We start from the raw sequence: 63,914 nt of genomic DNA, 5'->3' as shown, positions 1-63,914 counted from the left end.
GTGGTTTTTAGAGGGAAACAGTTATTTGTTCCAATGGAGAGAGTTCCTTGGTAGACCATGTGTCATATGGATTGAAGACAAGCAGGATAGAGCTAGCCGCGTGTATATCGGCCCCGTCTCTTTGATCATCAGGCTCTCAGATCATCAGGCTCTCATCGGCATAAAGGTTATACGTTTCAAGCATATATATGTAGCAAGCAGTTCCACAGGTGAGTACACAGGTGAGTCCACACACTGCTCAGCGTGTGATGTCACAGAAAGAGGGCGTACGCTGACGCGTTTCGTCACCACGTGACTTCGTCAGAGCGTAACAACACCATCAATGATCACATATTTAGATAGACTGGCAACGAATCAGAGATCAGGATCGCCGTCATTCAATTCAATTCAATCCTAGATGCACAGTATGATATTAGGTATGTATACAAATTCACTTTTTGTAATGACAGGGGGGTAGGGAAACAGACAGTGAGCCCTAATCTACCCACCACTCAGTCCCTGCCTACTTGCAACGACCCGCCCTAGGCGACGGGGTACAACTGGGCGACGGTCCCTACGCTCAGTAGGTGCACGACAGACAAACAGACAAGGGGACACAAGCAAAGGGAAATGGGGCAGTTGCCCACGGCAACACCGTGAGCAACAAGAGAGGTGAACAAGCCGAGTCAAACCAGGAGTGTACGAGGTACCAAACGCAGAGCAGGAGAGTAGTCAGTAAGCCAGGGTCAGTATGAAGCAAGGTCAAATAGCTAGAAGCTGCAGCAAGGCCAGGAAACCACACAAGAAGAATCACAAGCAAAGGAGGCAGGTATAAATAGACAGAGGGCGGGAGCTAGCTCCATCTGGCCAGGCTGCGATAGGCTCTCCCACTCCTAAGCCTGCCATCCTGAGTGGTGGAAGATGGAGTCAGTCTCAGAGAAATAGAACCAGGTGCAGACTGATTACCCATGGGCGTATACACAGAAGTTGTGCCTGGCAGATCCTTTACACTTTTGAGTTAAAACTAAATTCCAAATCATCGTTAGGTGGATATCTAGAAAATAAAACATAAAATAAAAAAGAAAAGGAAAAAAAAGGGGAGAAAATAGAAAAGAAACACACATAAGAAGGAGATGCAGGCTGGGTCCCGGGAGTCCGACCACACAACAATAAAGACGTGTGAACAGAGTCCCGGGACCCATACCGCATCAAAGAAACATATGTAATTTAAGTTCATTATTTAAACCCAGGGGATTAATGGTTTTAAGGGTATAGATCCACATGCTCTCCTTCTGTAGCAGCAACCGATCACGGTTGCCGCCCCTGTTTCCTCTAGGGAGTTGGTAAATAGCCATAAATGATAATCCTTCTGGCGATTGTTTATGCCGGCACGAGCGCTGCGGCCCCTTCAAAAAAGCTGATGGGGGGGTCCCGGGATTTGAACCCCGTCCCATCAGCTATTGATGGCCTATTCTGAGGATAGGCCATCAATTTTTAGTGGATAGAAAACCCCTTTAAGATCAGTACAGGTTCCGGTATTCACCCCCTCACAATCAGTAAGTGATGGCATATCCTAACGATATGCCATCACTTAGGCCCCATGCACATGACCCTAAAATCTCTCCGTAATGGCGGATCGTAATATGGTTCGCAATTACGGACCCATTCAGTTCTATTGGCCGCGGATACCTTTCCGTATCGTTACAGACGGTTGTCCATGCAGTAGTAATGTTCCGAAAATTATGGAACATGCCCGTTCTTTTGAATTTTACAGGCCGTGCTTACATACTTTGTATGGGAGTACAGCCCGAAAATGCGGGCGGACGTCGGCGGCCGGCCATTCCTGCAATTGCAGCCCGGGCACGGCCGTGTGCATGGGGCCTAAGTATGGTGAGAAAACTCTTTAAATATTATTGGTGATGATATACCTGACTGAGCATATGGAGGAACAGGGTATGTTCACACAACCTTTTTTCAGCCGTTTTTCAGACTGTAAACCCTACGAAAAATGGCCAAAAACATGAGGGCTGAACGCCTCCAAACACCTGCCCATTGATTTCAATGGGAAAAATGGAGTTCCATTCCCAAGGGCGTTTTTTACGCGGCCGTTTTTAAAAATCAGTGTGCTGTCCGTGTTTTTCACGTACCAGTTGCTAAAGAAATGATGAGGAAAGCATAAAACACCTCCTTCAGTTTTTTTTCTCACGCAAAATACACGGGACATACGAATGACATACGCGAGTAAAAAAAAAACGCAGACGCGCGCCGTACACGAATGCCAAATGGAACTGCAACGCAGGAAAAAACGCTGTATTTTTTATGCGCACAAAATGGACACGCTCATGTGACTTATAGCGATATCTCAGAAGTTCTGATCAGTAGGGTTCTGGGTCCTGAGACTCCCATGGATCGCTGAGGCAAAGGGGCAGAAGTGCTCAGTTAAAGAGGCTCTGTCACCAGATTTTGCAACCCCTATCTGCTATTGCAGCAGATAGGCGCTGCAATGTAGATTACAGTAACGTTTTTATTTTTAAAAAACTAGCATTTTTGGCCAAGTTATGGCCATTTTTGTATTTATGCAAATGAGGCTTGCAAAAGTACAACTGGGCGTGTTGAAAAGTAAAAGTACAACTGGGCGTGTATTATGTGCGTATATCGGGGCGTGTTTACTACTTTTACTAGCTGGGCGTTCTGACGAGAAGTATCATCCACTTCTCTTCACAACGCCCAGCTTCTGGCAGTGACAGACACACAGCCGTGTTCTCGAGAGATCACGCTGTGACGTCACTTCCCCAGGTCCTGCATCGTGTCAGACGAGCCGGCACCAGAGGCTACAGATGATTCGGCAGCAGCATCGGCGTTTGCAGGTAAATCGATGTAGCTACTTACCTGAAAACGCTGATGCTGCAGAATCAACTGTAGCCTCTGGTGCCGATGTGGCCGTCACGATGCAGGACCTGTGAGTGACGTCACAGATCTGAACTGCCAGAAGCTGGGCGTTCTGAAGAGAAGTGGATGATACTTCTCAACAGAACGCCCAGCTAGTAAAAGTAGTAAACACGCCCCGATGTACGCACATAATACACGCCCAGTTGGACTTTTACTGTAAACACGCCCACTTGGACTTTTGCAAGCCTCATTTGCATAAATACAAAAATGGACATAACTTGGCCAAAAATGCTTGTTTTTTAAAAATAAAAACGTTACTGTAATCTACATTGCAGCGCCGATCTGCTGCAATAGCAGATAGGGGTTGCAAAATCTGGTGACAGAGCCTCTTTAAGTGATGTGCCATTCGGGTGTGATCAGCTTTGCATGGCTCTCCTTCGGGACGCAAACACAATGGTGCACAGACTCATAGAAAGTAGAAGAATAGAATGTGCTTCATCGAATATATGCTTAACCCCTTAACGCCGAAGGACGGATATATCCGTCCTCAGCAGCTGCTAGTTCGCGCAGGAGGACGGATATATCCGTCCTGTGATGGCGCGGGTACTGCCAGTGTACCCACGCGATCAGCGGCAGGAGCACGGCTGTTCTACACAGCCTGGCTCCTGCTGCAACTGCCGGAATCGAAGCGCGCGCCGATTCCGGCAGTTTAACCCATTAAATGCCGCTGTCGATAGTGACAGCGGCATTTAATGTGTTTGACAGAAGGGGGGACTCCCTCTGTCTCCCGATCGGCGCCCCCGCAAACAAATCGCGGGTCGCCGTCGGGTTTCCATGACAGCCGGGGGTCTAACAAAGACCCCCAGGTCTGTCTTCAGCATCTGCCTGTTAGGCGATGCCAGAGGCATGACCTAACAGGTTGCCTGTCAGTTTTACACTGACAGGCAATAATGCTTTGGTATACGAAGTATACCAAAGCATTATATATGCGATCGGCATATCGCATAGTGAAGTCCCCTGGTGGGACTAAAAAAAAAAATGTAAAACAGTTAAATAAAGTTTGTGAAAAAATAAATAAATAATTACAGTCAAAGTCAAATAAAACTACTTTTTTGCCCCAAAAAGTGGTTTTATTTAATAAAACGGTCAAAACAAATCACACATACACATAGATGGTATCCCCGCGATCGTAACAACTTGACCAATAAAATGAACACATTAATTAAACCGCCGGATGAACGGCGTCCAAAGAAAACGCAAAAAACAACGGCAAAATTCTCTCTTTTCTCCCATTCCCCCCATAAAAAATAAAATAAAAGTTAATCTATAAGTCCTATGTACCCCAAAATAGTACTAATGAAAACTACACATTGGCCCGCAAAAATCAAGCCTACGTACGGCCACATCGACGGAAAAATAAAAGAATGACGGCTCTTGGAACGTGGCGATGCAAAAACAAGTAATTTTTTTCTAAAAGGGTTTTTATTGTGCAAACGTAGAAAAAACATATAAAACCTTTACATATTTGGTATCCCCGTAATCGTGCCGACCCATAGAATAAAGTGAACATGTTATTTACGCTGCATAGTAAACGGCGTAAATTTATAACGTGAAAATTAATGCTGGAATAGCTGCTTATTTTCAATTCTCTCCTAAAATAAAGTTAATAAAAGTTAATCAATATATTGTAAGCATCTAAAAATGGTGACATTACAAAATACAACTCGTCCCGCAAAAAACAAGCCCTTATATGGCTATGTCGACGGAATAAAAAAAGAGTTACGACTCTTGGAATGCGACCGTGAAAAAACAAGAAATAATCCTTGGTCATTAACGTGCAAAATGGCCCGGTCATTATGGGGTTAAAGAATGTGAAACATTATCTTGTATCAGTGGTCAGATTTTTGTCCACAGAGAATGTATCAGATAGACCAGAGCCTTCACATACACTTATAGCCCATGAGGTAAAGTTAATAACACACAGAATGTTGGACCTAAAATCCATCTCCTGTATCATCAGAGTCTCCACCCCCCCCCCCATGCTTTACAATGCAGCTTTGCTTCTTCAGATATCTGCTTTGTATAACCACAAGCCCACCAGGATATTAGCACATGGACTAGTAATTCAAAACTACAAGCAACTAAACCACCAGTGAAAAAAAGGAGACTATCAGGCGACTACCACACATTTAGGGAGGATTTACACGAGCGTGTGCGTTTTTGAGTGCGCAAAAGGTACTTGACAGCTCCGTGTGTCATGATCATATGGTGCGCGGCTGCGTGCTTTTCGCGCAGCCGCCATCATTATGACACTGTTTGTATGTTTGTAAACAGAAAAGCACGTGGTGCTTTTCTGTTTGCAATCATAGTTTGCCTGCTGTTGCGCGAATCAGGCGCGTCCCACGGAGAGTGGCATGCGTGATATTCAGACAGTCTGCACTGCACCATAGACTAGCATAGGTCCGTGCGACGCGCGTGAAAAGCACACGCGTTGCACGGACGTATTACACGTTCGTGTAAATCCGCCCTTAATGAGGCATGTGATCCTGGAGTTCCTCATTTAATCAGACTTGAAACTATAAAATAGTTGTTGTTGTCTTACCATATATAAGTTCACATAGGTAAATATTAATGATATTTCTATGCACATCTATGAAAGATATAGATTAAATTGTCCCTTCCCTTTAAATGGCCGATCACTTGTGTATGTGCTATAGGAAAAAGGGTATATCTATGTATGTATATACTAATGGATAATAAGTGTTTGTATGTTTTTTATCATACAGATCCAGATGTGCATACATTAAAGCCTGTGGACACATGTACCAGCAATTTTAATACCCTGAACATTTACAAACTACAATAGCCTGATGCAGCCACTAGATGGCAATGTCGAATCACCAAACCCCAATGCTTCATGTCAAAATACAGTCATTTAAAAGAAATAAGAAATGCGGTTATAATTATTATGATTATTATTATTATTATTATTGTTGTTTTATTCTCATTGCATTATTCTGACAACTTACCTGTGTTGCTATGCACAATAGACATATGTAAAGGTCCATTTACATATCACTAAGTTTTTAAACCATCGACGAACAAAATCATTACGACTAAGATTGACGTTTATATCATCCCACATATAATACATACAAGAACATTTGCAAGCAGTATGGAAGAAGAAGAAGAAGAAGAAGAAGAAGAAGAAGAAGAAGAAGAAGAAGAAGAAGAAGAAGAAGAAGAAGAAGAAGAAGAAGAAGAAGAGGACATCCACCTACCACAGAGCCATATGATTCCTTATGGTACTCTGTGCTCCACCGTATTAACAAATACTTCTAGTAGAGAATAGTTCTGTAATACGACATCTGATGCAGCATGCCACGATTCACTATTCTAGTTGTATGGGTGCCACATTACGGCTACATGCAAATCAGAGGTTGTAAGGCACCGCAGTACAGCCATGGGCATGAGACCTTTTTAGGGCTTGTCCACACGTAACGGAATTGATGCAGAAAATTTCCGCTGTGGACAAAATGCACAATTTCCTGTTTTATTTACTGCAGAAAATGGTGCGTACTTTGCTGCGTTTTTCTCAATGCTGGGACGTGGTGACATCTTGGAAAAACGCAGCAATTCTGTCCACTTTCCGCAGCAGGAATTGACATGCTGCAGTACGAGAAATACGCACCGCAGGTCAATTTCTGGTCTGAATTTTTTTACGCAGTGTGTGGATGAGATTTGTTAAATCTCACCCACTTTGCTGCTACAGTTTTCAGCTGCGTATTTTCCGGTCGCAATTCTGGATGGAAAATACGCAGCAATTCCACTACGTGTGGACAAGCCCTTATAGCGTAACTTTTACATTTTTTACTATGGAGTGACAGCTGCAGTTTACAGGAATACACTGAGTGGCATGCAACTTAAAGGAAATGCGTTGCAAATTAAAAAAAATTTTTTTAAGTAAGTTACTTATTTTTATTATATTTTTTAAGTTTTTTGCTGTATTTTTTTTTTTCTTCCACATGGTGGGAAGTATTACAAATTAAATAATAATTTGGCATGTTTTCCTATGCTGGCCACAAGAGGGAGCACTTCCCAGAATTACAGCAAGGTGAATAAGGGAAAGCAACCTGACTCACAGCTGCTGTAAATGTGGGAGGGAACCTCACACACCCCCTCCCCCCCCCCTCCTACAAGCCAGGAAAAGGTGTCATCAAATTGCTAAGCATTGTCCGGCTCTAGGACACACCAAAAGGCTAAGGGAATGTGCACATACAAAATCAAAAACGTCTGAAAATGCAGAGCTGTTTTCAAGGGAAAACTGCTCCTGATTTTCAGACGTTTTTTATTCAAAGTCGCGTTTTTCACTGCGTTTCTAACAGCCGTTATTGGAGCTGTTTTTCTATAGAGTCTATGAAAAACGGCTCCAAAAACGTATGAAGAAGTGACATGCACTTCTTTTGTCGCGGCCGTTTTCTTACGTGGCCGTTTTGAAAAACGGCTGCGAAAAAAAAACCCCCGTCGGAACAGAACACTGTTTTTCTCATTGAAATCAATGGGCAGATGTTTGGAGGCGTTCTGCTTCCGATCTTTCAGCCATTTTTTCGGGCCATTTACGGCCCGAAAAACGGCCAGAAATAACCCATGTGAACATACCCTTAGAATGATAAAAGTGAAGTGAATGACTTTTCAATTGACAGGTTCACACGCCGTGTATTTGACGTGGTTTTTTGGCGCATTTTACTTGCCAAAAACCGCATTAAAAAAAACGCTTGATTATGCTTTTCATTTACATAATTGGTAAAGTGCGCTGTTAGTACATACAACGCGCTCTTTTACATACGCATTTTTAAAAACGCGCTGTGTAAATAAAGAAGAGTCAATTCCTTTGCACGTAAAACGTTCCAAATGTTCCGACAATCAATGGGAGTCCTAATTATGCGCCAAAAAGTGTACACAAAATGCGTAAAAAAACATTTGAATAAAACGTCAAACGCTTGATTAAGCTTCCCATTTACATTAATGGGAAAGCGAGCCATTAGTTTACACAAGAGTTTTTAAAAAACGTGTTGCATAAAAAAGCGTTGGATCAATTCTTTGGTGCATAAAATGCGCCAAATGTTCCCAGAGTCAGTGGGAGTCCTAACTACGTGCCCAAAAACTTGCAAAAAGCGCACACAAAAACCGCAAAAAAACTCTGCAAATAAAAAGGAATGGCCCCATAGAAATGAATTGGTCAGTGTGCTATCAGTTAAAAAAAAACAGATAGCACACTGAAGCATTTCACTGAAGTGTGCTTGAGGACTAACTTTATTTTTTTTTCAGGTTACGCTGGAGCTATTGGACTACGTCGTAGATTCGGTGGACTACTGCGATGATCTATGTTTTTTGTTTAAATAAAATGGTTAGAGAGGATTGTGTGGGGGAGTTTTTATTTCAATAAAAATTTTCTTATGTCTCTGTTTTTTTAATACTTTATTAGCCCCTGGATAATGGCAGTTGTCTGTTTGACGACGTCCATTACTAAGGTGGGGCTTAATGTTAGCCAGTAAAAAGGCTAATACTAACCCCCCTATTATTACCCCGGTACCCACCGCCACTAGTGGTATCGGGAAGAGCCGGGTACTATCCAGTACACGACCATCTGTTGTGAAGGCCGAGCACTGGGGCGTCTGCAGGCTGGTATTATGAGGCCAGGAAGAGCCAAAAAGCGTGACTTTTCCCACCCTGGTAATGCTATGCTGCTGCTGTGTTGTATCTGGCTGGTTATAAAAAAAAAAATTTAAAATAACGACGTGGGGTCCCCCTTATTTTCATGACCAGCCAGATACAACACAGCAGCCGAGCATTACCAGGGTGGGAAAAGTCACGGTTTCTGGCCCTTTCTCAGCCTAATAATACCAGCCTGCGGCCGCCCCAGTGCCCAGCCATCGCAACTGATGGTCGGGTACTGGATCGTACCTGGCTCTCCCTGATATCCCTGGTGGCGGTGGGTTCCGGGGTAATAATGAGGGGTTAGTGCTAGCTTTTTACTGCCACGCCTTAGCAATAGACGTCGTCAAACAGACAACTGTCATTATTCAGGCGCTAATAAATGATTAAAAAAAACACAGAGACATAAGAAAATATTTTTATTGAAATAAAACGTGTCTGTTTTGCACGCGCAAAAAACGCTGCATTTTGCGCGCGCAAAAGTTAAGTGTGGCATCAGCATATGGTGCGTGGCTGCGTGATTTTCGAGCAGCTGGCATCATTATGACACTCTGTTTTTATGTTTACATTCATTTATTTTACTACTGTAGCGCGAATCACGCGCGGCACCCGGAAGTGCCTCCGTGTGCCGTGCGCGATTTGAACGCAACCATTGACTTCAATGGGTGCGTGCTGCGCGAAACACGGGCAAGTATAGGACATGTCGTGAGTTTCACGCAGCGCACATACGCTACGTGAAATTCACTGAGTCTGAATGGCCCCATTCACTAACATAGGTCCCTGAGCGACGAGCGTGATTTCCACGCGCGTATCACGGACGTAAAACACGTTTGTGTGAATAAGGCCTAACCATTTTATTAAAAAAGTCAAATAGGTCCAGTGGAACCTGCAAACCAAATAAAATAACGTTATCAATATGAAATATAAATACTTATACTCACCTACAGCGACTTCCGTCTTCTCCCCACAATAAATACTAGAGGTCCCCACAAGCACCCTGCACGCACCCCCCACACATATACGCCCACGCAAATTATCACACAACCCCCCCACAAGCACCCCCCCAACAGCACCCTGCATACACCCCACACACATATGTGCCCACTCAAATCGTCATACAACCCCCCCCCCCACAGCACCCTGTATGCACTCCCCCACACACACACCATCACACAACCACCCCAAAACCACCCCAAAACCACCCTGCACACAGCCTCCCACCCGCCACAGTGGTGGAGGTTATGTGGGGGGAGGTTGTGTGCGGCGCAGTTGCATGTTTGGTGGGGATTTGTGTCTGTGTGTGCAGTGGGTGGATGCTCGCCACTGATTCTTCAAAACAGCTGATAAGCGTCTATAAAGGATCAGCGGCGCCCGTGCATACACCGCTGCACAAAAATAGGATATAGCCCTGCTGCGCACACCACACACACACACAGCTCTGTCGTGTGTGCGCCGACTCAGCTCTGCTGCTCGCACACTCAGCTCTGCCACACATGCACACAGCTCTGCTACATACACAGCTCTGCTACAAACACACACAGCACTGCTACACACACACACACACACACACACACAGCTCTGCTACACACACAGCTCTGGTAAACACCCACACACCCACAGTTACATCAGGTGTGCAAGGGGGCTGCGAGAGACAGACAGACAGACACACACACACACACACACACACATCATACCTGAAGTGCGGTCGGTCTTCAAAATGGCACCGGCTTTCCTCCTACAACCAGCATCTATACTGGGTCGCTCTGTACTGCGCTTGCGCAGTACAGAGTGAGACAGCAGAAGCAGAGGATATAAGGAACGGGTCCCGTTCGTTATGTCCTATGCTCCGTAGGTGTCGTATTCCATCTCTATATGTGTCGTGAATTGACACATACACAGATGAAAGAAAACATGGCAGCCCCCAGTAAAGTAAGAAAGTGATAATAAAAACAAACATCGTGTGTGAAAAAATAAATAAAGTCAATATAATATTTTATTAAATAAAAACACACAAATTTATACAAAATAAATAAAATTCATGACACCTTTCCTTTAAAGTGTTTTTCTGGACTGCAGCTGTAGCTCAATAGCTGAAAATAGAAAGCCATCCTTCAAAAAGGTTTCCATGTAGCCCCTACCTAAGGGCTCATGCACATTGCCAAGCTATGGCTCCATACAATTTCAGTCCCATAGTAGGGGGCAGCCATAGACTTCTATGGGGCCCTACTGTATCTTTGTATGCCTCCAAATTCATATGCAGGTATACTCCATTATATGCCATATTACAGAGCATTGCTTCTAGGTATAAAGAACGCCATAATATGGTGTCACATCGAGCATCATTCACTAGCAGACAGAGTGCCTTACGGCTTAGGGCTGGGTTCACACGACCACATTAACGTCCGTAATGGACGGACGTATTTCGGCCGGAAGTCCCGGACCGAACTCAGTGCAGGGAGCCGGGCTCCTAGCATCATAGTTATATACGATGATAGGAGTCCCTGCCTCTCTGCAGGACAACTGTCCCGTACTGTAATCATGTTTTCAGTACGGGACAGTAGTTCCACGGAGAGGCAGGGACTCCTAGCATCGTACATAACTATGATGCTAGGAGCCCGGCTCCCTGCACTGTGTTCGGTCCGGTACTTGCGGCCGAAATACGTCCGTCAATTACGGACGTAATTAGTGTGTGTGCACATACCCTAGTAGTAAAGAGCCGCAGGGACCCAGTGTTCCACCGTTCAGCTTCCTGGACAGAGCACTGCCACCCGTAGGCATGCTGCGGTCCGAAAAATACGCACAGGTCAATTTCTGGTCGGAAATTTTACGCACCGCGTCTATATTTGTTAAATCTCACCCACTTTGCTGCTACTGTATTCTGCTACATATTTTCCATCCGCAATTACTTGTGTGGACAAGCCCTAAGTATTTTTTTTAAACCCATTTATACCACTTTAACCCCTTCCCTCTTTGGTCACTTTTGACCTTCCTGACCGAGCCTAATTTTTCAAATCTGACATGTGTCACTTTATGTGGTAATAATTCCGGAATGCTTTCACCTATCCAAGCGATTCTGAGATTGTTTTCTCGTGACACATTGTACTTTAAGTTACTGGCAAAATTTGCCCGATACATTCAGTATTTAATTGTGAAAAATACCAAAATTTAGCGAAAAATTGCAAAAATTAGCATTTTTCTCAATTTAAATGTATCTGCTTGTAAGACAGGCAGTTATACCACACAAAAATGTTGCTAATTAACATCACCCATATGTCTACTTTAGATTGACATTGTTTTTTGAACATCCTTTTATTTTTCTAGGACATTACAAGGCTTAGAACTTTAGCAGCAATTTCTCACATTTTCAAGAAAATTTCAAAAGGCTATTTTTACAGGAGCCAGTTCACATGTGAAGTGGCTTTGAGGGCCTTATATATTGGAAACCGCCAAAAAGTCACGCCATTTTAAAAACTTCACCCCTCAAAGTATTCAAAACAGCATTTAGAAAATTTCTTAACCCTTTAGTCATTTCACAGGAATTAAAGAAAAGTAGAGGTGAAATTTACAAATTTCATATTTTTTTGCAGAAATACATTTTTAATACAATTTTTTTTATAACACAGAAGGTTTTACCAGAGAAATGCAACTCAATATTTATTGCCCAGGTCTGCAGTTTTTTAAAATATCCCACATGTGGCCGTAGCGTGCTACTGGAATGAAGCACCGGCCTCAGAAGCAAAGGAGCACCTGGTGGATTTTGGGGCCTTATTTTTATTAGAATATATTTTAGGCGCCATGTCAGGTTTGAAGTGCTCTTGCAGTGCCAAAACAGTGAAAATCCCCCAAAAGTGACCCCATTTGGGAAAATACACACCTCAAGGAAATTATCTAGGGGTATAGTGAGCATTTTGACCCCACACAGGTTTTTTACAGAAATTATTGGAATTAGGCGGTGAAAATTAAAATCTACATTTTTTCAAAGAAAATGTAGGTTTAGCAATTTTTTTTTCTCATTTCCACAAGGACTAAAGGAGAAACAGCACAGCAAAATCTGTAAAGCAATTTCTCCCGAGTAAAACAATACCCCACATGTGGTAATAAACGGCTGTTTGGACACACGGCAGGGCTTAGAATTGAAAGAGCGCTATTTGGCTTCGGAGATCACATTTAGCAGGAATGGTTTGCGGAGGCCATGTCACATTTACAAAGCCCCTGAGAGGACAAAACAGTGGAAACCCCCCACAAGTGACCCCATTTTGGAGACTACACCCATTGAGGAATTAATCTAGGGGTGTAGTAAGCATTTTGACCCCACAGATGTTTCATAGAATTTATTACAGTTGGGCAGTGAAAATAAAAACAATCCTTTTTCTTCAATAAGACGTAGCTTTAGCGCAAAATTTTTCATTTTCTCAAGAAATAAAGGAAAAAAAGAACCCAACATTTGTAAAGCAATTTCTCCCGAGTACGGCAATACCCCATATGTGGTCATAAACTGCTGTTTGGGCACACGGCAGGGCTCAGAAGGGAAGGAGCGCCATTTGGAGTGCAGATGTTGCTGGATTGGTTTCTGGGCGCCTGTGGGCCCAAAACAGTGGAAACCCCCCAGAAGTGACCCAATTTTGGAAACTACACCCCTCAATGCATTTACCTAGGGGTGTAGTAAGCATTTTAACCCTGCAGATGTTTTGTAGAAATTAGTGTGCACTCGATGTTGCAGAGTGAAAATGGCATTTTTTCCATAGATATGCAAATATGTGGTGCCCAGCTTGTGCCACCATAACAAGACAGCTCTCTAATTATTATGCGGTGTTTCCCGGTTTTAGAAACACCCTACATGGGGCACTAATCTTTTGCCTGGACATTCGACCAGGCTAAGGAGTGAAAGCGTACCATGTAAAATTGAGGCCTAATTTGGCGATTTACAAAGTATTGGTCCACAACTGCAGAGACTCAGATGTGAAATAATAAAAAGAAACCCCTGAGAAGTGACCCCATTTGGAAACTACACCCCTCAAGGCATTTATTAAGGGTGTAGTGTGCATTTTCACCCCACAGGTCTTTTCCATAAATGATTGAACTGCGGATGATGCAAATTAAAAATGTATATTTTTCCCTAGATATGCCATTTCAGTGACAAATATGTCATGCTAGGCTAGGTTAATTTTACCAGTGAGAGATAGATTATATAAAAACAAAAACAGAAAATCACATTGTCAAAATTATATATATTTATTTGCATTGTGCACAGAGAAATAAGTATTTGATCCCTTTGGCAAACAAGACTTAATACTTGGTGGCAAAACCCTTGTTGGCAAGCACGGCAGTCAGACATTTTTTGTAGTTGATGATGAGGTTTGCACACATGTTAGATGGAATTTTGGCCCACTCCTCTTTGCAGATCATCTGTAAATCATTACGATTTCGAGGCTGTCGCTTGGCAACTCGGATCTTCAGCTCCCTCCATAAGTTTTCGATGGGATTAAGGTCTGGAGACTGGCTAGGCCACTCCATGACCTTAATGTGCTTCTTTTTGAGCCACTCCTTTGTTGCCTTGATAAATCGCCTCTTGAAACAGAAGAAATGTTCCCCTCGGGCCGGCACAACTGCATATTTTTTATTTCCTGACTTATTGGAGCCTTAACTAATTTTATTTTTTTATAGACGTAGTTGTATGGGGGCTGTTTTTTTGCGGGACGAGCTTTAGTTATTATTGGTACCATTTTGGGGTACATGGGATTTTTTGATCACCTTTTATCCTATTTTTTTGGGAGGCCAGGTAAACAAAAAAACGCAATTCTGCCATAGGTTTTTTAGTTTTTTTTATACAGCCTTCACCATGCGTTATAAACTACATGTTCACGTTATTCTGCAGGTCAGTACGATTCCGGCGATACCTAATTTATAGGACTTTTTTATGTTTTACAACTTTTTGCACAATAAAATTACTTTTGTAAAAAAAATGTATTTTTTCTGTCGCCAAGTTGTGAGAACCATAACTTTTTAACTTTTTTGTCGATGGAGCTGTATGAGGGCTTGTTTTTTGCAAGGCGAGCTATAGTTTTTATAGGTATCATTTTTGGATACGTGCGACTTTTTTATCACTTTTTATTCCAATATTTGTAGGGCAAAGTGACCAAAAAACAAACTCTGGTATAGTTTTTTTACGTTTTTTTTTTACGCTGTTCACCACGTGCAATAAATAATATAATATTTTGATACCTCAGTTTGTTAGGGCCACGGCGATACCAAATACGTATGGTTTATTATTTTTTTCAATAATAAAGGACTTGATAAGGGAACAGGGCGATTGTGTTTTATTTTATTACTTGAAACTTTTATTGTTTTCACAATTTTTTATACTTTTTTTTTCAAGTCCCACTAGGGGACTTGAAGTTCCAACTGTCTGATGTTTTTCTTCTAATACATTGCACTACCTACGTAGTGCAATGTATTAGATCTGTCAGTTGTTCACTGACAGCAAGCCGATTAGGCTTCCGTAATGGCAGAGCAGGAGACCATTGTGTCTCCTGTTGCCATAGTAGCAGTCGCGAGTCCTGATTGCCTGTCAGGGCTGGCGATCTGCTAGTAACCGCTACGATGCAGCAATCGCTTTCGATTGCTGCATCGAAGGGGTTAATGGCAGGGATCGGAGCTAGCTCCGGTTCCTGCCATTACAGGTGGATGTCAGCTGTAATATGCAGCTAACTTCCACCGCTGATGATGCCGGATCAGCTCCTGAGCCGGTGCCATCTTGTCGGCAGCTACGGAAGCCGATCATGCTCCGCCGCCGGGCGGATCTTGACCGGCTTCCGTGCTAGTCAGACCGGGAGGCCAGTATTAGGCCTCCGGTTGCCATTGCAGCCACCGGAACCCGGGCAATTTCATTGCTGGGGTTCCGATGAGCTGCAAACAGCTTAAATGTAGCGATCACGTTTGAACGCTGCATTGAAGGGGTTAATGGCGGGGATCGAAGCTAATTTCGGTCCCCGCCATTACAGCCGGATGTCAGCTGTAAGATAGCTGAGCCGGTGCCAAACATTTGGCGTAAGTATACGACATTTTGCGGGAAGCACTGGCTTTCCATGACGTATACTTACGACAAATGTCGGGAAGGGGTTAAAGAGAACCTTTCACGTGCCCATACATGTGCAGCTGAGTACAGCATGTAATAGACAGGGCTGCACAAACCCTGGGGCACTTTACATTTTTTTACTATCTTCCTCCGTTATTTACATATCGGTGCTGTTATATTTGGTACCCGATATGTAAATAAGCCCCTGAACTGTCAATGGGGAGTTTGTTTCTAACTAAATGGCAAGGGGACGTGATGTCTTCGCTCTGACACTGTCCAATCAGCTGCGGACAGTATCAGGGCAGCTTGTGCTGTGTTCCCTCCCGTGAGAACACACAGACTGGCGGTTCTTCAGAGAGCCACCCTGACACTGTCCGTAGCTGATTGGATGCTGTAAGAGCGAAGAGATCACGCCCCCTTGCTATTTAGTTAGATAGGAACGCCCCATTGACATTTCAGGGGCTTATTTACATATCGGGCGCCAAATATAACAGCACCGATATGTAAATAACGGAGGAAGATAGGAAAAAAATGTTAAGTGAGACAGTGTTTGTGAAGCCCTGCCTATTACATGCTGCTCTCACATGTATGGGCAGGTGAAAGGTTCTCTTTAAATGGAATGTGTCGCTAGAAATTTTTTTTTTTAGTTAAACAATTAGTATTTGAGCGATTACACATTGTTTTAATTTTTTTAATTTTTTCACAAGTCAGGAAATTAGATTCTAATTTATAACATTTCCATGTGCTGATCACTAGAGGGAGCAGTTCCCAAAATTGTAGCATGGTCAAAGTGGTAAAGCAACCTCATTGCTTTATGCTGCAAATTTCGGGTAGACACACTCGCTCTAGTGTCCACACACAATCCCCCCTCCCTTATCCTGGCTAGTGCCGGGAGAAGGAGGGGTCTGAATCTTCAAAACTCCTACACTGTGCCGCCATTTTTTGAGCGACTCCACAGTGTAGGAGGATTAGATACAGTGCTCAGCAGACAGTATCACACGAACATAATACACACATCACATACATGAACATAAATTACCTTCTCCCTCCTCCGCTCCTATTCCTTGTGCCTTCGCTTCGTTGAACATATGGCCGGAAGTCGTCATCTTACTGTCCGGCAGCGGCTTCCGGTCCACATGAAAATGGCGCCGGATTTCGCTCTACGAACGAGCTTCGTTTTGGTCTGTGTGGGAGTGGCGCATGCGCCGTTCCCACACAGACGGGTACACTTCAGAGAATGGAATGGCTCCCGTTCGCATTCTCTATGGGGATGTATGTGCCGTATTCCTTCTCTGTATGTGTTGTTAATAGACACATACAGAGATGAAAAAAAAAATGGCAGCCCCCATAGAGAAGTAAAAGTTAGAATACAGTAAAAAGTAGAAAGTCACAACACTAATAAATAAAATTTTTGTTTAGATTTTATTAAAAGCAATATAATAAAAAATCATGACACCTTCCCTTTAAGAGATTTTATAGCAAAGTGCTATGTGCTATGCATCTCCAGACGTTGCAGCAAACTTCCAATACTCCTGTCTCAGCTAAGTAATGGGTAATAACAAACTACTGCACCTTCTATACTCAAATACAACAGCTTAGACATTGTCATTTCACGAAGCTTCCACTGGGTGGATAAAGAGCACGTAGAACGACAAGACGTCCACCAGGAATCAGCCATTGCGGCTCCTTACCTCACAGGGAGGAGTGAACGGAAATATGTGCATATTGAAACTAGTTCCTGTTCCTGGTTCTTACCTCACGTCTGAGTCGGATCTACGCAACGTCTGCAGATTGGAAGGTTTTAAAGATAAAAAGATTCTTTTTATAAAGGTAAGGACATGGGTTATACATGTCAATGTTGTATCGTGCGTTTACATAATATATGTCCCGTTCACACCACTCATCTTTATAAAATGAAAACAACATATTCGTCCTGTATTTAGGAACAGTGTAGCAGAGGCTACACCGCGACAATGAGCAATGCCAAGGGACAGAAGGATTTGTCGTTATTTAGGAATTTCTTGGCATTTGGGATGATGTATCAATTATGGTAAATAAAATTGGTTACAGGGTTAAACCGTTCTACTGCTAAGGCAATAACAGAGCTGTGCGTCCTCCAGCTTTACCTCAGATAACAGAGCTGTGTGTCCTCCAGCTTTACCTCAGATAACCGGCTGTGCGTCCTCCAGCTTTACCTCAGATAACCGGCTGCATGTCCTCCAGCCATGACACTGGTCGGGGAAGAACTGCTCTCCTGACTATTGTCTCCACAGTGGTTCAGTGCTACCAGGCCGCCGGGAGCAGTGCTTGTCCACACTGCCTGCAATCCATATGTAGCTGTGTTGTACACGCGCATCGTTTCAGAGGTACTTCCATCTATTATGGCCAAAAGTATTAGGACACCCCACCTAATTATTGAGTTCTGATTTGAGGCTCTGTCACCGGTTTCATACTTCCCTATCTCCAGGGTCGTAGCTAAAGGCTCATGGGCCCTGGTGCAAGAATTCAAGCTTGGGCCCCCCCTACTCCCCACCACCAGACCCCCGCGCACTCCTATGCTCAGCCGCCTTGCCTGATAGACCCCCATGAATGCCTCCACAGTATAATGCTGCCCCATACAGTATAATGCCCCCCATAACTGCCACATACAGTGTAATGCACCCCCATAGCTGCTCCATACACTATAATGTCCCATACAGTATAATGCCCCCATAGCTGCCCCATACAGTACAATGCCCCGCATAGCTGCCCCCACAGTATAATGCCCTCATAGCTGCCCCCACATACAATATAATGCCCCCATACAGTATAATACCCCCCCCCCCCATAGCTGTCCCATACAGTATAAAGCTCTCCATAGCTGCCACATACAGTATGATGGCCCCATACAGTATAATACCCCCCCCCCATAGCTGCTCCATACAGTATAATGCCCCATACAGTATAATACCCCCCCCCCCATAGCTGCTCCATACAGTATAATGCCCCCATACAGTATAAAGCTCTCCATAGCTGCCACATACAGTATAATGCCCCCATACAGTATAATACCCCCCATAGCTGCTCCATACAGTATAATGCCCCCATACAGTATAAAGCTCTCCATAGCTGCCACATACAGTATAATGCCCCCATACAGTATAAAGCCCCCCATAGCTGTTCCATACAGTATGATGCCCACCTTCGCTGCCCCATGCAGTATAATGCCCCCCAAAGCTGTCCCATACAGTATAATTCCCTCCATAGCTGCCACATACAGTATAATGCCCCCGTACAGTATAATGCCCCAGTACAGTATAAAGGCCCCCCCAAGCTGTCCCATACAGTATAATGCCCTCCATAGCTGCCACATACAGTATAATGCCCCTTGTAGCTGCCACATACAGTATAAAGGCCAACAAAGCATAATGCCACCCTTCGCTGTCCTATATAGTATAATGCTCCCTCAGCAGCTACCATATGAGCCCCCTCCCATACCCAGTATAATGCCCCCCATATGTACGTACCTAATAGAAAAATAACATAATTACTTACCTATCCCCGTTCCCATGACGGGGTGAGGAGATCCTTCTCCTCCTCTGTGCTGTGAGTGACTCGGCGCAAACAGGTGTGATGACGTCACTACTTCGCGCCTGACTGCGCTGAGCCGCTCACGGCACAGTGTATGATGGAGCGAGGCTCCAGCATTGCACTGAACTGTATTTGCGTCCTAAGGACGCAAATACAGTTAGAAGCGCGCTCAGTGCTGTGTGGTAACGGAGGCCCAGCAGGCCCGCCAGGCTTGGGGGCCCGGTCGCAACTGCCGCCGTTGCGACCCCTATAGCTACGCGACTGCCTCTTCATTCATGTCCAGCTTCAGTCACAGCACAGCGTGATCTCGCCTCCAGCCATAAATTAGCATAAATGGTAAAATGCTCATAATTTTGTCCCTAATAAGCCTTTTTTTTTAAAAATAACAAAAGACAACACAGTAGTGATCTACAACACAGCGCCTATTAGATTAGGAAGGAGATAGGGAAGTATGAAACTGGGGACAGAGCCTCTTTAAATGTGGCACTGTCATAGGATACCACCTTTGCCACAAGTCAGTTTGTGAAATTTCTGATCTTCTAGATTTGCCCAGGTCAACTTTAAGGCCTCATGCACACAAGTGGTTTAGACGGACCGTGTGGGGGGCCGCAATTGTGGACGGCAAAAACTCAGGACAAGTCATTTTACAGTCTGCAATTGCGGTCCAGCACCATTGAAATGAATGCACATCTTTTGTGTCGTGGTCATTGATTGCGGACCGCCCATGGATGACACTCTGTGGCCGTCCGTCCCGTAATTACAGGCCGTGCAAACTGCTACGGCCATGTGTATGAGGCCTAAGTGGTATTATTGTAATATGGAAGCAGAAGTGTGTGGCACAGAGAAATCGCCTAGCTTCAGGTCAGCAACCTGCGGCACTTTAGCTGTTGTGGAACTAAAACTCTCAGCATGCTTTGACAGCCGAAGGCTTTATTATTAGTCAAGGTATGCTCGGAACTTTAGTTTCAGAACATAAGGACCTGTTCACACGGCGTGTATTTTGGCGCTTTTTACACCCTGAAATACGCGTGAAAAAAATGCTTCATTAAACTTCCCATTCAAATCAATGGGAATGCCCACCGTTGGTACATACAATGCTTATTTTTTTACGCATGCGTATTTTAAAAAACGCTTTGTGTAAAGAAGCGTCAGGGCAATTCTTTGACGCGTAAAACCCACCTAAAACGCGCCAAATGTTCCCAAAGTCATTGGGAGTCCTAAATGCACACCAAAAAACATGCACTGAGCGTGTCAAAAAAACTTGCGGATAACGGGTCAAAAACACCTGTATTTTATAAAGCGCTTCACAAGAAACGCTAGCGGATTTGACACAATTAGGGACTGTTCACATCAGCGTTGGCTTTCCATTTCCGGGGTACCGTCTGAGTTTTCACCCGACGGAAACCTCCGACGGAACCCCGGAACGGAAAACAAACGCTGATAGGCCCTTACACATTGTTTTTTTTTTTTGTTTTTTTTTGCGCCGTGTGAACATGCCCTAACTGTTTTGAAACTAAAAATCCCAGCATACCCTGACTTTGGCTGGAATAATAAGGCCTTTGGCTGTCAGCGCATGCTGAAAGTTGTAGTTCCACACAGCTGGAGTGCCGCAGGTTGCTGACTCCTGCACTACAAAGCTGCAATCTGCCTCTTGAAGTGACATCAGCACAAGAACTGGGTGTTGACAGCTTCATGACATGGGTTTCCATGGCCAGGTAACTGTACACAAGCCTAAAATCGCCATGCGCAATGCCTAGCAACGGTTGGAGTGATGTAAAGCATGCCACCACTTGACTTTTTCTCTCTGGAGTAATGAATCATGTTAAACTATCTGACAGTCTGATGGACGGACCTGGGTTTGGCAGATGTCCGGAGAAGGCTTCGTACCTGAATGCATAGGGACTAATATAAAATGTGGAGGAAGAGGGATAGTGGTCTGGGGCTGACCTCAACCAGGAGGCTGCTATAACCGCAAAAGGGGCCACAACTACATATTAAAAAAAACACAGGAAGAGGCCTTATTTACTGATACAAGGGCAGGTTCAAACACCAGTTCCCAGCAGGATGCAGACAAGCCACAATGCTACATAGAGGAAGAGTGCTCAGGTGCAATATACTGATGACATCCACTCTCATGCCTGCTATTCATAAGGGGGGGGGGGGGCTGCTTAGTATTTCACACAGACTCCGTATTAATGCCCATGGTTTTGAAATGGAATACCCAACAAGCTCATGTAGGTGTTAGGCTGGGTTCACACGAGCACATTAATGTCCGTAATGGACGGACGTATTTCGGCCGGAAGTCCCGGACCGAACTCAGTGCAGGGAGCCGGGCTCCTAGCATCATAGTTATGTACGATGCTAGGAGTCCCTGCCTCTCTGCAGGACAACTGTCCCGTACTGTAATCATGTTTTCAGTACGGGACAGTAGTTCCACAGAGAGGCAGGGACTCCTAGCATCGTACATAACTATGATGCTAGGAGCCCGGCTCCCTGCACTGAGTTCGGTCCGGGACTTCGGGCCGAAATACGTCCGTCCATTACGGACGTTAATGTGCTCGTGTGAACCCAGCCTTATGGTCATGTGTCCAAGTACTTTTGGCCATATATTATACATAAGCTCGAATTGCAATCTGCAGACAACCTGACAGCAATAACCGAGTTTTCACACACATTTATTTGCCATTGGATCCTATTCCGAAGGTGTCAACATACTGTGTGGCGCATAGCTACAGGATTATTAAGTAGCAGACCATGCAATATGTCATTACATTAACTGGGCGTTGCTTAGTCCAAGCGGGTGTGGCAAAATATTGTAAGTGTAACTCAAAGGGCTATTCCCAACTTAAAGAAGCACTCACATGAAATTTTTTATTGCTTTGCCTGTTTGTAATGGGTTTCTTGTACATGTATATGATTATTTGCTCACCGAGCGTCTAGTTTTCAAAACGCAGGCAAATAATTATCATATACATGTACAAGATGCCCATTACGGGCAAAGCGATAAAATTTTCATGGGTGCTTTTTTTTTTTAAAACATTTGTCGTATCAACATAAAAACCATAAATAACTGATATGTCCCACTTCTGAGACCCGCACCTATCTCCAGAACGGTGGTCACCCGACCCCCCCCCCCCTGTTCCATCACATTTAGGTAGAGAATGAGGGGAGAGTGTGGTCTGTGTGTGGTCTCTTGCGTGTCTGTTTTTGTAACTCCCATAGGAATGAATAGAGATGCCTCGCCAACTTCTCAATTTATTCTCTGCCTGAATGTGGCCACCGGCGGCCTCCATACTGGGAGAGATAGGGGTCGGATGATTCCATGTTCTAGAGATAGATGCGGGAACCAGAACTGGGATCCGCATCTATCAGACATTTATGCCATATTCTGTGGATATGCCATAAATGTTTAAGTTGGGAATAGGCCTTTAAAAGTAGGTTTGGCTTGAACGTGTAGCATATTTAATAAAACTTTTTAACTAGGATGTATAAATATATGCATATACATAAAATATGCATGTAATGGTAAAGTACTGTTCTCACATTAAAGGGTTATTCCCATCTTATAAAGTGATGGCATATGGCTAGGAATATATCATCACTTCATGATTGGTGGAGGTCCAACCTGTGGGGCCCCCACTGATACGAAGAATGAATTTTTAGCGCTGCATCCCCTTCACTGTTTTTTTTGTACTGGCTACCAAACCTCTCCCACGTGGTGCTACTCTGCTTCACCGTCCCTTGAGACGTGCCACTACGTTGTTCCTTTTTTTTTTATCATCTCTGAGGCGTCCAACTACTGTATGCTCCTCTGCTTTACCATCTTTGAACATAATGCCATTTCCAAGTACTGTGTGCGTGCGTGCGTGCGTGCGTGCGTGCGTGCACGACGATTATTCCCAGTTAATCACCGGGCTGGTTCCCGTTGTACCTTCCAAATTACAAGCTTGTAGAAGAAGGAAGGGTTAATGTTTAAAATTGAACCTTTAATAATGTCCATATAAAAATGGAATATCAATATAGTATAGTTATACTGTTGAGTTTCTCAGACATACATACTCTATTCACAGTGATGTGTAGAGGGTTCCAGTTTCTTGTGTGTGTATATATAGCAGAGTAAGCTTGGATCATGCACGTTTGCACAATGGCATTATGTCTGTTCCTTAAAGAGGCTCTGTCACCACGTTATAAGTGCCCTATCTCCTATATAAGGAGATCGGTGCTATAATGTAGGTGACAGCAGTGCTTTTTATTTAAAACCCGATTTGTTTTTACCACTTTATTAGAGATTTTAGATTTATGCTAATGAGTTGCTTAATGCCCAAGTGGGCGTATTTTTACTTTAGACCAAGTGGGCGTTGTACAGAGGAGTGTATGACGCTGACCAATCAGCCTCATGTACTCCTCTCCATTCATTTAGGCAGCGCATAGGGATCCTGCTAGATCCTTATGTGGTGTCTTATACTTACACATTAACAATACTGAAGTGTTTAGACAGTGAATAGACATTCCACGGGATGTCTATTCACAATCTCTGCACTTCGTTACTCTGTCTGTGGTAGTTACAGCAGAGGAAGCGTGATCTCGTTGTAACCTGTCATTTACTGCGTAAGTTCGCCAGATCACGCTTCCTCTGTCTGTGGTAGTTACAGCAGAGTAACGAACTGCAGAGATTGTGAATAGACATCCCGTGGAATGTCTATTCACTGTCTAAACACTTCAGTATCGTTAATGTGTTAGTATAAGACACCACATAGTGATCTAAAAGGATCCCTATGCGCTGAGTAAATGAATGGAGAGGAGTGCATGACGCTGATTGGTCAGCGTCATGCACTACTCTGTACAACGCCCACTTGGTCTAAAGTAAAAATACGCCCACTTGGGCATTAAGCAACTCATTAGCATAAATCTAAAATCGCTAATAAAGTGGTGAAAACAGATCGGTTTTTTTAAATAAAAAGCACTGCTGTCACCTACATTATAGCGCCAATCTCCTTATGTAGGAGATAGGTCACTTATGATGTGGTGACAGAGCCTCTTTAAGCCTCACAGTCAGCCCTCACTGTTGACAACGCAACACGCACCCGTTCTAAAAAGAACGACCCTGTTGTCTCCGGAACCTATCCCTAAAATTGCATAGTAATTCCCTAGTTAAAGCTCGCGCTCCAACGCGTTTCCCCAGTTACACGCTGGTTTGTCAGGGAGATATTGAGCATAGTAGCATAGCAGAACAGTTGGCACTGAGTGCTTCTGACCGCACTCTTTTTGTATGTCAGATCGCCCCTTCTGGGGGCTCGGATATCCAATCGGTCGCGAGCACTGATGAATCATCAGTCTCGCATTGACATCACGTCCTCGTTCCCTCCCAGTGGGCCGGATTCATGGTATGTAAACAGGGATTCCTTCAGCTACAAGTATGGGCCTGAGAGGCTGCAGGGATTCAAACAGCACCAAAGAGAGAACCAATCGAGCACAACACAGGCATAATACAGTGCCAATCTTGCCTATATAGCTTCAAGTTAAAATAGAACTCCTACAGCCATGCAGTGCCCCCATAACAGTGCCAGACACACTACCCCCCCCCCCCCCCCAGTAGAGCCAGAAAAATAGTGTAGCCTATTAGTGCCAGACAGGCACTGCCCCCCCCCCCCCCATTACTGCCATCCACACAGTGTATTATTAGAAATGATCTGTCTATGCTTCTGAGCCGCTTATACCTCTTCTCTCTGACATGGAAGATACATGTGAGTAGCCACGAAAGGGCACTCGCATGTATCTTCCAAGTCCTGCACTAATATCTATGATCAGTACAGAGACGAGATTACGGAGCTGCTGTCAAACACTGGCACTTGTTCTTTGAAAGCCTTTTCTTTTTGTACTATCGAGACACATACAAGCATGTCTGTCTCCCAATGGTTGGGGCCGCACAGAGCCACATTGTCAGCCGCAGGTTTACATCACCGTTTTCTACACTTTTTGCACCTTCCTCAATAGTATTGGAAAGTGTCTATAAAAAGGGCTGTGGCTAAATGTGTTTCCCAACCAGGATTTCCTCGGAAGAAAGCATCATAAAAAGCTGTTCCTTTCACAATAGGGATGGACTACTTTCATCCTGCTAAAAGATCCTTGGCAAAGCGGTCAACAAATCTGGGCCAGAATATAACGATGAGCAACAATTGTACAATTTGATACCCCCAATACAATTCTATACACCAAGCTCTTTTCAGATATGAATGGAAGAATGATTTCTCTGAGTGCTAAAAAAAAATCTCAAGTTCCCCCATGGTTATAGGGTTGGGAATTACTGGTGTAAAGTATGCCAGCCATTAGGCAGCGTAAGGAAGAGAAAACTGTCTAACGTGACGATGCATTCTATGACAATATTGATAAATCTCCAATAGGGATGTCACGATACCAGAATTTGGTCTTCGATACAGATACTTCGTGTAGTATTGCGATACTCTATACCAAAATGATACTTTTGCCAATAATAATATAATTTAAAAAAAAGTTCTCCCGTTTTCTCATGTGAGGCGCGTGGTGTGATGAATTTTGAACCTCCACGTGCCTCACATAATGGACAATAGTGGGTTTATGTGTGAGGTACATGATGGGGTTAATTACTATTAATGTGAGGTACATGGAGGTTCAAAATTTATAATACCTCGTGCCTGACGTTAAGTGAAAGAAAGCAGTTTTGTATTTTATAACCGCGTAAACACGAATATATCATACCGAATGTGTGTATATTTTATGTATCGAGACTTATTTAAATTTTTATTGTAGGTGTGTTTTGTTTTTTTTTTTGTCTTTTTATTTAAAGAGGCTCTGTCACCACATTATAAGTGGCCTATATTGTACATGATATGATCAGCGCTGTAATGTAGATTAGAGCAGTGTTTTATTATTTAGAAAAACGATCATTTTTGACGGAGTTATGACCTATATTAGCTTTATGCTAATTCGTTTCTTAATGGACAACTGGGCGTGTTTTACTTTTTGGCCAAGTGGGCGTTGTACAGAAGAGTGTATGACGCTGACCAATCGGCATCATACACTTCTCTCCATTAATTTATACAGCACATAGCGATACAGCTATATCGCTATGTGCAGCCACATAAAACACACTATAACATTACTGCAGTGTCCTGACAATGAATATACATTCCCTCCAGTCAGGACATGATGTCTATTCAGTATCCTGTCACTTCTGTAGCGTCTTTGTGATATTTACAGCAAGGCAAGCGTAATCTCGCGAGATTACGATGTAACCTGTCATTTCAAACGAGATTACTCTTGCCTTGCTGTAAATATCACAGAGAAGCTACAGAAGTGACAGGATTCTGAATAGACATCATATCCTGGCTGGAGGTAATGTATATTCATTGTCAGGACACTGCAGTAATGTTATAGTCTGTTTATGTGGCTGCACATAGCGATATAGCTATGTGCTGTGTAAATGAATGGAGAGAAGTGTATGAAGCTGATTGGTCAGCGTCATACACTCCTCTGTACAACGCCCACTTGGCCAAAAAGTAAAACACGCCCAGTTGTCTATTAAGAAAGCCATTAGCATAAAGCTAATATAGGTCATAACTCCGTCAAAAATGATCGTTTTTCTAAATAAAAGACACTGTTGTAATCTACATTACAGCACCGATCACATCATGTACAATATAGGCCACTTATAATGTGGTGACAGAGCCTCTTGTAGCGGTGAGATGTGTAGGTTGAAGATCAATTTGGGCCTCTTCAAATCTGTCCACCCAAATCTGTCATCATATGCGGCTACCAGTTTGAGTCTGAACAACTAGATTAGCCCCAGTAGATATATTTCCAACTAATAGCCATTTTTTTAGGTGGGGAAATTAAGCCCTTCTTTAGGCAGAAATAGATGTATCCTCTGGTGCGTGCGGGTCAAGAACTGCAAGTTCCATTGCCTGATGTCTGGAAAAGTGTGTAAACCGCATCATGCACCACTTCTTTACAGCACAGGGGGGTAAGTGCAAGGGACCAAGGGGTCGTGATTTACTAGTAAAGAAAAAAATAAGAGAAAAGAACAGCAAATAGAATAATTAGAGGCAAAGGCATTTGGGTCGCAATTGGAGATGCTCTTAACCCCTTAATGACACAGCCAATTATTTTTTTTTTTTTCGTTTTATTCCTCCCTGCCTTTCAAAATCCATAACTTTTTTTTTAAATTTCTTCGTCGACATAGCCGTACGAGGGCCTGATTTTTTTTTGCAGGACAAGTTGTAGTTTTTATGGCACAATTTATTATACCGCATAATGTAATGAGAAGCTGAAAAAAAATATTTGTGGAGTGAAATGGGCAAAAAACAGCGATTACACCATTTTTTTGTGGGGTTTTGTTTTTATGGTGTCCATCAGGCAGTAAAAACTACATATTCACCTTATTCTACAGGTTGATCCGATTGCGGCAATACCAAATTTATGTTTTTTGTTTTTTTTAAAAAAAATGTTGTGTGTCGCCATATTCTGAGAGCCATAACTTTTTTATTTTTCCATCAATTTAGCGGTGTGAGCTGTAGTTTTCACCTATACCATTTTGGGGTACATGCAACTTTTTTGATCACTTTTTATTTAATTTTTTTGGAGAGCCAAGGGGACCAAAAAACAGCAATTTTACATTGCTTTAGGGAAAAAATGGGAAAAGATTTTTTTTCTTAACTTTTTTTAATATTTATTCTTTTTTGGAACGTTAAAAATTTTTTTGTTATTTTTTAACTTTTTTTCATTAGTCCCCCTAGGGGACTTGAATGATATACTGCAATATTAATGTATTGCAGTATGTCGTCATACTGACAGTCTCCTTTTGAAGTCATGCCAGAGGCAGGGCTTCAAAGGAGTACAAAGATGGCAGACCATTAGGCCCCCAGGCTGCCATGTCAACCATCGACACCCCCGGTCGCCCCTGATTCTAACCATTTAAATGCTGCGGTCGCGATTGACCACAGAATTTAAGGTGTTAAACGAGCGGAATCAAAGTGGTCTTTGATTTCATCCATTGCAGTGAGGAGTCGGCTATATAACACAGCCGTCACCCACTGAGTATGGAGTGCGCTCAGCCCGCTCCATACTTCCCCCTTAACGTCTGTCACTTACTAGTAAGTGACATGTCGTTAAAGGTGTGAATCGAGTTAGGCGTGTGTCAGTCATAACAAAAATTTTGTGGCAGTAAATAGAAACTATTGCCACAAGTTCTGTTCTAAAGAGGGTTTACCTTGACATCCTGATAAAATGTTTTAATACTTTTTACAAAAATGTATAAAAAATGCCAATAAAGCTCTTCTATTTGAAATTTAGGGTGAAGATGATCAGAAGTATACCACAGGAGGATGATGAATCCTTGTATTCACAAAAAGAACAACTCTATTCTGGAGCAATTTCACAGGCCAGCTGGGAAAGTATGGCTAAGGGGCATAGTCCATCTCCCAGTAGTTTCACTCCAGGACAGCAGGCACACCTGATGAACACCAGTGTATCAGTATTACTAGGGACAGATGATCTGGAAAGACCTGAGACCCTAGCATCCTATGGTAATCCAGGAGATCACAGGTATCAAATGTTCAGAGAAATGAATCAAGGTGAGTACGACTATCATGTTTAGTAGTGTAGACCGTAGTCCTGTCCATAAAAAGGACTAGTTGAATAAGCTGTATGCAAAATGACATATTATAAAGGGGATGTGACCACACCAAAAAATGCCATACCCAAGTATGCTGTCTTGGCTACTCAAACTGTAGAATATTGTAAATATGTTGTAGAGTAGATTTAAAGAAAGTTATTTTTCATATTATCAAGTCTGTAGCACCAGAGAACCAATTATGCTTAAGATATGGCTTTCACAGAATAGTTTTCAAGCTCACATTATACTCTAAGTGTTTCATGCTAGTGAAATTAATAGAAAGTAGAAAATATAGCTCTTAAGCCTCATGCACACATTTTTTGAATGTATGTTTTAACAATAAACCTTATGCAGTTTAACCCCTTCCCGACATTTGATGTAAATGTACGCCATAGAAAGCATTGACTTCCCGCAAAATGCCGTACATTTACGTCAAATGTTTGGCACCGGCTCAGAAGCTGAGTCGGTGCCATCATCGTCGGATCTCAGCTGTATCTCACAGCTGACATCCGACTAACGGCGGGGACCGAAATTAGCTTCGATCCCCGCCATTAACCCCTTAAGTGCAGCGCTCAAACGCGATCGCTGCACTTAAGGTGTTTGCAGCTCATCGGAGCCCCAGCAATGAAATTGCCGGGGTTCCGGTGGCTGCAATGGCAACCGGAGGCCTAATACTGGCCTCCCGGTCTGTCTAGCACCGAAGCCGGTCAAGATCCGCCCGGCGGCGGAGCCTGATCGGCTTCCGTAGCTGCCGGCAAGATGGCGCCGGGTCAGGAGCTGATCCGGCGTCATCAGCGGTGGAAGTCAGCTGTACTGTACAGCTGACATCCACCTGTAACGGCAGGAACCGGAGCTAGCTCCGATCCCTGCCATTAACCCCTTCGATGCAGCAATCGAAAGCGATTGCTGCATCGTAGCGGTTACTAGCAGATTGCCAGCCCTGAGAGGCAATCGGGACTGGCGACTGCTGTTATGGCAACAGGAGACACAATGGTCTCCTGCTCTGCCATTACGGAAGCCGATTTAGGCCCCGCCGGGAGGCGAAGCCTAATCTGCTTGCTGTCAGTGAATGACTGACAGATCTAATACATTGCACTACATAGGTAATGCAATGTATTAGAAAAAAAAAAATCTGACCGTTGGACCTTCAAGTCCCCTAGTGGGACTTGAAGAAAAGTGTAAAAAAAAGTGCAAAAAATAAAAGTTTGAAAACAATAAAAGTTTCAAGTAATCAAATAAAACACAATCCCCCTTTTACTCTTATCAACTCCTTTTATTATTGAAAAATAATAATAAACCATATGTATTTGGTATCGCCACGACCGTAACGACCTGAGGTATCAAAATATTATATTATTTATTGCACGCGGTGAACAGCGTAAAAAAAAAACGTGTAAAACTTTACCAGAGTTTGTTTTTTGGTCACTTTGCCCTACAAATATTAGAATAAAAAGTGATCAAAAAGTCGCACGTATCCAAAAATGGTACCTATAAAAACTATATCTCGTCCCGCAATAAACAAGCCCTCATACACCTCCGTCGACCAAAAAATTAAAAAGTTAAGGTTCTCACAACTTGGCGACAGAAAAAATACATTCTTTTTACAAAAGTAATTTTATTTTGCAAAAAGTTGTAAAACATAAAAAAGTGCTATAAATTAGGTATCGCCGGAATCGTACTGACCCGCAGAGTAAAGTTAACATGTAATTTATAACACATGGTGAACGCTGTATAAAAAAAAACGAAAAAAGCTGTGCCAGAATTGCGTTTTTTTTGTTTACCTGGCATCCCAAAAAATAGGATAAAAGGTGATCAAAAAGTCACATGTACCCCAAAATGGTACCAATAATAACTACAGCTCGTCCCGCAACAAACCAGCCCTCATACCGCTACGTCTATGAAAAATAAAATTAGTTATGGCTCCAATAAGTCAGGAAATAAAAAAATATGCAGTTGTGCCCGAGGGGAACATTTCTTCTGTTTCAAGAGGCGATTTATCAAGGACCTAAAATTAGGGAACCAGGAAGGGGAGAGCCTAAACATATCCTACAAAAGGTGCGGAGTGTGGACCAAAAGGGGGATAAGAAATGACACCATTTATCAGTGCGACACTGGCCTGTGCGGAAAGGATTGCTTCACAGCGTAACACACATCTATGGATTATTTTTATTTTTTTATACCACCTGACTATGCCCCTTATATACTCCGCCCCGCTTACATGTACCCCCACATTATAAAACACCAGCAATACTCAAACAAATATAGTACCAAGCAAAATCCGCTCTCTAAAAGCCAAATGGTGCTCCCTCGGCTCTGAACCCTACAGCGTCCCCAAACAGCAGTTTCCTTCAACATATATGGCATCGTCATACCTGGGAGAACCCTTTTAACAATTTTTGGGGTGTGTGTCTCCAGCATCATAAGCTGGGCATGACATATTTGCCACTGAATGGCATATCTAGGGAAAAATATAAATTTTTAATTTGCACCATCCGCAGCGCATTCATTTATGGAAAAGACCTGTGGGGTGAAAATGCTCACTACACCCCTTAATAAATGCCTTGAGGGGTGCAGTTTCCATAGTGGGGGTCACTTATCAGGGGTTTCTTTTTATTATTTCACATCTGAGCCTCTGCAGTTGTGAACCAATACTTTGTAAATCGCCAAATTAGGCCTCCACTCCGCATGGTACTCTTCACTCCTGAGCCCTGTCATATGTCCAGGCAAAAGATTAGGGCCACATGTAGGGTGTTTCTAAAACCGGGAAACCCAGCATAATAATTAGAGAGCTGTCTTGTTATGGTGGCACAAGCCGGGCACCACATATTGGCATATCTATGGAAAAAAATGCCATTTTCACTCTGCAACATCGAGTGAACACTAATTTCTACAAAACACCTGCAGGGTTAAAATGCTTACTACACCCCTAGGTAAATTCATTAAGGGGTGTAGTTTCCAAAATTGGGTCACTTCTGGGGGGTTTCCACTGTTTTGGGCCCACAGGCGCCCAGAAACCAATCCAGCGACATCTGCACTCCAAATGGCGGTCCTTCCCTTCTGAGCCCTGCCGTTTGCCCAAACAGCAGTTTATGACCACATATGGGGTATTGCCGTACTCGGGAGAAATTGCTTTACAAATGTTGGGTTCTTTTTTTCCTTTATTTGTTGAGAAAATGAAAAAATTTGCGCTAAAGCTACGTCTTATTGAAGAAAAAGGACTGTTTTTATTTTCACTGCCTAATTCTAATAAATTCTATGAAACATCTGTCGGGTCAAAATGCTCACTACGCCCCTAGATGAATTCCTCAAGAGGTGTAGTTTCCTAAATGGTGTCCCTTTTTGGGCGTTTTCATTGTTTTGTCCCCTCAGGGGCTTTGCAAATGTGACCTGGCCTCCGCAAATCATTCCTGCTAAATGTGATCTCAAAAAGCCAAATAGTGCTCTTTCGCTTCTAAACCCTGCCGTGTGTCCAAACAGCTGTTTATTACCACATGTGGGGTATTGTTTTACTCGGGAGAAATTGCTTTACAAATTTTGTGGTGCTTTTTCTCCTTCAGTCCTTCTGGAAATGAGAAAAAATTAGCTAAACCTAGATTTTTTTTGAAAAAATGTAGATTATTATTTTCAGGGCCTACTTCCAATAATTTCTGCAAAAAAACTGTGGTGTCAAAATGCTCACTATACCCCTAGATAATTTCCTCAAGGGGTATAGTTTCCAAAATGGGGTCACTTGTGTGGGGTTTCCACTGTTTTGTCACCTCAGGGACTTCGTAAATGTGACATGGCCTCCGCAAACCATTCCTGCTAAATGTGAACTCCAAAAGCCAAATAGCGCTCTTTCCCTTCTCAGCCACGCCGTGTCTCCAAACAACCGTTTATTACCACATGTGAGGTATTGTTTTACTCGGGAGAAATTGATTTACAAATTTTGCGGTGCTTTTTCTCCTTTTAGTCCTTGTGGAAATGAGAAAAAAAATCGCTAAACCTACATTTTCTTTGAAGAAATGTTGATTTTAATTTTCACGGCCTACTTCCAATAATTTCTGTAAAAAACCTGTGCGGTCAAAATGCTCACTATACCCCTAGATAATGTCCTTGAGGTGTCTAGTTTCCCAGATGGGGTCACTTTTGGGGGATTTTTACTGTTTTGTCACTGCAAGAGCCCTTTAAACCTGACATGGTGCCTAAAATATATTCTAACAAAAATAAGGCCCCAAAATCCACTAGGTGTTCCTTTGCTTCTGAGGCCGATGCTTCAGTCCAGTAGCACGCTACGGCCACATGTGGGATATTTCCTAAAACTGCAGAAACTGGGCAACAAATATTGAGTTGAATTTCTCTGGTAAAACCTTCTGTGTTATAAAAAAAATTGTATTAAAAATTTATTTCTGCAGAAAAATATGAAATTTGTAAATTTCACCTCTACTTTGCTTTAATTTCTGTGAAATGTGTCAAGGGTTAAGACATTTTCTAAATGCTGTTTTGAATACTTTGAGGGGTGAAGTTTTTAAAATAGGGTGACTTTTTGGGGGTTTCTAATATATAAGGCCCTCAAAACCACTTTACAACTGAACTGGCCCCTGTAAAAATAGCCTTTTGAAATTTTCTTGAAAATGTGAGAAATTGCTGCTAAAGTTCTAAGCCTTGTGAGGTCATAGAAAAATAAAAGGATGTTCAAAAAACGATGCCAATCTAAAGTATACATATGGGTGATGTTAATTAGCAACAATTTTGTGTGGTATAACTGCCTGTCTTACAAGCACATACATTTAAATTGAGAAAAATGCTAATGTTTGCAATTTTTCGCTAATTTTTGGTGTTTTTCACAATTAAATACTGAACATATCGAGCAAATTTTGCCAGTAACATAAAGTCCAATGTGTCACGAGAAAACAATCTCAGAATCGCTTGGATAGGTGAAAGCATTCCGGAGTTATTACCACATAAAGTGACACATGTCAGATTTGAAAAATGAGGCTCTGTCAGGAAGGTCAAAAGTGGCTAAAGAGGGAAGGGGTTAAGAACTCATGCACACAAGCCTATTTGCGATCTGTATAACATGGATCCCAAATACGGTGTTGCTGCATTTCAATGGGGCCATGCAAACCACTGTACGAAAATAAAGTAGCGAAGAAAGGCAGAGTCCGCAAAAAAAAAAGGTAAACATTGCATGATGCTCCATTGAATTCCATATATGAGACAGAGTATTCATCGCACTTGGAATACACAAAATACAGTGCACAAAACCGTTCCATTTTGACACACCCTAGTATAACAGTGTGTTTCAGTCACATATTCCCCAAAAACATTATCAAGCCACAGTTGTCATCCATAATAGTGTGCGTAAACCACAGATGTCCCCATAACGGTACATTAGCAGCCACAGATGTCCCCATAACGGTACATTAGCAGCCACAGATGTCTCCATAACCTTGTACCAGTCATGGATACCCCTGTAACAGTAAACTTTACCCTCCAACACTTGAAAATGGAAAAAAGGGCAAACGCACCAGCCAACCCAGCGCAAAATCAATGCTTCAAATTCAATGGGGAGTTGCTCGTGCTGAGCCAATCACAAGCATAAGAGGCTTTTTACATGTAAGACTACAATTTCCCATAACATGCAACGTCAGACTGATGGGTCATAGTGACCCCCACAGCTGCCATATCACCAGCTTATTCCCCATAACAACAATGGTAAATGAACTGTATTCCCAGACAGTATGGGACGGCAGAGTCTAAAGAACTGGTAAGTATTTATCTATATTCTCTAACAAGGAATCATAACATTGGCTAAGGAATAAAAACCTCATCGTTTAGACAATCCCAGCATAAATTTACTACTTTTAACTCCTTCCTGCCGCTGCCACGTTTGGACCAAATGACAGAGCCTCTTTTTTTAAAATCGGACATGTTACTATATGTGGTAATAACTTTGGAATCCTTTTACCTATCCAAGCGAATCTGAGATTTTCTCATTGCATATTGTACTTTGTAAGTGAAAAAATTTGGTTGATAAACTCTGTTATTGTGAAAAACACCAAAATGAAGAGAAAATTTTCAAAAATTAGCATTTTTCTAAATTCAAATGTATCTGCTTGTAACACAGATAGTTATACCACACAAAATAGTGACTAGCTAACATTCCCCATTTGTCTACTTTAGATTGGCATCGGTTTTTGAACATCCTTTTATTTTTCTAGGATGTTACAAGGCTTATAAGTTTAGCAGCAATTTCTCACATTTTCAAGAAAATTTCAAAAGCCTATTTTTTTTAGGGAACAGTTCAGATCTGAAATGGCTTTGAGGGCCTTATATATTAGAAACCCCCACAAATCACCCCATTTTAAAAACTACCCCTTTTAAAGTATTCAAAACAGCATTTAGAAAGTCTCTTAACGCTTTATGCGTTTCACAGGAATTAAAGCAAAGTGTAAGGGAAATTTAGCAAATGTCTTTTGTTTTTGTTTTTTTTCAGGAATTCCATTTTTCCTGTAATACAGAAGGTTTTTACAAGAGAAACACAACTGAATATGTATTTCCCTGATTCTCCAGTTTTTAGAAACATCCCACATGTGACCATAGTGTGCTAATGGACTGAAACAAAAGCCCCAGAAGCAAAGGATCACCTAGTGGATTTTAGGGCCTTCCTTTTCTTAAATTATATTTCAGGCACCATGTCCGGTTGGAAGAGGTCTTGTGGTGCCAAAACAAAGGAAACACCCCCAAAAAATACCCCATTTTGGAAACTACACCCCTAGAGGAATTAATCTAGTGGTGTAGTGAGCATTTTGACCACACAGGTGTTTCATAGATTTCATTAGAATTGGGCAGTGAAAATGAAAAATTACATTATTTTCCAATAAGATGTAGCTTTACTTCATAATTCCCCAAAAATTTTTTCAACAAATAAAGGAGAAAAAGCAACCCAAAATTTGTAAAGCAACTTCTCCGGAGTACGGAAATACCCAACGTGTGGTCATAAGCTACTGTATGAATGCACATCAGGGCTCAGACGGGAAGGAGCGCCAGTTGGCTTTTGGAGAGCAGATTTTGCTGGATTGGTTTTTCTGCACCATGTCTCTTTTGCAAAGCCCCTTGGGTACCAGTGGAAACTCCCCAAAAGTGACTCCATTTGGCAAACTACACCCATTGAGGAATTCATCTAGGGGGTGTAGTGAGCATTTTAACCCCACAGGTGTCTCATAGATTTTAATAGCAGTAGTTCAAAAGTTTTCATTTTTCTCAACAAATAAAGGAGAAAAAGCACCCTAACATTTGTAAAGCAACTTCTTCAGAGTAGGGAAATACCCCATATGTGGTCATAAACTGCTGTTGGGATACACGGCAGGATACAAAGGAAGGAGCACTATTTAGCATTTGGAGCACAGATTTTGCAGGATTGATTCCAGGTCGCCATGTTGCATTTACAAAGCCCCTGAGGTACCAGTACAGTAAGAACCCCTGAAATGTGACTCCATTTGGTAAACTACACCCTTGAGGAATTAATTTAGGGGTGTAGTGAGCAATTTGACCACACAGGTGTTTGCTGAAGTTATTAGAATTTGGATGTGAAAATAAAAAACATTTAATTTTTTTTTTGTGAAAAGAGTTCCAGCCCAAAATTTTGCATTATAGGAGAAAAGCACATCAGCATTTGTAAAGCATTCCCTCCAGAGTAAGGCAATACCCCACATGTGGTCATAAACTGCTATTTGGACACACAGCAAGGCTCTAAAGGGAAGGAGCGCCATTTAGTATTTTGAGTGGAGATTTTACAAGATTCGTTTTTTTACACCATGTTGCAATGAGCTATAGTACCAGTACAGTGGAACCATCGAAAAATTACCCCATTTTGGAAACTAGATCCCTCAAGGAATTTATCATGAGGTGTAGTGAGCATTTTGACCCCACAAGTGTTTTGCAAAAATTAGTAAACAATAGATGTTGCAGATTGAAAATTGCCATTTTCCACAGATATGCCATTTCAGTGCCCAATGTATTGTGCCCAGCTTGTACCACCGTAGACACATCCTGTAAATTGTTAAGCGGGTTCTCCAGAATACAGTAATACCCCATATGTGGTCATAAATTGCCGTTTGGGCACACTGCCAGGCTCTGTTGGACCACCATTTGGCTTTTGAAGCGCAGATTTTGCTTGGGGGCATATGTAAACTGGGCGGAGTACATCAGGGTATATGTGAGCTGGGCGGAGTGCATCCGTGTATATGTAATCTGGGCGGAGTGCATGCGTGTATATGTGAGCTGGGCGGAGTGCATGCGTGTATATGTGAGCTGGGCGGAGTGCATGCGTGTATATGTGAGCTGGGCGGAGTGCATGCGTGTATATGTGAGCTGGGCGGAGTGCATCAGGGTATATGTGGGCTGGGCGGAGTGCATCAGGGTATATGTGGGCTGGGCGGAGTGCATCAGGGTATATGTGGGCTGGGCGGAGTGCATCAGGGTATATGTGGGCTGGGCGGAGTGCATCAGGGTATATGTGGGCTGGGCGGAGTGCATCAGGGTATATGTGGGCTGGGCGGAGTGCATCAGGGTATATGTGGGCTGGGCGGAGTGCATCAGGGTATATGTGGGCTGGGCGGAGTGCATCAGGGTATATGTGGGCTGGGCGGAGTGCATCAGGGTATATGTGGGCTGGGCGGAGTGCATCAGGGTATATGGGGGCTGGGCGGAGTGCATCAGGGTATATGGGGGCTGGGCGGAGTGCATCAGGGTATATGGGGGCTGGGCGGAGTGCATCAGGGTATATGGGGGCTGGGCGGAGTGCATCAGGGTATATGGGGGCTGGGCGGAGTGCATCAGGGTATATGTGGGCTGGGCGGAGTGCATCAGGGTATGTGGGCTGGGCGGAGTGCGTCAGGGTATGTGGGCTGGGCGGAGTGCATCAGGGTATATGGGCTGGGCGGAGTGCGTCAGGGTATATGTGGGCTGGGCGGAGTGCATCAAAGCATAATAGGATGATGTAATAATGGGGTGAATGAATAATCCATGCATTGGTGTGGCATGCATTGAACCAATCCTTTATGCACAGGCCGGGTTTGACCAAAAACAAAAATCCTGTCATTGTTTTATTTAATTTTTTTCCGGTGTTCACCGTGCGGTAAAAATAATGTCATATTTTTATAGTTCAGGCTGTTCCAAACTCGGCGGCACCTATTATGTATAGGTTTTTTTTATAATTATAAAGGACTTGATCCGGGAAACAGGGCGATTTTATTGGTTTTTTTTTAGTATAAAACTTTTTTTTTTTTTTTTTTACTTTTTTCACTTATTTTTTTTTTACACTTACCTGGGGACTTGAAGATCTAATCTTCTGATCCCCGGTACAATACACTGCACTACTTATGTAGTTCAGTGTATTGTAACTGTCGTACTTCATCTGACAGTTAGCCTATTAGGTCCCGCCTCAAGCAGGATCTAATAGCGGGAAGGGGTTAAAGAAACCGATAATTCTTCAAACACAAAATGGATTTTTTAAGACCAGATGGATACTCCATGCAAGATGGAGTCACATAGCCATACTTTCAAAATGGAGTCGCAGAAACACATTTTACTCGCTTCCACTAGTGCATCCCACTTTTGCTGGAGGGGGAGGATCCATAGAGCGAACCAGACAATCAAGGTGGTCCTACAGATGCTCAATTGGGTTCAAGTCTGGTGAATTAGGGGGCCAGGGAAGTACTTGGAAGTGTTGGTCGTGCTCTTCCAACCACTGACGGACATTTCTAGTCGTGTGACATGTCGCATTGTCTTGCTGGAGGATTCCATCTGCCCCAGGGAAGACAAAACGCATCTATAGGGTGGATCTGATCTGCAACGATGGATTCATACCCAAATCGGTTCTGAGTGCCTTCCACATGGATGAGTGGCCCCAGCGAATGCCATGAAAAATTCCCCAGACCATGATGCTGCATCCACCAGCTTGTGTTCTTCCAGCAATGGTTGCAGGGTGTTTTATTCTTTGATGTTCCTAGCCTAACACGCCAACGCTCGATGAAGCAGAAAACGTGACTCATCCGTCCAAATCCGATACTGCCGTGCAAATTAAAGCCTCCTTTTTTTTTTTTTTCTCTCTCTCGATGCACCTTTTTTTAGCATAGGAGAAGTGACCATCCGTCTGCTTGGGAGCCCCATACACTGTAGGGTACGCTGAAATGTTTTAGACACGTCTGGTAACCCCCTGGTTGATTTTCACGATGAGCTTCGCCACTGTAGCCAACGTTTACCTCTCACATCAATGTCACTTGGTGCTCCGCAGTTTCCACGTCGGTTATTCCCAATGGTGCGATTTTGTCCACTCGCAATACAGTTTCAGCACAGCATCACGCGAACAGTTCACAAACTGCGCTGTTTGAGAAATACTGCCACCCTTGACCCGAAAGCCAATAATCAGCCCTTTTTGCAACTCTGATAAATTGCCCCTTTTACCCATGGCAACAACAAGTGATGTGTTCAGACAGTCAGACATTATTCCACAATAAATATCCCATTTACTAACATTTGTAATATTTCTATTATGAACAGGCTAGTAGTAAAATGTGAATTTAATGCATATCACTATTATTTTAGACAGGAGAGCTGTTCCGTTTTGCCATCCCTGTATGCGACCTATGCTGCAGCAACCTCGTCTGTACCATCCTCATATGCAACCCAACTACTGGTATGTGAAGTAATGATTGTTGAAATCCTAAGGATGTATTCACATGTGCCAGTTTTGTTGCAGTTTTACGGCACATTTGCTAAGCCGCTGTTTTTTTTGCGGTTGAGTGTCTTTTTCGTTTATTTGCTTTGTAGCTGATAAGGGAACTTTGCAAATAGTCTTGGAAAGGAAAAAAAATAACAACAAGTTGTGTTTACAGCTTCTATGCAGATCTATATGTCTCCATGGTAACAGATAAAAGAAAACCTGTGTAGACTGATCCTGCAGTCATGTGTTACTCCCTTCTATTTGCCCACGGTTTCTTGCTAAGTTACAGAGAAGGATTGTTTGTAGTCTGTAACTATGAAGATACATAGGTCTGCATAAGAGCTGTATACACAAAACATTAACAATAAATGGTTACAAAAGTGCACCTTTCAAGTAAGGCTGTCAATATATATTTTGCAAAAGAGTGGCAAATGAATATTTCTTCTATGACACCAATTGACACCTAGAATAATAATTTTATACATTTTATTTCTGTTCCTTTTTTATTCATGGCATTTAAAGGCAATAAACCTAAAGCACAATGCTTCTTGCCCTTACAAAGCTATTATTTATGTAAATGGTCTCATTCCTTGGTAGAAGAATTAACTTTTTATAAAAATGGATTATTAAGTATGGTACTGGCAGATTCAGCAGAAGCTCCAGAGGTTTACAGGGGTTATCCCATTATGCCAGACCCTTTTAGTGAAAATGGACCAATCTCTATGAGCTATGGCAGCAGGGTAATTGTATAGCTGACCACATTTTCCCTGGTCAAAATACGGCTCCCATATTAATGTTGTTCTCCATGATGAGACAACCCTTTTGAGGAAACCGGTCCGTAGATTTTTAGGTAACTCAACCACTAGCATGTCATTATACTGGTGGGATTTAGTGTCCTAAACATGCCCCTCTCAAAACTGTCTGTATTAGGATTTTTTTTCTAAAAAAAACAAAACCGTTATAATACAGCGTGCGCTGTATGTAAATCACTAGAGAAGCGTCTTGAGATGAGTCCAACGGTATTTTGCACATGCTTAGTGCTCAGATGAAACGGGCCAGTACGCCTGGACTCTTCTCGGGTAATTTACATACAGTGCATGCTGCATTATAACCCGGTTTTTAGACAGAATGCTTAAACGGATAGTTTTGAGAGTGGCATATTTAGGAGGCTGACCCCCCAGCAGTACAACGACATTCTAGTGGTTCCGTGCCCTGAATTCTAGTATAGTCTAGGTTCCCTTAAAATGTATTTATTTTCCCAAAGCAGAATGCTTATCAAATATATTTTTGTTAGTAGAAAGTGTAACTGAAATAGTATGAACTATGCAGGATTGGAGCCTATGTTTTACTTGTAATAATGTGATTCCTACGATATCCAGTGAAAGAACCATCAAGACAGCACAATTTCCCATGGCACCCCATTTTCCTACAAATTCAGTTAGGGTTGAGGTACTCAGCTGGCCCCAGGACTAAGTGGTCTCTAGCTAGTCTGGTGGTTAATCTTAGGATAACATTAGCTGATGGGCAGTCAGACCAAAAATAAGAGAGATTGGAGGTACAGTTTCTATGGGCATCAGCAAAAAGAAGTCTATATAAATGTACTGGGAATGGTAAAACTCGAGGAGGAATGAAGCGAAATTGGCAATAGGAGTCAGGTAGAGCGTAGAGTTGCCACCTTGTCCCCTCTTAAATACTGGCCAGGTTTAGCGTGTATTTCCATTTGCCGGTTTTGTGGGGGTTACTTCTCAAAATTTTTCACATATCGCAGGAAAAAAAATCCACAAATTGGTACATGTAAATATTCCAAAACAATTGTAAAAAGTGGGCGTAGTTTTGGGGGCGTAACTTAACGACTGCATAGGCAGGCAGTGTGTGCATGTAGGACTATTGAATGTGAGCACCAAAAGCTCTCTGCTACTCTCCTGATGCAAACGCCCGCTGACGTTTCTAGGGCTGGACAGGCCTGACAATGGACGGTTATCCAATCCAAATAGGATGTAACCTGAGTGCGCACACGACTGATTATGCAACTGCTATTGTTATTACAGGAATGAGCCGGTGGTTTACCGGCTGGGGGCAACCCTAGCAGATATAGATGCAGCAAAAGGGGGAAGATATTCTATTATTCTATAGTCCTGAAGCCAGCGGTCAGTAGTGAAGATGTAACAGAACCTGGTCTATGGTACAGTAGCGGTAGTCAGATGAGACAGGGTTCAGTAACTGTGTTGTAGCTGGAGCGCAGACTTGTAAGTACATGACATTTGCCAAATCAACTAGAAAATCTGCAAACTAGTCTGTGCAAAAAAACTTTAGGCTGTGGGTGGAGCAGGTTTAACCCCTTCGCACACCACAACGTAAAAGCACGTCCTGGTGCAGGGCATGATGCATGGAGCAGGCTCACGCAATGAGCCCACTCCATATGCTACGGGTGTCAGCTGTGTATTATAGCTGATACCCGGGACTAACGGCCAGGAACAACGATCGCACTGTTCCTGGACGTTTAACCCCTTATTGCGCCTGCGGCATCTGAGGTGTTAAAAAGAGGGGGCAGCCCCCTCTGACAGCTCATCAGCCCCCCATGATGCAATAGCGGAGTGCCGTTGATTGTCATGGCAGCCCAGGGGACTAATGAAGGCCCCCAGGTCTGCCTTTACTCTGCCTCTAATGCCGTGTATTGTACCAGCGATCGAATAATCACTTATTTCAAGTCCCCTAGGGGGACTAATAAAATGTGTTAAAAAAAAAAAAAAAAAAAAACGTTTTTAGTAGTGGGAATTTTTTTTTATAAAAGTTCCAAAAAAAAACTTGTTTCCCATTTTTCCTCTAATATAAAAATAAACAAAATTGGTATCGCTGTGTCCGTAAAAGTCAGAACTATTACAATTTACCATTATTTAACACTGGGAGCGCTGTAAAAAAAACGAAAAATTTAAAACTCTAAAGTTGTTGTTTTTTGGTCAACTTGGATCTAAAAAAAAAATGGAATAAAAAGTGGTCAAAAAGTTACATGTACCAATAAAAACCACAGCTTGTCCTGTAAAAAATAAGCCCTCACACCGCTCAATCAACGAAAAATTAAAGTTATGGCTCTCAGAATGTGGTGAAACAAAACAATTTTTTTTTTTTTAACAAATCGTTTTTTCTTTGTAAGATATATTAAAAAAACTATCAATTTGGCATCACGGTGAAAGCCGTAAAAACTAAACCCAAAAAACTATGGGAGAATCACAGGTTTTTTTTTCTAATTTCAGCCCCCCAATTATTTTTTCAGTTTCCCATTACATTATATGGTACTTTAAATAGTGCCAATAGAAACTACAACTCCTCCTGCAAAAAATAATCCCCCACACCACTTTGTTGACGGAAAAATAAAGTTATGGCTCCTGGAATGTGGGCAGTGAAAAACGAAAATGAAAAAGCAAAAATGGCTCAGTCCTGAAAGGGTTAGGGCACGTTCAGACGTGGCAGAATTGCTGTGGACTTCCACTGCAGGCACTCCGCAGTGGAAATCCGCAGCAGACTTTTTTTTCCATTACTTTCTATGGCTTTTCAGGTAACAGTACAAACGTTGCAGAAAATAGGCTGTAGTGCAGAATTTTCATTCTGCAACATGCATGGCCGCCAGCGGAGAAGCAGCGTATTTTCACTATGGATTTCATCCTCTGAAATGCAAAGGCTGAAATCTACGGCAGGTCCGCTGTGAAATCCGCAACGTCTGGAAAAACAAATTCCGCCATGTCTGAACGTTAAAGTCACCAAGGTTTCATATCCAGAGGCTTGAGCGGCATAAATTTAATCCAATTTACTCAGATTACAGGATCTTTAATAGTGTATAGTAAAATATGTCGGTGTATTTCAAATATTGACCCTGATACTCTTTCATGCATATCTGTGAATGCCGTTCATTATTTTCTATAATTGTACTTTACATGGTTAAGGAAGAACTACTCAAAGGATCCGATTACACCGTTTTATTTTCTAGTTGGCTTCCATGGAAACACATTTCTGCATAGGAGCTTTATACACTAAATGGTAGGATGTTTTTAACCAAGGCTATTTGCAAAGTTGCCTAATTGTTTTATATTTTGTATGCATTACAGCAATAAAAAAAAGTGCACATATCTATTAATGAAATGAAAAAATGGGAAAAACATTTTTAAAAGCTTGGTAGGTTAAGAAAAATATTGGCTTGTATATACACTATGGTTGGGTTTATATTTGTTGGTGTCTTCTATCCTAACACTGAAGCTGTCATTATATTTCTTACATTTTAGTGTCCCACAGAATGATTTTGCTATGCCTTTGAATGCATCTCCATACAATCTGCCTAGGTATGATGGGTACACCTATGGTCAACAGCCTCAAATGAGGATTACACATCCTCATTTCCCTTATCCAGAAGAACCTGGCACAGGACTGAAGATGAGTAACTTGCCATCAGAGCAGAGTAAGTACATCCTACGAATTTAGCAGATCAATCGAATATACATTTTTTTGTCTCTGCTGTTCATTTCGGATACAATAAGAAGCATAAAGCAGATCATGTAATAAACATTGGAAGAGAAATACAAAACAAGATTTATCCCAGAAAATGTAAAATAGTGGAGCCCCCTACTGCCAAGTTGGAATAATAAACTAGAATCAATGTAAAGTGTCACGGCTGTGGGGTATGTGGACCCACTAGACTGCTCCGTCATAGCAGAGAACCAGCTGGCCAAACAATAGTTAATAACAGTCTCTCGGACAAGAGTACCTGGGAGGATGTTCAGGCAGATGCTCAGAATAGCAGACACATGGCACAGGTGACGCCAAACGTGGCAGATGACGCACACACGACTCCAACAATAGTCTTAGGATCAGAATCGGGAACACAGCAACAGGATAAGGGGAAACGGGAACACTGGGAGTAGGATACAATTAAGGGACCATTTGCATAGACTAACATAGGAAGACTAACAACGCTCAGGCAAGGAGAGGAAGGGCAGAGACCTTTTCAAAGTCCAGGGTGTCACCGGGTTGGTTGGTTGGGAAACTTTAGACAGGTGCACGCGTCTCGAGTAGTAGCTACACACCACTGCCTTACCCTTGGAGTTTCTCTAGAACAGAAGTGTACCTGCGCCAACAGAGGAAGCGTCAACCATCAAAGAGAACTGTCAGGGTATGTCTGGATTATAGGGAATTGAGGCTAAAGTGAAGGCACTCTTGAGGCTGTTAAATTCTGACTGCCTCCAGGGTCCACACTTTAGCAGTTACTCTTCTTAGTAAGGGCAGAGATAGGAGCAGTCAGCGATGAGAAGTTTGGGATAAACTGCCGGTAGAAATTAGCGAATCCCAGAATACGCTGTATGGCCTGAAGGCCCTGAGGACGTGGACACTCTAAGACAGACTTCACTTTCTTAGGGTCCATTTTGAGACCTCGAAGGGAGACCATGTAGCTCAGGAAAGGCAGAGAATTTTTCTCAAAGATGCATTTTTCTGGTTTAGCACACAGACTATTCTCCCTTAGCCGCAACAGGTCTTGACAAACATGCTTCCGATGCGTTGTCAGATCTGTTGAGTAGTTTAGGATGTTATCCAAATACACCACCACGCAGACATAGAGGAGATCTTGGAAGATGTAGTTCACGAATCCCTGGAATACTGCTGGAGCGTTACACAGACCAAAGGGCATCACAATATACTGGTAGTTTCCGTCTCGAATGTTGAATGCGGTCTTCACCCTGAAGAATCTGGACCATGTAAGTCCAGCTTAGTAAAAATCTTGGCTCCACGTATATGATCAAAGAGCTCCAAGATTAGCAGCAAAGGGTACTTGTTCTTGACTGTGATTTGGTTAAGACCGGGATAATCTATACGGGAACCCGGCTCCGACTTGAGAAGTAGACTTCCGAATTAACCCCCTCACAAGCTTCTCCTTGACGTAAGCCAACATGGCCTGGGTCTCTGGCAAGGAGAGAAGATATACCCGTCCACGAGGAGGTGAGGCGTGGGAAAGCAGTTTTATTGGGCAATTGTAGGATCGTGAGGAGGAAGAACCTCCTTCCTTTTTGCTGAAGACGTCCACAAAGCCAGCATAATGTAAAGGTAGTCTAGAGAGTGACTGAGGCAGAGAAGGCTGGATAGGAAGAACTTGTGGCAGGCAGCGGTGGAGACACTTGGAGCCCCATTGGAGGACCTCTCCGGCGTTCCAGTCGAGAACCGGAGCGTGTAAATGAAGCCAAGGCAGGCCCAGCAAAACAGGATTGACCGATTTTAGTCAGGACAAAGAAGACAATTTGTTTCGCATGGGGGATTCCGACTTGAAGTCTCAGCGGTTATATAGTATCGGACAGAGATAGCCCATTCACTGAAGCATTCCTTTAAGGCCGGAAGTGACACGCCGACATGAAGATCCAGTCCTGTGGTCGCGGCTGTCGGTAACTGGGACGTGCCAGTGGTCAGCGACCATGGGCATAACCTAAAGATTACTTAAATAAAGATGCAATAGTCTTTACACTAAAGTACGTGAATTACACCACTCATTTGTGCTCTCCTACTTCTTAGATTATGCAAAACTATTCCTGTCACATGCAGCCTTCTGAAAAACTGGGCATACTTGGTCCACTTGAGAGGAAGGGTTACTACCTTCCATACAATGAGCACATGGTATTTATAAAAAAGGTATAGCAGCACCATATACTGTCATGAGATTGTTGTCCACTCTGGAACACCAACCTGGTCTAGAGCGTCGGAAAGCATTGCTCAGTAAATACAGTGGATATAAAATGTCTACACACCCTTGTTAAAATGCCAGGTTTTTGTCAAGTCAAAAAATCAGTCCAAGATGAATAATTTCAGAACTTTTTCCACCTTTTAAATGTGACCCATAATATGTACAATTCCATTGAAAAACAAACTGAAATCATTTAGAGGGGAAAAATCAAAATAACAAAACTACAATAATGTGGTTGCATAAGTGTAAACACCCCCATTATAATTGGGGATGTGGTTGTGCTCAGAATTAGCCAATCCTATTTAAACTCACGTTAAATAGTAGTCAGTACACAGCTGCTGTTATTTAACCACTTCCTATCCGGGAGCTTTACTTCCTGACCAGGCCCATCTTTACGTTTTTAGCCATGTGCCAATTTAAAAGCAAATTGTTGTTCTATTATTTTTCCAACCTACATGTATTTGGTCTTGTTTTTCTCAGAACATATTGGGCTTCCATATTGTGTAAAAAAAAAAAAAGAAAAAATCCATATTTTTAAAAAAAGGAAAATATATCTAAGGAAAAATGGAAACAAACATGTTTGTATGTTTGTCGCAAACTTGTGATAAATAAAAACAATTTAAAAAAATAATAAATTTAAATCCCCTGACGTCACCTAGCAACGCTCCTGTAATTATGGGTGCACACACGTAGCCACGTAGACTTCTATGGGTCTGCCCGTGCCGTAATTACGGCTAGAAATAGGACATGTTCTATATTTTTCAACGGCCCGGGCACCTTCCCGTACGCAAACGGGAAGTTACCCATGGCCAATAAAAGTCTATGGGCCCGTAATTACGGGCATTTTTATGGTCGCATGGTTCCACACTGTCTGCACTGTTAGAAGTCCTAACATTGTGTCCTGCGGTACTTCATGTGGCCACGTAACAACTCCATGATCTCTCCACTTATAAGCCAAAATTTTCTACATTCGATGTATTTACAATAGAAAAAAAAAAATTTGGAAAAGATTTCAGTTTGTTTTCCAATAAAATTCTGCAGGTTATAGGTGACGTTAAAGGTGGGAAAAGTTCTGAAAGGGTTCATCTTGGACTGATTTTGTAACATGGCATTTTAACAGGGGTGTGTTGACTTTTTATAACCACTGTATTTCTATACAATGGTAATTCTTTCGTATCGTTTGTCTCCGTTCGCGGTTTCCGTTTTTTCGAAACGGAAAGAAAAGTGTAGTCTGCAGAACTTTTGTTTCCATTAAAAAAAAAAACGAAAACCTAGCGAACGGAGACAAACTGAAAGCAATTGATACAAAAGTATTACCATTGAAATCATTGGTAATTCTAACGGAACCGGTGCTTTCCGTTTTAGGCCCTAATGACCAAGCTATTTTATTCGTTTTTCTATAGTCGCATTCAAAGAGCTATAACTTTTTTTATTTTTTCGTCTACATAGCTGTATGAGGACTTGTTTTTTGCGGGATTAGTTGTACTTTTTAATAGCACCATTTTTGGGTACATATAATTTTTTGAATTAACTTTTATTAACTTTTTTTGGGGGGATTATAAAAAAAAACCTGAAATTCCGCCATTGTTCTATGCGTTTTTAAATTGACGCCGTTCACTATGCGACGTAAATAACATGTTACCTTTATTCTATGGGTCGGTACGATTACGGCGATACCACATATGTAGAGGTTTTTTATGTTTTACGACTTTTGCACAATAAAAACACTTTTGAACTAAAATTATTTGTTTTTGCATCGTCTCTTTCCAAGAGCCGTAACTTTGTAATTTTCCATCAATGTAGTTATTTTTTGGGCTTGTTTTCTGCGGGACGAGACATAGTTTTGATTGGTACTGTTTTGGGGTGCATGGGACTTATTGATTAATTTTTATTATGACTTTTTTTGGGGGGCAATGGAAAAAAATTGCAATTTCGCCATTGTTTTTTGCAGGTTTTTTTTTTACGGTGTTCACCTTGAGGTTTAAATTACATATTAACTTTATTAATGGAGTCATTACGGTCGCGGCGATACCATATATGTGTACATTTATTTTTTACACTTTTACTAAATAAAACCACTTTTTATGGAAAAAAATGGTTTTATTTATTTTTTTACTGTAATTTTTATTAATCTTTATTTCACATTTATTATTTATTTCATTAGTCCCACTAGGGGACTTTACTGTGCGATCTTCAGATCGCTGATATAATGCTTTGGTATACTTCGTATACCAGACCATTATTGACTGTCAGTGTAAATCTGACAGGCAATCTGTTAGGACGTTCCTCCAGCGCGTCCCAACAGGCATATGTCCAGGGCAGACCTGGGGGCTTTTATCAAGCCCCCGGCTGCCATGACAACCCATCGGAGACCCGCGATTGCATTTGCGGGCCGCCGATGGGTGACAGAGGGAGCTCACTCCCTCTGTAAACAAGTTAAATGCTGCGGTCGCTATTGGCGGCATTTAACGGGTTAAACGGCCGCGATCGAAGTAAACTTCGATCGCGGGCGTTGGAGCAGGAGCTCAGCTGTCATCAGACAGCAGAGCCCCGGCTCCTGCCTGCACGGGAGACCCGTGCAGGACTTAGACTAGGCTCACGTGAAAAGGCATCAGCCTAGCCTAAGGCCCCTTAGTGTCGAACGTGAAAAGGCGTATTGTTGGTCACTAAGGGGTTAATGTATCGATCCTCTCTTCCTCTGACGGAAGAGAGGTAAACTGATGGCAACGCCAGTGGGAAAGAAGCCTAACACAATAAATACACTCTGGCAGGAATCTTTAACTTTACTTTTTCAATGGCTTTTCCCTAACTTTTGTTGTGTAATATCACGCTGCAGCAAGTTGCATCTGTAACGTATATTCTTTGCTGCTTTTTGCAGGAAGAGTCTTCATAACATATTCCTTAGATGCTGCAGATTCAGTTATACAACTGGGAAATCTTTTGTGCTCCAATGGATTCAAGACAACAGTGAGTAGTATTACAGCTTCAAACTACAGTATATTGCCACATTATAGTTCATAGAATTTAAACTTTCAGGTCTGAAACATCAGATATTCTCTATATATTTTCCATACCTTGTCTCTTTTCTGTTAGCTGTGATAGATTAACCCCTTAATGGCGCAGCCTAGTCTGGGCTTTAAAGCTCAGACACCATTATTTAAATCTGACGTGTCACTTTATCTGGTAATAACTCTGGAATGCTATTATTTAGCCAAGCGATTCTGAGAATGTGTTCTCCTGACATATTGTATTTTATGTTAGTGGTACAATTTGGTCGCCTTTTTAGTGTTTATTTGTGAAAAACACCTACATTTAGAGAAAATTTGGAAATTAGGAAAAATGTCAATTTTCCTAAATGTGAATGTATCTGCTTGTAAGACCTAGTAATACAACACAAAGTAGTTACTAGTTAACATTTCCCATATGTCTACCTTATGTAAGAATTGTTTTTTGAACATTATTTTATTTTTCTAGGACGTTACAAGGCTTAGAACTTTAGCAGCATTTTTTTCCCATTTTTAAGAAATTTTCAAAAGCATGTTTTTATATTTCTGAAGTAGCTTTGAGGGGTCTATACATATATATTAGAAACCCCCATAAAACACACCATACTGCACCCCTAAAAGTAATCAAAACAGCATTTAGAAAGTTTCTTAACACTTTAATTCCTGTGAAACGCCTAAAGCAAAGTGGAGGTGAAATTAACAAAAAATATATATATTTTTTTTTAAGAAATTCTATTTTAATCAATTTTTTTTCTGTAACACAGAAGGATTTACCAGAGAAACGCAACTTAATATTTATTGCCCAGATTCTATAGTTGTTATAAATATCCAACATGTGGTTCTAGTGCGATAATTTACTAAGCACAGCCTCAGAATCAAAGGAGCACCTAGTGGATTGGGGCCTACTTTTTATTAGACTATATTTTAGGCACCATGTCAGGTTTGAAGTGGTCTTGTGGTGCCAAAACAAAGGAAACACCCCCAAAAAGACACCAATTTGGAAACTACACCCTTCCCAAGAAATTAATCTAAGGGTATAGTGAGCATTTTATTAGGCCGTAACAATCAAAATATAAATTCTTTCACACAAAAAGTAGTTTTCGCTCAGATTTTTTCATTTTCACAAAGATAGGAGAAAAAGCACCCCAACATTTGTAAAGTAATTTCTCTCAAGTACGATAATACCCCATATTATATAGTTACAAAGTTAGTACGGTTGAAAAAAGACACTTGTCCATCAAGTTCAACCAAGGGATGGGAAAAGGGAAGGTAAAAATTTCTACACATAGGAGCTAATATTTTTTTGTTCTAGGAAATTATCTAAGACCCCATGCACACGAACGTGCTTTTGCGGCCGCAATTCCCCCAAAAATCCACGGGAGAATTGCGGCCCCGTTCATCCCGTGCTTGGCCCCGGAGCCCAGGCTCATTGAATATAATGGCCGCGGCCATGTGCACCGCCCGCGATTTGCGGGCAGCTCGCGGCTGACACTCCGTGGCCGGCCGACCTGAAAATCACGGCCGTGTACATGGCTACGGTCGTGTGCATGACGCCTAAGCCTTCTTTAAATAGACAAAATAGACGAGGAGACAGCACTTCCAACATGTCAGCTTTTTAATCACCCGTGCGATGTTTCAGTCCAATAGGACCTTTCTCAAGCATGCTATGTTGGAAGTGCTGTCTCCTCGTCTATTTTGTCTATCTGATATCGGGGACCGCGGATCCGGTCCTATTGAGGCGTGCACCCACTTGTGGTCCAATGCTGTGGTAATTTTCTGCTTTGGATAAGCCTTTTTTAAAGCCATCTACTGTCCCTGCTGTGACCAGCTCCTGCGGTAGAATATTCCATAGATTCACAGTAAAGAAGGCTTGTCGCCTCTGCAGGTTTGACCTTTTTTTTTTTTTCGCCAGACAGAGGGTGTGCCCCCTTGTTTTTTGAGGGGGTTTTACATGGAACAGGATTTCACCATGTTCTTTGTATGTGCCATTAATATATTTATATAAATTTATCATGTCCCCCTTAGTCGTCTTTTTTTCAATGCTAAATAGGTTTAATTCTTTTAATCTTTCCTCATAACTTAGATTCTCCATGCCCCTTATTAGCTTCGTTGCTCTTCTTTGTATTTTTTCCAACTCCAGGGCATCCTTTCTGTGAACTGGAGCCCAGAACTGAACTGCATATTCTAGATGAGGCCTCACTAATGCTTTGTAAAGTGGTAGTATTACATCCCTGTCCCTCGAGTCCATGCCTCTTTTGATACACGACAATATCTTGCTGGCCTTTGAAGCAGCTGATTGACATTGCATGCTGTTATTTAGTTTATGATTTACAAGTACACCCAGATCCTTCTCAACAAGTGACTCCCCCAGTGTAGCCCCCCCCCCCCCCCACCACTAGGACATATGATGCATGCAGGTTGTTGGTACACAGATGCATAACTTTACATTTATCTACATTAAACTTCATTTGCCAACTGGATGCCCAAACACTTAGTTTGTTTAAATCCGCTTGCAATTCACAAACCTCTTCCATATACTGAACCATATTACATAGCTTGGTGTCCTCTGCAAAAATAGAAATAGTGCTATTAATCCCATCCTCTATGTGTGGTCATAAACTGCTGTTTGGACACACAGCAGGGCTCAGAATGGCAGGAGCGCAGTTTGTTATGCAGATTTTGCTGGATTGGTTATTAGGCGCCACATCGCATTTGCAGAGTCCCTGAGGTATCAGTAGAGTAAAAACCCTTGAGAAGTGACTCCATTTTGGAAACTACACCCCTCAGGGCATTCATTTAGGGGGTAGTGAACATTTTGACCCAACAGGTGTTTCATAGATTTTGTAAGAATTAGGCAGTGAAAATGACAAATTGTAATTTTTCCCAAAACTGTCGTTTTATCGCCAATTTTTTTAATTTGGGCAAAAACACCACACAATTTGTTACTCCGTACCTCCTGAGTACAGCAATTCCCCATATGTAGCCCTAAACTGCTGTTTGGGCACACGGCAGGGCTCAGAAGGGAAGGGGCGCCATTTGGCTTTAGGAGTGCAGATTTTGCTTGATAGGTGTTCGGGGTGCCATGTGCATTTGCTAGGCCCCTGAAGTACCAGGGAATAGTGGAAAGCCCCGAGAAGTGACCCCATTTTGGAAATTACACCCCTCAAGGCGTTTATCATTAGCCTGGACGTATGACAGGGTTTAGGAGTGAAAGAACACCATGCGCATTTGAGGTCTATTTTGGTGGTTTTTCACAGCATTGGCCCTAATTGCAGGGCTCTGAGGTCAAGTAGTAAAACAAACCCCCAAGAAGTTACCCCATTTTTTTTAAATATACCCCTTAAGGCGTTTAAGTGGTGCAATGAGTATTTTCACCCAATACTATACTTTTACTAGAAAATAATGCGCAGTGGATTTTCTGCTGATATGCCATTTTAGTGCACAATATGTTATATCTAGCTTGCGCCACTGAAGACAAGTACCTCCTAAACTGTTAAGTGGTTTCTCCCATGTATGGCAATGCCATATATGTGGTCGTAAACTGCTGTTTGGGAACGCTGTAGGGTTCAGAAGGGAGGGAGTGCCATTTGGCTTTTGGAGATATTGCTTGGTAGTAGTTCAGTTTGGGGTTATGCTGGTATTTCAGTTTATAATGTGGGGGCATATGTAAACTGTGCTGAATACATCTGGGTATAATAAGAGGGCAAAATAATGGGGTAAATAAATAATAATCCACAGTTCTGTGGTCTGTGTCGCACTAATAAATGGTGCCCAATCTTATCCTCCTTTTGGAACACACTCTGCACATTTTGTGTCGTCCTATTCAGAGAGCCATAACATGACAGAGCGGTGTGAGGGCTTTTTTTTTTTTTTTGCGGGACAATCCTGTAGTTTTTATCTGCACCATTTTTGGGTACACTAAACTTTTTGATCGCTTTTTATTCTATTTTTTTTGAGAAGCGTAAAAGTTTATGGAGATACCTTATTCATAGCGCTTTTATGTTTTACAATTATTTGCACAATAAAATTACTTTTGTAAAAATTTATTTTTTTCAGTCGCCATGTTCTGAGAACCATAACTTTCATTGACAGAGCTGTATAAGGGCTTGTTTTTTTGCTGGACGAGCGATGTTTTTATTGGTACCGTTTTTGGATACACTCGACTTTTTGATCACTTTTTATTCCAATTTTTGTAAGGCAAGGTGACGAAAAAAATAGCGATTCTGGTATTGTTTATTTCTGTTTATGGCTTTCACTGTGCAGGATAACTAACATAACATTTTTATAGCTCAGGCCGTTACAGATGTGGCAATACCAATTATGTACAGTTTATTTATTTTTTTGAATTTTTTTTCTAATAATAAAGGACTTGATAAGGGAAAAAGGGTGATATTCTTTTTTTAAAATTTAATTGTAGTACTTGAAATTCTTCCTTTTTTTTTTTTTTTTTCTAGTCCCACTAAGGACTTGAAGGTCCAATTGTCCGATCGCTGTTATAATACCTTCAATACTTATGTATTGCAGGGTATTATGCCTGTCAGTCTTAGGGTATGTGCACACGGTAGCAGGCTTTTACGGCTGAAATGACAGACTGTTTTCAGGAGAAAACAGCTGCCTCGTTTCAGCCGTAATTGCTCCTCCTCGCATTTTGCGAGGCTTCTCTGACAGCTGTAAATTTTGAGCTGTGCTTCATTGAGTTCAATGAAGAACAGCTCAAATTACGTCTGAAAGAAGTGTCCTGCACTTCTTTTGACGAGGCTGTATTTTTACGCGTCGTCGTTTGACAGCTGTCAAACGACGACGCGTAAATGACAGGTTGTCTGTACAGTACTTCAGCAAACCCATTCAAATGAATGGGCAGATGTTTGCCGACGTATTGTAGCCCTATTTTCAGACGTAAAACGAGGCATAATACGCCTCGTTTACGTCTGAAAATAGGTCGTGTGAACACAGCCTAACTCTGGCGGCATCATATTAGGTCCTGCCTTAGGCCATCACAGCCTCAGGTGGCAGGGAGTTTCCTCTCCATCCCTGTGTGTCGATGATGTGTATGAAGGGGCTGGCAGTCTGCCTCTGTTAGTTTTCTAATCCAACCCCCTTCTCGGCTGATGCGGAGACCTACATCATTATATATTAAACCCTATTATGAGAATCGCCACAAATAACGCTATGCTAAACGTTAAAGGGGTTCTCCGCTTTTGACAACACCTGCTTATTAAGAAGGATCCCTGGACAATAAGCAGATCACATAGTGCCCCCCCCCTACAGCTGTAATCTGTATGTAAACCTGTCAGCAAGTGTTCCCTGCAGCTCCACCACAGGTGAAATGAAGCATTACAAAACAGGCACGTTCATATCAATGGTTTCCTTGTAACGCAGGACAAGACAGATCCTCCAGAGCAAGAGACATTGTAACTACTCTCCACTCTGGTCAAGGGATGAGAACCATTAACAGGGGACCCACTCTATTAAATCAGATTTACCTAATAAGGTGTGTGAAAAGGGGTTTTCTAATTTGGACAACCCCTTTCCACTGCAGCCATTTTTCAGATATCATTTTTTTCCTCCCCACCTTCCAAAAGCCGTAACATTTTTATTTTTTCCTCGATATAGCCCTATAAGGGCTTGCTTTTTGTGAGACGAGTTGTAGTTTTTCATGGCACCATTTGTTGTAGCATATAATGTACTAGGAAATGGTAAAAAATTTATTGTGGGGTGGAAAATGGAAAAAAAACATTGATTCCTCCAATGTTGTTTTGTGCTTCGTTTTAACGGCATTCACCGTGCAATTAAAACTACATGTCAACTTTTATTCTGCGGGTCAATACAATCACGGCGATACAAAATGTATATAGTAAGGAAAAAATTAACTGCAAAAAATAACATTTATTTTGTGTCACCGAATTCTGAGAGGGAAAATAAATAACAGCAGCACAGCCAGCAGTCAAACCATCCAGACCACATAAAAATCCCAACTTCAGGGGGGTGCTCGCAGAGGATAACCCCAGACCAGTAGAAAAGTTTGTTTTATTTCACCAACACATCACCTGTAACATTTCAACCCTCATAGGGTCTTTGTCAAGCATCAAACACCCTGTAAGGGTTGAAACATTGCAGGTGATGTGTTGGTGAAATAAAGACAAACTTTTCTACTGGAGTTCTGCAGTGGTTTCTCTTCTTTATTTGGATCTGCCAAATTCTGAGAGCCATAACTTTTTTTTATTTTTCCATCAATTTGAGCTGTGTAAGCACATATTTTTTTGCGGGCCGAACTGTCATTTTTAATGGTTTTTAAGTTTTTGATCACTTTTTATTCCATTTTTCTTGTGGGCGATGAGGTGACTAAAACACAGCGATTCTGGTGTTTTACTTTTTATACGGCATTCACCATGCGTGTTAAATAATATCTTGTAAGCGTTCAGACGTTTTAGGGACACTGCAATACCAATTATGTTTATTTTTTTACAATGCTTTACGGGGGAAATGGGAAAAGGTTTCCTTTTTAACTTTCTTTTATTAGTACCCCCCCCCCCCCCCAGGGGTCTTGAAACAGCGATTCTAGTGAACCTGGATCGCTGGCCCTATATGCTATAATACTAATGTGTTGCAGTATATAGGCTTTATGACAGGCTTTATAGGAGCACAAAGATGGCAGACCTTCATTAGGCCACCAGACTGTCATAACAATCATCGGCACCCCACAATGGCGTCAAAGGGTATCGCCCCCCTCTTTCTAAGGCTTTAAATGCTGTGGTCGCTATTGACTGCGGCATCTAAAGGGTTAATTGAGCGGGCTCACGCTCTAGCGCGTTAGTGAAGTGTCGGTTGGGTTGTATCATACAGCTGACACCCACATTGTATGGAGCAGGATCAGCCCGTGAGCCCGCTCCATACACACACCCCCCCCCCCACCCTTCTATGACGTGAGTATACATCAAATGCCGGGAAGGGGGTTAAGCAGAAGTGAGTTCCAAAAGAGAAGCAATATATTAGTGTGAAGCAAATCACTAAAATCTATTTTCTAAAAACTGCCCATACACATAGATAGCGGTCAACAGCTTTCTCTCCCAACCACCCCACTAACAAACATACTCCGCCGAGTATGCTTATTTTAATGGAAAGAGGGGTTTAAGCCACTACTAAACACCTCAGGGGTTATCTTTTCCACCAACGGCTACCCCTTTACCTATTCGATTGTTTGCATTTTTCATTTGCCTCATCTATATTGTCACTTTTTTTTAATCTTTAGATTGACATTTTTGAGGGATCAATTCGGGGAATGGACATAATTAGGTGGATGGAGAGATATCTCAGTGATGTAAGTACGTAACCTCTTAACCAATGAAGTAGACCGAAGTCATCGCTAGATTTATGCTGTTACCCAATAAAACATAGGAAATTGCAGGGGAGGTGAATACTTTTTATAATATTTGTAGTATTTGGGCTGGAGATGGAAATGGAGCAGCAGTTGAGCATGTCCGCTCCATTCAATGTCTATGGCGCTGACGTAAACCGCCAAACACTAAACTCTGTTGATTCCGTCAGCCCTATAGACATTAAATACAAGTAGCAGCGCACATGCAACATCTGCTTTATTTAAAATCCTGCTCGCGGTGATCGTGCAGTGAGGAGGGCCCACATTCTAGTGATCCTTGGGGGTCCCACTGGTGGTGTCCCTAATCTTACATTTATCCTTTTGGATAGGTGATACATTTTCTTTGAGGGGAAAACCCCCTTTTAAGGCCTCATTTATCAAAACTGTCTAACAACAAAACTGGCCTTCTTGCCTATAGAAGCCTATCACAATGCAGCTTTAATTTTAATAAGCGCTCTATTGCCCATAGCAACCAATCAAAGCCAGTTTTACTCTTATGCCTCATGCACACAGCAGTGTGTGCCTGCCGGATCCTGTCTGATCCGTGGAAAGCTAGGACATGTCCTATCTTTCCATGGATCGGAGAATCGGATCAGTTTTCACGGACCCCATTTACCCCCTAAAGTGAATGGGTCTGTAAAAGCTATTGGGTGCCACTCGGATGCCATGAAAAACGGCCTGAGTGGCACTGTCGTGTGCAACTGCTCTTAGACAGTTTTAATAAATCAGGTTCTTAAGGGAAGATCTACTGCACCAGGTTTAATTTTAAAAAGAAAAGAGGCACACACCTCTTAATACATTTGTCGAAGCTTTAGCTGTCCGTGCACCACTGAACAAAATCTATGCCAGCCAGGAGTGGCCATGTATTTCCACTATAGATTGAGCTTTGTTTTTTTTCTGTGTACAATAAAATGGTGTAATGCAACATGAAAATCTTGTCCAATTTTTGTAATTGAATAGATAAGTGTGATGATCATCATAGCGATCAGCCCACAGTACAAAAAGGATGTTGAAATGGACTTGATTCATGTTAGTGATGATCATGGTCTACACGCACGATACATTCACAGAATGGTAAGTAACAGCCGACCTCATATGTTCACAAATAAGCAAAACGTATAGGAGTTTTGGTGGGTTATTTTATCTCTAAATGAGGTTGTCTCATGAAGACAACCCAAGTCTGTAGGCCCTATGGCCATGAGAGTGGGGTCTACCACTCTGGACCTCCTATGTTTTAGAACGGGGAGCTTTTTTGTAAGGGCCACCATGTAGCACTTTATTTCTCCTGGAAAATGTCTGGCTGTCATGTCTTCTCCCGGCATCGGCTTCAATCTGAAAGGAGTTCTCTCCGAAGCAGACAATTTGATTATTCATCTAAATGATAGCCATGCTTTTGACACTTGCCCTGCCTCCAGGGTGGTAAAAAAACTGTACATTACGATGTTTGTCAGAATACCATGTAGTGGTATTGGGAGGAACATCCAGTGCTAGATTTCGATCGAATGTCTATGGCCAGCTTAACATGCAGAAAATGATCTACATTAACCTCTGGATCTGATGGTCAAGTAATAGGATAAGGCCAAACTATGAGATCTGACCCCTAAACTAAGGCAAAGAATCCGTGCAGGTGCCATTTTACAGTCCAGGCCACATAGACAATTCTTTAGTGTCTGACAGGAGGAGTCTTATCTCCTTGTATTCCAGCCTACAGAATGAATAACGATTCTCTTAGTCCTGAGATAACCAAGTAACAGAATTCTCTACAGTAATGTACACAGCAAGTTTGACTAAAAAATGGCTACGGCATTGTAGATGTTCTAGGTGGAAATCAATCTTGTAATGGTATAGGTTCAGTCACTTTCTCAGCATTTACTAAAGCATTCCCACCTTCAATTTAAAAAAAATAATTCCTTGTGTTTTCGTCTTATCAAGTTGTTAAAAATGCAGCTGTTTTCCAACTATACCTGTTTCTCAAAACGGAGTGACCTATAGATTGTTTGCACATATTCTGCCGAATAACAAGGCAGGCGGCATTTTTGGAGTCTGGGTTGCTAAAAAAGCAATGCAGAAAGCAGAGAGAGAAGACAAAGAACATGATATATAACCAATCATGTTTTCACATTGGTGCTTTGCGACCTTATCAATTATATGAGTGTGTGTGTGTATATGTATATATATTATATTACCATCAGAAGATCATCGGAATAAACTGACAGATGATGCTGTTGCCAACAACAGGCTGTTGTAATATTCTGTATGCATGTCCCAGATCTTCAGTTCTTCAAAGCAATGGCTCACTGGCCACTGTTCACTATAAGCAAGCAGTCTATCATGATGATAAAAATCATTACATTTAAGAATTACTTCACTTGTATTTCATTGCATGCCTTAAAGGGGTTTTCTGAGATAAAATGACTGTGTTAATGCTTGTAATTTATTAATATAAATACATTTGTAATATACTTACAGTTTCCAAAGTGGCCCCGTTTCCAGATCCTGCCGTGGGGTACTTGACGGGTGACGTCACTCTCTGGCCGCTGTGTTGATCTTCAATTCTTTTCTGGGTATACGACACGTCACTTGTGATGTGCCGTGTGTGGGTTGTTCTGTTCGCCCGTAACGCGCATGCGTGGTCCCTGCTGTTATCTCGAGAACAGCAGGGACCGCGCATGTGCGTTACAGACTGTACAACAGAACAGCCCACACACGGCACGTCACAAGTGACGTGTCGTATACCCAGAAAAGAATTGAAGATCAACACAGCGGCCAGAGAGTGACGTCACCCGTCAAGTACCCCATGGCAGGATCTGGAAACGGGGCCACTTTGGAAAATGTAAGTATATTACAAATGTATTTACATTAATAAATTAAAAGCATTAACACACAGTCATTTTATCTCGGACAACCCCTTTAATGTAAGTTTTACTTGTTATTGCAGATGCAGATGGAGTTCATAAAACAGGGAAGCATGAACTTCAGATTCATTCCTGTACTTTTCCCAAATGCGACAGAGGTAAGTTCAAAGTAGAAGACCTAAATCAGCAGATCATTTTATTAAATGTGTGATTATTAACCCTAGCTGATGCATTGGCTTCCAGCGAGGTAGTAGAACCTTTTGGCTTACAATCAGATTTGGGCTCGGTGTTTCCATAGAGAGGCATATTGATTCCATATTTAAGGCCTAATTCACACGAGCGTATGTCACATCCGTGTGCTGTCCATTTAAGTAACTGACAGCACATTGACCAATGCATTTCAATAAGGCTATTCACATGTCCATGTTTTTTTCAATGAGCGTGTGTCAGTTGCGTGAAACGCCGTTTAAGGCCTTCAGGGCCTATTACACGGCCTGTCCTGTGCCGGCAGCACGTCTCCGATTACACAGGGAGATATGCTGCCGATAACGATAATATTTTACTTTTTTAAAATGATACGATCAGCAGATGATTGAGCATTTTCTTGTTCATCTGCTGATCGTTCCCCTGTTTTACACACGGCAATTATCGGCAACAAGTGTTATATGAACGATCGTTTGCCTGATAATTGGCCCCTGTAAAAGGGCCTTTAGAGCTTGACTGGCGAGCAGAGTCCATTGTCCTTTCTTCACCCTCCCGTCTTCTTTGTGATAACCCTAACCCAAGATAACGATAGTCAGTGATGTTGAGCATTTCAATACAAGGATTTGAATTCTTAATCATATACATGTTCTGTAGGCAAGAGTAGTAACCAGCAAGCATGGAAAGAGTGTTACCCTCCTGTCATGAAAATGTTGATGATAGCAGCAACACGTATTCATTTCACAATAAAATAGTATGATCATAATTTATATACTTGCTTAAAGAACAGGACACTCGGCTGTTCACCAGTCTGCATACTATCAAAAAGAAAATATACCTGTTCTGCATATATCCGCCACATATATCCGCCACAAGGGTCTATATTGAAAACTGGCCAACAAAAGAAGTTCTGCTTTATTTCATAGCTACCACTGTTGGCTAGCAAATACACAATGTTTAACTCCATGTCCACCCTATTTATAAAACTGATCATATTGACACTTACCTTTTTTGCTTGGTTCTTTAGGAGCATGTGCCTAACTGGCTGAAAAATACCCACATTTATAGATGGCCCTATGATACAGGGAGGTTATTCCTGCGTCTACTGCGAGAGGAAGAATATATCATTCCCCCGGTTGGACAGCTGCCGGTACTGGAAGTTCGAACTATCTAAATGGACAATTTCTTTCCTACTATTAGCTAAATGTAAGTGCATTGTTCTATGAAGAGGCTTAGCAAGGACCAACATTTAACATCAGAGACAGCCCACTTCCCAGAAATCTCAGTGGCATAATTCAATATGTTTGTTAGTTATTTTGTGAATGTGTCTTGACAAAAGTTTTAACATGTGTTTAAGACCTCATTCACGCTTGCATGTGAATTTCGGTCTGCAGAACAGTCTCTAGTGACGCCCCATACTGTAAACTAGTGCTCAGTATGGGTGCTGTATAACTCACTGTATTCCCTCCCCGTAGCACTAGAAATGGTTCTTCTATGAGGGAATACATTGTGCATGCAATGGAACATGTTGATCCGCACTGTGCATGGGAAAATATCCGTGCACAAACTCAGACTTGAGAACACTTCCATAAAATAACAATCTGTACCTTTTTCTATATAAACTGAATACCAAGTACACCAGTATAAAAGAGGCTTAAGAGCTCATTCAGACAAACCATTTTCACATCTGGAGGTGTTTTCAGTGGGTTGGGACAATTGTGGACGTTCTTCCGGGTTTTTTTTTTTTCTTCACGGTTTTTAAGAAACCGATGGCAAACTGATGCCATCCGGACTCAAAAAAACAACTCAAACTGAAAGTAATCGCAGAAAAAACTGATGCAACATCTTCAGTTTTCACACACTTAACTCGGACGAGTTTAACAACTGAATAAGAGCGAAGTAGGTTTACTGCTCCACTCTTTCTAGAAATGATTGTATATGTAAAATATTTTAGATTTCAGGAAATCAGAAGCACAACCAAACTAGTATCACTAGCAGTAGAGAACAACTTCCCAATGTTGGGTGGTGCACGCAGCAAAAATGTCCCAGGTCCAGAGGAGACCACTTGTATTCCGTATACGTAGAAGAAACGGCAGCACTCGGGGATCCCAAAAGCGTGTCGGTCTTTATTCATCAAGCATGAACACTTGCAACGTTTCAACCCATGTTGGGTCTTTATCAAGGATGTGCTTGATAAAGAACCAACAACGTTGCAAGTGTTTTAGGCTTGATGAGTAAAGACGGACACGTTTTTGGGATCCCTGAGTGCTGCCGTTTCTTCTACGTATACTGTAAAATATTTTAGCCATTATTCAGGAAAATGTATTTAAATCCCAATTTCATATAATTCGTATATCCTGCAGTAGTAGGGGAAAGAGGAGGCATTTTATTATGAGGAGCGGAACATTTTTAGCTTATGATTGCACCTAGGCAGTGTTCACGAACACCAAATCTATTCCATTCCATTGTAAGTGACAAGTGAACAATTATGCAGGTAGATGTGCTCATCTCACAATTAAAAATACAGTCTTTATTATCTCACACAGTCATTTTCTGGCAATTTTTAAAGTGCTTAAAAGTGTTAGTAAATTTAACATGCTTTTTTTTTTTATGCCGTTTTTCATTTAGCGTACATTATGTACATGCATAACATGCTGCGTTTGGGAAAAAAATGCCACTGAGCACAAAATGACCTAAAAAAACGCCAAAAACTAAACCGCAGTTGCATGTAGTTCATTTTATATTTTACTATAGACTTTGGTTGCAGAACATTCTTAAATGTATAGAGGATAAGAGCTACATCTCAACATGAAGCTGCGTGAATATTGGGGTAAATTTAGACTTCTTTATAGTGTTTAGCAAAAGGTGTAAAAGGAAAATGGAAAGTGTTAGATTTTTTTTCCACAAGCTTTATTTTTCCTATAGTATAAATAGTAACGCAAATGTACTCCTTTTCCCACTAAACAACACTAAAAAATCATTGAAAACTTGATAAATACAAAAACTATTGATCCTAAAGTCCAACATTATACTGGCTCTTAAGAAGTTAAATACATGTGGTTGAAATATCTGGATCACAAGGTACTTTTGCCCTTTCCAAAATATTTGTCTTTTGAATATTCCCAGTAGAGGGCGCTACCGGTCAACTCTTCTCTTGGAGTTGTTTTCTATGACTATTTTCATGGTGATTTTTCATTGTGCCTGTAAATATCATCTTGTGTGGTATGTATAAGATCCAACAATTGCTCTATGCTTGACTTGTATGATCATTTTTAGCATGCAATAATTTAGTATTTTGAATTATTACCGATTATCCTTCTATATTGCAGCAAACCTACATTTAATAAATATGGCATAAAAAAAAATCTGTAGTGGAATGAGCAATTTTGTTGTCATGGTCACATTTTTATTATAAAATGTAATGAACTGGCATTGAAAAAAGCAGCAATGTAGCGAGCAATCTCCATTATCGTTGATACTTCCTTACAAGGATTTTTCTCGTTGTACATTAGCTAGTAAAGCAGCCTGCATGCAGTGCCACATTTGGCGTTCACGATCCCATTAGCACCAGATCTGGAAGACCGTTTACCACCCACTATACATGACTGCATAACAATATTTTGGGGCAGAGCCAGAACCACTATTGCGCATTAGAGGAATCCTAAATCCAGCTGTTCCACACAAGTGGCGTTTGAATGAAAACCTTCCTGACTATCAGAGCACATAGAATTTATCATTCGCAAAATACAAGTGAAGCCTGATGGGGTTTTTCTTTTTCTTATAAGATCTAGTTCATGGATAAAAGTAGATAAAGGTTAGTGTAACGGCCACAGTCGCAGACCCCTTTCATCCTGCCGACGTCTTCCTTCCCCGAAGATGCCAGTACATGCGGCAGTCCTGTCCTGCAGTGACCACTAGGGTGCACGAATGAGCTCATTCCCGGCATTAAAGAGCCAGCATGCACATGTTAAGAATTAACTAATCCCAGATCACCCTGGACTATAAAAAGGGCCCTGCCCCTTCACTCCTTGCCTGAGCATTGTTTGTATTCCTCTGTTAGTCTTGCAAATGGTCCCTTATTCGTATCCATTTCCCGTGCCCTGCTACCTGTATCCCGTGTCCCGTGCTGTATTTGTTCCTGTGTCCTCTATAGTGTTGGAGTCGTGTTGTGCCATTTACCA

At 42.0% G+C, this 63,914-nt stretch overlaps 1 protein-coding gene across 2 annotated transcripts; it reads left to right on the top strand.

Moving 5' to 3' along the window:
• The first annotated feature begins 17,343 nt into the window (after nucleotides 1-17,343).
• TRAF3IP2 (TRAF3 interacting protein 2) lies at nucleotides 17,344-63,084 on the top strand. 2 transcript variants are annotated; one of them, XM_075862282.1, is made up of 9 exons: nucleotides 17,348-17,488; nucleotides 28,556-28,836; nucleotides 39,468-39,558; nucleotides 43,860-44,032; nucleotides 49,176-49,264; nucleotides 56,552-56,620; nucleotides 57,638-57,751; nucleotides 59,616-59,690; nucleotides 60,761-61,846. In XM_075862282.1, the coding sequence occupies exons 2-9, from the start codon at nucleotides 28,563-28,565 to the stop codon at nucleotides 60,905-60,907; spliced, it is 1,032 nt and encodes a 343-aa protein (XP_075718397.1). In that variant the 5' UTR covers nucleotides 17,348-17,488; nucleotides 28,556-28,562; the 3' UTR covers nucleotides 60,908-61,846. The 2 variants fall into 2 exon arrangements, with proteins under 2 accessions (XP_075718398.1, XP_075718397.1); XM_075862283.1 differs by lacking the exons at nucleotides 56,552-56,620; nucleotides 57,638-57,751 and having other exon boundaries at nucleotides 17,344-17,488; nucleotides 60,761-63,084.
• Nucleotides 63,085-63,914: the final 830 nt, after the last annotated feature.

The sequence above is a fragment of the Rhinoderma darwinii genome, chromosome 4 (assembly GCF_050947455.1).
Source record: "Rhinoderma darwinii isolate aRhiDar2 chromosome 4, aRhiDar2.hap1, whole genome shotgun sequence".
NCBI classification, from domain to species: Eukaryota; Metazoa; Chordata; class Amphibia; order Anura; family Rhinodermatidae; genus Rhinoderma; species Rhinoderma darwinii.
This window is presented reverse-complemented; position numbering and strand designations above follow the sequence as displayed.

Bases quoted from the DNA above. Each gene is read 5' to 3' on its own strand.
- TRAF3IP2 (XM_075862282.1), top strand. From the start codon at position 28,563: ATGATCAGAAGTATACCACAGGAGGATGATGAATCCTTGTATTCACAA. The intron at 28,837-39,467 runs GTGAGTACGACT...CTATTATTTTAG, and splicing joins GTTCAGAGAAATGAATCAAG to ACAGGAGAGCTGTTCCGTTT. The intron at 49,265-56,551 runs GTGAGTAGTATT...TTTAATCTTTAG, and splicing joins CCAATGGATTCAAGACAACA to ATTGACATTTTTGAGGGATC.